General features: G+C 32.7%; 2 protein-coding genes across 5 annotated transcripts in view; one reads left to right on the top strand and one right to left on the bottom strand.

Annotated features, from left to right (window-relative positions):
* Positions 1-7,676: 7,676 nt before the first annotated feature.
* On the bottom strand, positions 7,677-35,483 carry LOC134722127 (monocarboxylate transporter 14-like). Of its 4 annotated transcripts, none has more exons than XM_063585679.1 (7): positions 35,461-35,483; positions 15,449-15,762; positions 14,760-14,903; positions 13,499-14,509; positions 12,460-12,735; positions 11,943-12,068; positions 7,677-11,732 (listed from the first exon to the last, which is right to left on the bottom strand). In XM_063585679.1, the coding sequence occupies exons 2-7, from the start codon at positions 15,723-15,725 to the stop codon at positions 11,542-11,544; spliced, it is 2,025 nt and encodes a 674-aa protein (XP_063441749.1). In that variant the 5' UTR covers positions 15,726-15,762; positions 35,461-35,483; the 3' UTR covers positions 7,677-11,541. The 4 variants fall into 4 exon arrangements, with proteins under 4 accessions (XP_063441749.1, XP_063441748.1, XP_063441746.1 ...); XM_063585678.1 differs by lacking the exon at positions 35,461-35,483 and adding an exon at positions 34,838-34,896; XM_063585676.1 differs by lacking the exon at positions 35,461-35,483 and adding an exon at positions 24,665-24,825.
* Positions 35,484-67,706: 32,223 nt separating this feature from the next.
* Positions 67,707-72,089, top strand: part of LOC134722131 (archaemetzincin-2-like) — a 5,206-nt gene continuing 823 nt past the window's right edge. Inside the window, exons 1-4 of the mRNA XM_063585684.1 lie at positions 67,707-67,955; positions 70,147-70,249; positions 70,556-71,072; positions 72,077-72,089. The exon at positions 72,077-72,089 is cut by the window's right edge and continues 823 nt beyond it. Coding sequence (XP_063441754.1) covers positions 67,896-67,955; positions 70,147-70,249; positions 70,556-71,072; positions 72,077-72,089 — 693 coding nt within the window. The 5' untranslated portion in view covers positions 67,707-67,895. The remainder of the gene's footprint in view (positions 67,956-70,146; positions 70,250-70,555; positions 71,073-72,076) is intronic.

A 72,089-nucleotide genomic window follows, 5' to 3' on the forward strand; every position in this document is an offset into this window, starting at 1 on the left:
CTAGACTCATGGGAATCTGTCTTGGCTCCAAGAGTCTTAGACTCATGGGAATCTGTCTTGGCTCCAAGAGTCTTAGACTCATGGGAATCTGTCTTGGCTCACCATTTTCAAAACTGGTGAATCCAATGATGCATCGATCGAGATTGAAATAATTTGTATAAACTGAACACACATATCATCATTTTATAACAAATGTTTATTAGTAATCTGAATTTAATGTCATTGCAATGTTCTATCAGGAGACTAAAATAATAATCAAATTGAAATAAAAGTACCTTCTTCTTACTGTTAGACTCACCATGGAAAAAATGATGAGTCTCTGTACTCGCTTTCAAAAATCTTTAGTGAGAACCCGACTCGCCTTCAGAGAACCATACGAGGAGGTTAAAGTGGTTTTAGTGTTTTAAGACACAAAAGTAAAAAAAGTGTTGATTTCAAATTGTGTTTTGAAGGGACCAATAGATGTCTTGTCAAACTTGCCAGATAACGAAACCTTTTTAGAGACAACAAATTCGGCAGAAGTCCTTTTGTGCCAATAACTGTTTTTCATTGGTAACATTTGCGCCAAATTTTGTTTTCCAAATAAATCAATTGCGCCAATATTCGGAACTCATTTGTGCCAATTTTCCTGTACACATATCTGTCAGCAATGATTGATATATATATATTCTTATTTTTGGCTTAAAAGTATATATTATATACTAGTATTCGGAGATATTTCACCATGAAGATGAGCATCTGGAGAGAAATGACTTAAATGCATTTGAGAGTCCATGTATAGAGAAGAAAACTTATTGCAATGGTGAATATTTAATACAAGATATGCCATAAGAAAAGAAAACAGAAGATTTGGCTGATTATGCTTTAGCCACATATGTTGATGACACAGTGCTTTGTTTCCACAAATACACCTTGAAATCAATTAATTATGTGACATGTTATTGTTTTGGTTGCTAATGATTTGATGTGAAACAAATAGCTAAATATCCATGACCAGACTCTCCTTTATAATTAATAAAATCTATATGTGGTCAATATTACCATAGGTTTGACAATATTTACAAATAATGCCAATGATCAAGTACAGTTAGCCTCTAACTATACTTTTCGGACAAAACAAACCATCCCATTTCAAATCCGGTCATTTTAGACAAATGAAAAACAAATTGTGCCTATACTTGTTTGTCTAAAATGTATATACAATCGTTATTTGACATAGTATATAAAAGAATGAGACAATAATAAAACGTTTCATGTTCATTCACACATATTTCTGTTTTTACAAACTATATACAACAAAACACATTTTACTAAAAAAAATCCCTTATACTTATTTCGTTTGTTCGTGAACCTGTTCAGTTTCGTTGGTCCGTTCAATTGTTCGTTGTGGTTGATTTGTATGATTGGTGTACAAGCAATTGGTGTAATTGGCTCGTTATTGTCTGTCTGTTATTACTAACGGACCGAACAACTTTATGAAAATTGTGTATAGAACGAAAATATTGCATTTTTGTAGAAGACTATATATTATCTTTCATTTAAACAGATTTTTACAATACGAAAGGGTCCGTTTCTGTGCACCAATTGACAAATACGGTACTAATCGTCTCACATTATTTATTTTTTTTTCCGTTTGTCATTTCTGATAGTTATTTCATTCGAAATCATACCACATCTCATCATTTAGGGAATCCCATTTAGTATATTTCCAAAGAATATGTACCTGTCAAGTTAGGAGCCTATACTTCAGTGGTAGCGTCGTTTGTTGCTGTGTTACATATTTGATTTTCCTTCATTTTGTGTACATTGATAATGCCGCTAGAGTTGTTCTTGTTATACATTTGTGATATCGGGCCAATTATAGCTGAATGTGCGTGGTATGTGCTTTGCTCATTGTTGATGGTCGTATGGTGCCATATAACTGTTATTTTCTATGTCACTTGGTCTCTTGTGGAGAGTTATCTCATTGGCAATCAATCATACCACAATCCTGCTTTTTTTCTATATTAACAAGAAGTCATCCAGCGTATGGTTTTGAAAATATACTGCTTAAACATACCAAAGAAATAAACCAAATGTTTAGAAAAAAACGTATTAAGGTCTATATAATCAGGAAGATATAGGGTAAAATGTTATTTTTAATAACTGTTATCTGCTTTTTTTGGCTGATAATCACATGTTACATGATGTATCACTACAAAACAATTCATAGAAATGACACTTCGTAAAACATGATTGACTTTTTGACAATATTTTGGAGCCCGCTATTGCTACATATAGTTCGCATCTGTCATTTTAGCGGAATAACGGTGCCAATCATTTACGAAATGGTGACGCCCAATCATCAGTTTGTCTGTACTGGCGCGGAGACTGACATGTATACAAGTTTACGTGTATTTTTGTAACGTTCACACAGAAATCATGTAATTATCTTCGTACTTGCATGTAGTCTGATTTCCTAAACATGTATGCAGCCAGCTTTGAAGCGATTCTACGTTGTCTAGAATAAACATTGTTCGGGGTTTTTTTTCTGTCGATATTGTGGTTAATTTTTAAGCTTAACAAGTCAACTTATAATATTCGGACGCATCAAATTTATAAAATTGATTCTATTTTGTGTGCTGTCATTTACAGATATTGGTTTGCGACATGGAGAGTAAACTAGAGCTCTAAAGAGCCTGTGTCGCTCACCTTGGTCTATGTGAATATTAAACAAAGGACGCAGATGGATTCATGACAAAATTATGTTTTTGTGATGGTGAAGTGTTTGTACATCTTATTTTACTGAAGATTCTTGCTGCTAACAATTATTTCTATCTATATTAAACTTGACCCAGTAGTTTCAGTGGAAAAATGTTAGTAAAAATTTACAAATTTCAGGAAAATTGTTAAAAATTGAATTAAAAAAAGGACAATAACTCCTAAAGGGGTCAACTGACAATTTTGTTCATGTTGATTTATTTGTAGATCTTACTTTGCTGAACATCATTGCTGTTTACAGTTTATCTCTATCTATAATAATATTCAAGATAATAACCAAAAACAGCAAAATTTCCCTAAAATTACCAATTCAGGGGCAGCAACCCAACAACGGGTTGTAGGATTCATCTGAAAATTTCAGGGCAGTTAGATCTTGCCTAGATACACAATTTAACCCCATGTCAGATTTGCTCTAAAAGGTTTGGTTTTTGAGTTATAAGCAAAAAACTGCATTTTACCCCTATGTTCTATTTTTAGCCATGGCAGCCATCTTGGTTGGTTGGCCGGGTCACGCCACACATTTTTTTAACTAGGGGTGCTATAAACAGTTTCGTATAAAAAACTAGGGGTTATTCCCCAACTAAAAATAGACTTGGAGGGAAGTCCCTTTTTATCAACATAATTGGTAAAAAAGTATAATGTTTTTTATATTTGATTGTAAAAATAAGTTAATTAGCTTCAATTAAAACAGGTTGTATGATTAAAATAATTTTTAAAAATTAGATTAAATACACATGTTTTAAGGGGAGACAAACTGTAAACATCCTGTTTTTTGGCAGTGAAAGTGCAAAACTTATTTGCACCCAATGTAGCTCTTTTCGGAGCAGGCGAACGTAGCCTGAAGCATAAATTTTTAGAAAGACCAGGTAAAAACCTATGAAATTCATACAGTTTTGAATATGAAAAATGTGCATGTATCATGTCTGCATGGGTGTGCACATGGCCTGATTTCATGTTTTTTATGCATAGATTAGGCAATGTTTTTCCCATTTTCTCTGGATAAAACTTTTTGGTACTATTAAAAGTACAATTTATTTTTATTTCATCATAAACTAGAGAAAATTCTGATTTTAATGATATCTAGTTTTATACAAGTATCTTCATTAACATTAACACCACTAAGGGTCAATTATAGATGATCCCTCAAAATATGACGTCATAGGAAAAAACTGTTGATTGCACCCTAGGAACCCCAATGATGATTGCGGCCAAGTTTGGTTTTATTTGGCTCAGTAGTTTCAGAGGAGAAGATTTTTGTAAAAGATTTCTAAGATTAACGAAAAATGGTTAAAAATTGACTATAAAGGGCAATAACTCCTAAAGGGGTCAACTGACCATTTTGGTTATGTTGACTTATTTGTAGAACTTACTTTGCTGAACATTATTGCTGTTTACAGTTTATCTCTATCTATAATAATATTCAAGATAATAAGTGAAAATGTACAGAATTTCCCTAAAATTACCAATTCAGGTGAGCTAAAAAAAGGTATTGAGGTGAATTACCTGAAGAATTCAAAAGTCCATATCATTTTGAGGGTCTGGATGTTGTTTCCACAACACAAAAAACGAAATAAAGAATAAAGGAAAATTAACTCCCCCCTCCCCCCCCCCCCCCCCAACAAAAATAAAATAAAATAAAAATAAAACAATTTCTACAAGATCTACAACTCAACAACGATAGCTTAAAACTTGGGGAAATCGTATTTGAGTTTACAGGGAACAACATAAGTGTATTCGAAAAAAAATTCGTTACAGCTAATTTCCTAATGCATGTAGAGTAAGACTTTGGTTACCTTGCTTGGTATGTGTGTATATTTACAATTGTGGTATGGATAACTTTCAAACAAATTTAAATATATACTGGTTTAATAATGCCTGTGTATATTGCTTGCAGATGTCAATATTAATTACAATGCTTGATATAATATTTATACAAACAAAGCAAGCCAGTCGGCCAAAGTTTTACTCTACAAGCATTTAGGAATTTAGCTAAAAAGCGTTTTAACTTATTGCACGGAAAATACTTGGCGGCGACCAACATCAATAACAGATCACCTTTTGGGAATCGAGTTAAACACGGCCTAAAATCAAATAATGTAGAGATGAAAGCACCCAGCAGACCCTCTTTTAAGGTGCACAATTAGTATGGCATACCTGATTGTGACAGTTTATTTACTACATGTCATATTGATATCAGATACAAATATAATCATCATATCTATATGGCCTTGTGGTTATCTGCCCCTTACCATCCCTAATGAGTACAAACCATACGTCAGAATAGGCTACTTCCAACCTTATTCTTCTCATCGGACATATAGACTTATGTGAACCCTGAACAGTAGCAACATTGCCATTTCAAAAAGGATATGTGTTTATATCCAGTAACAGATCCTGAATTTTTAAAAGAGTGATTGACCCTGCAAAAAAGAAGGTGGCAATAATAAATTCGAAAAAAAATAATCATTAAAACATAAATGTTGATATAAAAAGGGACTACGGGGACGTCTATTTAAGTCACCTCTTAAACTCGCCTCTCCAAAAACATGTACAAAAGTCATAATGTATTTATAGATCTTGCCATGTTGATATTTTTTTTTGTATTTATAATTTCACAAATATATCTGTCTTAGTTTGAACCTCCACTTTTATTACATTATTATATTTTTGAAAATTTTACAACTCAACTTAAATATTGATTTTTTTTATAAAATTGAACATTATTCATTGTATGCTTTTAGACGCATTTGTGGGTACCCTGCCTACAAGTGCCCTCCCCCCCCCCCCCCCCCCCCCCCCGTTGTAAAGGGGTAGTTTTTTAATAGATATATATATAAAACACTTTTAATGGATTATTATATTACCATTAATATATAGATGTTTAACAAGGTCAACATCTGTCCTCATTTTAAAGGATTTAAAAAGGTTGGATACAACAGAAAATGATTTGGAAGAAAATTTATCAATAAATGTTTTAAATAATTCGTCATTCTTTCCGTCGATGGCACAATGTTATAATATGGGGTACAAAGTCAACAATTGTGCCAAAAATGTTACGGTTTAGTTTGAGTTGAAAAGATTTCCATTTTGAAATTAAAAAAAAAATTATAAAGCAAAGAACATTATTATTGCATTGGAATTATTATTTTAATTGTAGATATAAGCTTATAGTTTATCTTCCGTGATGAACAACTTTATGTTTAATCTATATGTAAATAATCGTTCTAAATTAAAGTGGATAATATTTAAATCAACCTTAGATAACTGTGGTATGTCCTTTATTTGGAACAAGGACGTATACTTCAAATATTAATAAGCTAGTTATATAGACGATCCTGGTTTGGAATGACCTAATTTTATAATTAAAGCCTGGCTGAAATCTATTTAGAGCAGCAACTACTAGATCATTTTTTTCCACATGCTTTTCTCATTTCTGTAAATTTTAAAATTGATTTGTATTCACTTTTTAAAATAAAATATACGAAAATGTGAGACTTCATATATTTAAGTCGAGTTTTAAAAATTGAAATCGAATGCTGTTAATAGGAATTATGATTTCTTTTTAACATATATGTATATTTTTATTTGACCTACATTTTCAAATTTACCAAAATAAATTGTTCAATTAGTTTCTGAAGATTTTTTTCCTTAAAAAACCCACTGTTACCAGGAACATGCAAATTAGAGTATATTGTTCCCTTGGGAAGCAACATGAAGTGCACTACCGTGACCAGATTTATCATGAGAAATAATGGGCTTATCAAGCTCAAAGGAGCCTCCAGAATATCATCAAACCTAAAAATATTGTGAATATATCAGAGTTTTTTCTGTATTTTTAGTTTTTAAATATATCACATAAACGCTTCAAGTATAGATTTCTCATTTTTAAAGTGGCCTCAACTCTTAAGTCTAATTTCTAAGTGCTAATCAATGATTTTCTATATCTTAAAATATGAAATTTTATCACGGATTTTTTATTCATAAACTTTCATAGTGCTTATTCCAAACTGTTAAGCAAATACACTTTAATTAAACTTTAAATTTGCGTGCACATGTTAAACTGTTGAAGACTTTCACATATAAACGCCAAATTTTCTGTAGGTAATGCACGTTGGTGTTTTATTTATATATTTTTGAATTCTGTCAAAAACTTTGTTAAGCTTGTGTTGTATAGTCTTGTAAATGATGAATCAAATGCCACTAGTCTAAATAAGTTAAGATAGTCAGTAAGATAAATCTGTTACACAATGTGCTAGTGACCTAATAGATATATATGGTGTCAGCTTATTCCATATGAGGATTCAAACTTCGCTCTCACCCTATATGGGATTTGCTGACTTCATACATATCATACTAGGTCACTAGCACACTATGTAACTAAAGATACATATATATAGAAAAATTAAAGTAGACATGTGTTTGGGTGCGATTATGTTCTTTGTAAATTTGAAAACAATCCTGTAATTTTGTAATTCAAATCAATGAATTTTCTTTCTCTATATTTTTACTTGCATTAACATTATTTTCAATAAAAGATTTTCTTCAACCACATTACAATATTTACCCTGCATCTGAATTTTCCTCTCAGAGAGCTTCACAGGTTTTCTCTATTACAGCTAAAATGGTAAAAGTGCAGTATGGTCGGATGATTTTTTTTTACAGTGACCTATTGTTGTTAATGTCTGTGTCATTTTGGTCTTATGTGGACAGTTGTCTCATACCACATCTTCTTTTTTATATTAAATGGTATGTCATATAGCTTGTTTAAAACCCTTTGTAACATGTTTCCACATTCAGTACGATTTTTTAGCTAGTCATATTTTCAGTACCGGTACTTTAATTGTACTTGATGCCTCCTTTGGACAATGGTTGGCTGCATTGACTGGTACAAAAGTAAATAAAAACAACAAACAGAATGGATTTTTCCAAGTTTTATTTTTCTTATGGCAATAACAATGTACAAGACTTAACTTGATCTGATCATTAACACATTTATTTAACACAACAACTGATTTTTTTTCAAATATGTGTGATAAGAGTTAAAATTTATTTTATCAGAAAATCCAATCATTGCTTCACACCAATCAAATTTTACATATTCGTGCAAACTCATCAATAGTGCAAAAAATAATTGTCTCAGTTTCATTTCTATGCCCTTTTTGGTAATATTTGTGTAGATTGTGCATATTTTAGAAATCCCAATTAAACAAAAAGATTTTTTAAATTCCTTGATCCCCCCCCCCAAACGAAATTCCTTTTTGAAGATTTCATACAATGAAAAGTGTTTATGATTTAATTTTGTCATTCATCAAAAAATCATCATTTCACATTTGATAATAAAATTTGAAATACATTCATGTTATACAAAAATAAGTTCAATTAAGCTTGTGAATTTCATCCTGTAGTTTTCAATTGTTAATTAAATAGAAGCAAGTGTTTATACCTAACGGTAGATATTATTAGACAAGTCAGCTGACACAGTCACATGACATAGTATTGCCACATTTTAAAATGATGAAAATGTATGAGATCATATTGAAATGGAACAACACATTATTTACATTATCACTGCTTGGCAAATATCACATCCAAAATATAAACCATCCATCTGCTAAACAGTGACAATGTCTTTTTACATATAAACATGAATTTCTTTTTGTTTAATAATGAAAAACATGAAATTTTTAAAAATGCCCTATATATTGTTTAAGAAATTAACTTCATTTGACAATTCAAAAAATATATATATATAACTCCTTTAATATCCCTGCATCTTTTTTTTTCTCTTTTTTTTTAACTTCACAACACACACAACTTTCTTCCCATACAATTCAATTCAGCAAAGTACACAGCAGTTTTTTTTTCAACTTTATAAGAGGTCATTTCAAAAATGATCATACATTTTGTTCATCTAAAAAAAATTGGAAAATCCTTCAAGTGTTTAGTACTTGAAAGTTTTTATATTATTTCATTCATTATATAAACTACACATTCCTCATTTACTTTCAATAAGCGACATTTATATGTATTGCATTACCCTGTTTGTCACACTGATATTAAGCACTGGCAATATATAAAACAAGGGCAGATAATTATCCTCCCAGACTGCCCCAAAATCCTTACATAAAAACTTTTGTAATGACCCCTTAAAATAGCAAATTCAAGTGAACAAAACATATGAAGTCACTTAGAATTTAAAAAAATTTGATAACTATATCATATATTACATATATTTCATAAAATAGAATCAAGCCCATCCAATCCTTAACTCGCAACTTTGCTGTACAGATATCTCGAAAAAAGAAGGTGAATTTCAAAGCATAAACAGATATACAGATTGAAAACAAACGTAGAGCAAAACTGCGAGTTCAATATTCCATACATATATATATATATACACAAGTTTCACTCGTAAATATATCTGTTTTACATTACCTACACACCACCTGACGAGACGTCAGTTTACTTTATTCATGGTGAAAATCTTGGATTTTCCTTTTGTTACTTCACTGAAAAACTTTTTCTATTGCACCAATTATGTCCTTTGTGATTTAATCACAAATATGACAATGTAAAACAGATCTATAATCAATAGACTTTAAGAGCAGATTGAAAGTAATGATAAAATTTGTCTCCCTTTATTGGGGTTAGGACAGTTATTTCCCCTTTGTTCAGTGTCTTTAATTTTGTATCTATCTATCTATCTATCTATCATAACAATCCTTCTGCCTATAAAGTCATTTCATTTTTATATTTCTCCTAATCTAAATAGAAAATGATAAATGTTGAATATGCTCAAACTGGCCTTCGTACCCAATAAAACTGGCCAGCAATATCCCAAACAAAAACACACAGTTGGTTATATGTTTTGATCAATTTTTGGCTGATTTATCAGGATTTGATTTTGTAACACTTAAACAAATCATTCTTATATTTTAATAGAAGAATTTATTAAATTCAGTACTAACTATCTTGTGTTATAAGTAAGTTGAGTTCATCACAAGTTTAAAGTTGCTTTTTAAGCAATTATTTTGCAACTAAGCACTATTAGAATAAAGCACACAATTATAAACTTATATATCCTATTTACATCAACACAACATGCCCTAATTTTCATAATACTGACACAATTTTTTTAAAGATAAATACTTTGATGTATGAAGGTGTTAGAGATGCCTAAAGAATTAAAGTGGTTAAGTATTAATTTCCAAGACGAATATTTGTAATATCAGGTTTTTAAGTTTAAATTAATTATTTCATATAATTTGAAGAATTCCTGTTACTCACTTCTTTCCTATGCAATATTATCTTTAAGTTGAAAAATACTACCTTTTCTTACTTATGCGACATAAACTTGAAAAACAAAACAAAAAATCCTTATCACAAATTACTCCAATTGCTTTCATACATATAGGCAGTTGTGAAAAATCATAACTAATGATGGAGTATTTCTACCTGTACTACACGCACAGGTTAAAACAGGTGTAAAACAATATACCTCATACACATAACTAAAAATTATCACTACACAGCACATGTATACACATTCAAAAATATACATAAAAAGTTAATATATAAACATATAGCACTTAAAAAGTCATTTTCAGTAAGAAAACTATATACTATGCTAAGAAATAAAAAAAGAGGCAAATAGGAAATAAATTATAAAAACCTTCAAGTCTCAGTAATAAATTATTTTTTTGTTGAAGTTTTTAAAATTTCTATAAAGATGATTCCTGATCATTATAAAAAATGTGCAACAAATTTATCAATAAAAATTATATCAATTAACAAATAGACTAAAACTTCAAATTAATTTAAAATTTTCTTCAAAATCTTAACAACAATATTTTTCACATGATTCCACAAGGTTTGCAAAATTTAGGAAACAAAATCATTCTTTAGCTTTATGCTGTCATTATAAAGATGAATGATATAGTAAATCATCTCTATACAACATGAAATCTTTGTTTATGTTAGAATAAGTAATGAAAATACCTAAGCTAAACAACATACAGACAACATATAAGCATTTTTCAGATTAAATGAAGAAATGTCACCAATAAATCACTTTATACATTCACAATCCGTCTCTCATTAACTTTGTACATTTCATATCGTACATTTTCCACAGTTGTTAAAACAATTTCTTCAGTACAAAATAAATGTCATTCATTTTTTAACGTTCAATCAAAACCATTGTACCAAAAAATCATACCAAATAAGCATTCGTCATTGTTTATTCTGTTATATTTCTGATATCCAAGTTTATTAAATTTTGAACACTAATCGAGGAAAATTGCTGATGTGTAAGTAAACCCGTGTTAAATATTCTATGACAATATTCTTACATCATTGTATTTAATAAAGTAAGTAGTCCTTGGATATCAGAAAATAAGATAAACATTTAACCTTAATCTCTGGTTCAAACCTTGTTCTTCCAATTGCAACAATATTCAATATTATCATAAACAAACAATTTTTCTACATAACAAAGCCTTACAACAAAAGCCTTAACACATAACACAAAGGCATTTAAATATGATGTAACAAATGTATTTATTTCCAAGTCTGAAATGTAGTCAATTAAATGTTTTTTGAGACTGAACGCAGAGAACCAGTTCATCAGTTTCATCCATTGTCAGACAGAGAACCAGTTCATAAGTTTCATTCATTGTCAGACAGAGAACCAGTTCATAAGTTTCATTCAATGTCATTCAATGTTAAACAAACTCCAGCAGCACCAAGTGAAACGTTTCCCTGCCGAAAATAAATGTCAAATTACATTTTTGTTTCAATCTTGACCGTTTCAATATCCAGATGTTGGCTAGTGTAACAACTGTTTTGGATCTCCACGTCATTGTTGTCGTTCTTCTTCCTCAGTGGACAACCCAGCACTCCAGCAGTGGCCAAACATGCTCCGGCCATATAATAAACAGCATTCACACTTCCTGTTGAATCAATGATCCAACCTGTAATAATAAATTATACTTTACAAGTATTTACAAATAAAATCAATGTAGAAATGAAATGGATTTTAAATGTACAAATTTATCATTCAGGTGTGAAAATTACTTCATAAAATATACATCAAGGTCTATTTATAGATTCCAATTTAGTATTTCCATATTAATGAGTTCTTTGCTCTGATAATTTCTACCTGATTAATGTATGTATTTTACCTGCTAAAGGAGAGCCGATGACTGAAGCTACACCTTGAAAGAGTATAAGTAAACCGAAAGTACTTGTTAGTCTGTGTAATCCAAACAGTTCTACCACAACTATAGATCTTAATGCCAAGAAAGCAGCTGAAAAACAAAGAATTCCAGTCAGTATCCCAATATATAATGAAACATAAAGAAAAACTTGCCTAATTTTTTTTTCAACTTATATTAATAATTTTTCTTTTAATATTTTATCAGTATAAATCAAAATTTTTCATCTAATATAAATATTTATTTTCTTTTAATATTTTATCAGTATAAACAGGGATGTATATATAAGTCCTTGGTATAAAAGACATAGAAATGAACAATTTGCAAAACAAAGTTCATCCCTAGAATACATACCTGAATATCATGTTATGTCAAAAGGTATCTTAAAACCTATTGTTTCTGAACAAACATTTCCTATTAGCTAAAAGTGCTAAAGTAATGTCATTTTTTGGCAAGGGTCTGCTGTTCCATCAATTGAACTTACCTGTACAAGAGCCAAATCCAACAGCAACTAAAGACAAATGGGTTACACTTGTACAAAATGGCCAAATAATTGTCATGACTCCAGCCAGCACCAAGGAAGCATTATTCAAAAACACCACATTCGCCCAAGGTCGATCTGCTATCCAACCAGCAAGTACCCTACCAATAGCATTTGAAAGTCCAATCACTGAGAACACAATCGGAACAGGATCTTTGTGGTCCATTAAATTTAAGGATTCTATCAAGTCTTGCAAGAAGAAGAAAGGTATAAAGAAACCTGAAAAAGATTAAAAAAAATTACATATACATTTGTTCTCATATATCTTCTAATAACAAAAGTTCTCCTGAGCTAAAAAAATAGTCAACTAGAACAAGGACACGTAATTATGTAACTGTTCTACAAACAATACAGAAATAAAACACAAAAATGTATCATACATCATGATTTCATCAAGAACATAAAGTACATGTAGTAATAATTAGTTTCTTCTAGATACAACTTGAAGATGATCCAAGAATTGTGGGTACATAGATTACACAAGCTTTTGTCCTCTGAAAAACAGTGAGTGTTGTACAAGTGTACTGATCTTACACTGAATAACTACATGTACATGTCCGCAGAAACATTGCTGTGTACTAATCTACGTTTCAATTAAGTACACATGTGGGCAGAAACATTATTGTTTACCAAACTTATACTTCAATTAAATACACATTATGGAAGAACATTTTGTACTTATCTTCTACTTCAAATACATACACATGACAGAAGAAACATTGTTGTGTACTAAATTACTAATCTTATACTTCAATTAAATACACATCGCAGGAAACATTGTTGTCTACTAATTTTACATTGATTAATATGTATTATATGATTATATAAATACACATGTCTGATGAAATATTGTTCATGTGTTTTAATCTTTATACACTGAATAATTACAAAATCTGGACACATATTGAAACATGTTTTCTATGTCACACTATAAGCTGTTACTCTGAATTATAATAAATTTCCATGTATAAAAAACACTTACCCAACATGTTCAAGAAGCTAGCACTTGCGTAAAGGATAAAGGTTTTATCTTTTAACAAACTCAAGTCCAACATATGAGAAATGCTCCTTATCCATTCGGGTACAGGATGTTCATACTCCATCATCAGTGTGCGGACACTAGCATCGTACTCAGATCCTGTCATTGCTGACATAAGGCTAGTACCAAGGATTGTTGTTGTTGGCGGAGTCAAATGATTAGAATCCAAGGGACGGAAACTATCCTGAGGTCCAAAACTTCCATTTCTTTTGACTGGAACTAGCAAACTTCCATTTTCCTTAATGTCTTTTTCATTAGGGAATTTGACAGAGTCGTCTCTACACAATTTTTCCCATGGGTCTTCCTGAGGTAGGTTATTTCCTGATTGGGGCGAGTCACATAAACTCCCACATCCACTGTCCCGTCTGCGTTCATAATCCCGTTTCCTTCGAGGGAATTCCTTTTTCTCCTGTACTGGAGTTGAAGGTTTAGAGTCAAATATAAATTTATCTCGCATAATACCAGGGATTATTTTGTTAAGTGATCGGGAACTGAATCCTAAATGTTCTTTCAGTCTGTTTATATACGAATTACTTTTGTTCATCTTGTCTATTTCAATTTTGTCAATTTTAATCAAACGATTATCCCTTGTAATTATGCAATTGTCCAGAGATCCATTTGAAATAGTTCTTTGTCGTTCTTTCTCTGCAATCAAAGCTTTCATAATGAGTCCTTGTTGGACTATTCCACGTTTCATTCTTGGAGTCCTTTTAGCCTTATATAAAGGTCTATAACAAGCACCACAGACTGCACACTGAAGAACAACACCAGCTAATATAACGGTGCCATTTTTTATGTCATACTCATCAAATATATACTTATTGAAACTACTGAACAATAATGTGCCAATACCAGAGCCACATAGTGCCATTCCTGTGGCAAAAGCTCTCTTCTTCTCAAACCAATAACCAATAATGACTATGGATGGTAAATAGATCAGTCCAAAACCAATACCTGAAATGATTCAATTATCAATTAGTACAAAATCAATATAAGATGATTGGTTAATAAACTGACAAATACTAGAAATATATTCTATGATATCTAATTCTGTAAACATTTAAAACTAATTGTAATGCAAAATGTCAGTCTCTACTCAAAAATTATTTATGTTGTTTGTTGATTGCTTTATGTCCAGTGGCTAATATTTCATACATGGGGTGTGTGGTGTAAAGGTATAAATAGTATTTATATATATGTTTACCTGTAATGATACCAAATGTAATGATAAGAACTTCAACATTTGGCGACACAGTACTGACCAAGAGACCAATCACTGAGATCAATGTCCCTCCCATCACTACCTTCCGACAACCAAATCTGTTGGCTAAAACACCAGCTACTGGACCTACAAATAACAAATTGATATGTATCATTTTTTCATCATTGTATTTCTTACTGTTTAGTTTTTATCATTAGCAGGTAATGGTCTAGTCTAAATTATAAGTTATGATGTAATGTAAAGCTATCTTTCATTTTCAGCTTCAAAACTACAAGACAATATAATCATTTGGACCAATAGTTTTCATCAATTTATAAAAACCTTAGTAAATTTCTGTTTTTCTAAAATCTTTAAGAAATATATATATGTCATGAGGTGTTTTGTATAAATGATATAATATTATTGTGAAAGAAATAAGCCGTTCAAGTGTTGTGAAAAAGCTACACTGGGTATTCAGATAACAACTGTATGTACAGTCAAACCTGCTCAAGAGACCACACAATTAAGGAAAAACCTGTGTTATATGACCATTAGTGTTAGATCCCTCAATACTGTAGTACATGTCATATAAATTGATTTAAAGACCACCTGTCTTAAGAGACCACTTTTTTTATTCTCCCTTAAGTGGTCTCTTAAGACAGGCTCCACTGTAATTCAAACTAGGTCCTTACCAGCCAGTAAGTAGCATCCAACCAATAGAGATGTTACCATGGACACCGACACATGATGAACATTGAAGAAACTCATCCATTCTTTGTGGTACATTCCTGCTGTAAAGCAGATGCCGTCCACGACCACATTGGCACAAAAGGCGGCCAGGACAATAACCCAGCCCCATCCTCCATCAGGACACCGTGAATTCCTTGGCTCTGGTTCTGGTTCAATCTCAACATCTTTTTCACTTATTTCATCAAATTTAGATCCACCCATATTGACAGAAAGGGTCATAGAGCCCTTTTACTTTTTCCAAATTACATGGTATACCCTGAAAATATAAAAAGAGAAGAAACTATACTACATTTATCTTATTCTACTAAAAAACTGCTGAAAAGGTAGCAATGATTACTTATATTATAAATGAAGTATTCTCAGTACATGTTGAGTAACATGCGGGATTTTAAATATATTAACCCTCGGCCTCAGGTACTAACCACACTATAGCAAGAAATAAAATGAAAGTTGAATATAATTTGGCTCTCAATGGTTTTTAAAACAAAAATACACTCATATATAATACTTTGTTAGGTCAGATTAAATATAAACTAAAGTTCAAAACTATGATTTATATTTTCACAAGTCAAGAAATGTTATTTCAACTTTATAAACTTCATGTGTGATCTTATGACCTTGAAAAATCTGAGATGTTCAGTACAAAGATTTCAGTATAGTTCAATTAACATTTTTTTAATAACAATTAAATAATACATCAACGATTTGACTTTGTAAATTGTTAAATCCCAAGAAAAATTATTCCACACCTACCTAGGACTACCATGTACTATAAATAACTTTTTTTTTTATCATGTCCCCATGACATACTCAATTTCTATAAAAAGGATATTTCTGGAAAAACTTCCTGAATGGGAATATGTAAGCATTTATTTTCATCTAACCATTTGACTGTGTCTTATTTATAGAACACTTTTTAACATTGGATCAGAGAGATCAGGCGATTGCACAATAACATGACAATAAACTACAAGTTATATAGCTCGGTCATTAAACGTTGTCGAATTATTAAAAGTAGCTTATTACAACAAAATCTGACGACTAGCCAATTGTTCCATGAATATTTAAAGCTAAAGTTAATGTGTCAATAGAATTTTCAATATATTCTTATTTCTGCTGATCACGCTCCTTCTGCATGATCATTTTTTATTGGTCGGTTATTCCCTTGTACCTGTAAATAAACACATGTAAATTGATCTATGAGACACAGGTAAAGTAGGTATAATACACGTCAAGGTTGACGTTTAATTGGCAGCGCTTTTTTATGAAGATCGACAGATAACGATTGACACTTAAGACAACAGACAAAAAAGTTCAGAATACAAGTTCATACACAATCGTCAAATCTTAGCCTTGTCCTACATGATTTATAACAATAGCACAATGCTTTCGTCCATAGACCTGGCAGTGAACTTCATTCAGTACACCAGGGCCATTTGTGAATATATGTACAATAATTTCTTTTATGAACCTGCCTTTTCCAGCAAACCGTAAAATTTAATGAAGCTTCAGTGGACTTCAGTGAATTTGGTATGTATCACGTCACTTTGACAACACGACACATACATCAAATTCAGGTATAATGTACTATGATATTTACGATAGCGAATTTGATTCAGATTGAGTATTTTTGATTTTGACTACTATAACAAATAACGTAATCATGTGTCCAAATTATTCTACAAATACGATTATCGGAAATAATCATTGAAGGTGCATAACATAATCGATATATAATCGATCATATTTCCTGCTAACTAATTTATAGTATATATTGTAAAATTGAAAACTTAAGGTTTGTACTCATTAATGGCGCGTAAACATCGAATATTTTAGCATCAACATTACCATGATTACCAGTTAAGTTACGTTATTTATTCACACATGTGCATGCTTATATATACATATATGTAACTGTAAATATATATTTTCTCTGTAACTATGACATGTAGTTTTGTGAGAATAAAGTTCATTCATTCCAAGATTGATATTCGAGCATCATCGATACTTTTGAAATCTATTTAAAATAGACAAAGCCGCAGTTTTTAAAACTGAAAAGCAAGCCCGATTTTCTTTGAATTAGATTTGAAAGCGTCATTGGCTTTTTTTTTTACCACTTTATTTGTTTTTGTTTTCGAAATAAGCGTATAATATTTTACATTTATAAAGATAAGTTAAACATGTAGAAATTTCAAATGATAACAAGGTTCACCGAAGTTATGTAAAGATACTAAAAACTCCCTCGTCAGCAACCACTGTGTATCAACTCTACAAGCAAGTTCAGTAACCCAAGATTACTTATTTTAAAATCCATATAGGATTAGTCTAACTAACAATTCTCGAGCTTGACAATTGTCTATAAAGACTGCCTATGGTATAAACAAAATAGCTTTGTCCTACGTATAATCCTATTGAGCAACCAAAGTTCAGTCAACTTTCAAACAAGAGAGCCGAATTGGAAAATATTTAGCCTCGAGTGTTATAAATTGGCTTTCTGGATAATTTCATGCCATTTACCGGTCGTTTTCACAAAATAATCTTTAAATTAAACAAAACATGGCGGTCATTTGATGTCGTCAACACCAAAAACTGATAAAGCAATTTAAGTACAAATCCGTGTCAACGGTCAAAGTTCTACACTGAACCTACTTGACTACTATGGATCCAACGATAAGAACAGGGGATTAAAAAAAAACTTTTTTCGGATTTTTTTAATCACATCAAAAAGCGGCGAAAATTATCATGAGCATACTGACATAGTTCTCCATTTCCCGGATGGCAGCCATAAAAACCTCCACCTTTTTAATTTCTGGACCAGCACGTAATTACTTGGAGATGGATGAGTCCAGTGATTAGTATTAGTATTTCTGGTCTGCCGATTTGCATGTTGTATAAAACACAACTGCTTCGACACCGATATCAATTCATAGCCCGGGTTTTGGCCTGTTCGGGCTACATTGGTGTAAAACAAGTACAATCAATCAATCTTTTTATCAAAACTATCATATCTGTATCCTTTTATTATGTGCAGGAATACATCTTGTGAGTTCATAAATCATTAAGGTTTTAATTGACCAATAGCTGACGTTTATTTTGCATGATCGTTTGTCAAATAAAATAATATCGGTCATAAGGTTCCCAATAAAATATGACCTGTATGATCAAAACAATTGATAAGTCTTGCTTTGATCTTTTCCCGTAACAATACCAATTATTAAGAAACAAAACACCAAATGTAGAAATAAAGAGAGGTGGTACGATTGCCAATGAGACTACTAATCACCAAAGGTCAAATAAAGTGGATACAAGTATGGGTAACCATACGACCTTCAACAATGACAGAAAACACTTAACCAGTAAAGTCAACTGTTAAAGACCCCGACATGAAAATTTGAAACAATGCAAACTAACGACATAGATTAATTTAAAACAATACACGAGAAACAATCATTGAGATGAACCAACTGAATACCATATATACTCGGACAAAGATTGTGGCGGGTTAAACATGTTACCCAACCTCCCCCCTTTTCTAGTATGGGACAGCAAAACTCAAAAGATTGCTCATACGAAGGACGAAAAAACGAGCATAAAACACAGATATATATCTAGAGCACTACAGTTACTGAAAGCTAGTTCAAAGACAATTATAACCAATATACAAATAACGGTTTTCACAAAGCCCAGAACAGTTGGACTTCAATATTCACTGGATAACAGTTTTGAGAACAGTTCTTGTTATGTATTGATATGTTTTTTTCAACGAGTTTCTTTTAAGGCTTTATTATCAGGCTGCAGCAAAGTGATCCATTCCTCACACAGAATAAAAAAACAGCAACAACAACAAAAAAGAAACAAAAAAAAATATAAAATCGTGATTAAAAATAGAAAATTAGAATCGCCGCTCTAATTACTGGACAAGATCATCAAACCCGAATCGATTACAAGTCCCCTGAAAGTACACTATACCCCTGTGGAATTTCTGTAATTCTTCCCAATTATCTACAAAGTCGATAGCCTAACTACAACAGTAAGAGACAATTAACCTAGATATGTACCGCCGTTTATATCATCTGCGTCTAAATCAATCTCGCAATAGGATAATGCATTGGAGGTTTGTAATGGTTTGATCCGCTTATAAATAATAACCCCTTTGTTACTTTTGAGTTTTAATAACAAGTACACGTGATTGTATTAACCGATTTTTAAGAATAAATTATCTGGTTGAATTTTATTTAAATTTTCCATATTCCATTTCTCTATTTTTGTGTATGGTCGTTTCTAATGGTTCGGCCAAAGGCTAGCGCAAAGTTCCTTATTTATTCATATAGTCTTTGTTCAAATCCGTTGTATGTTTATTATTTTTTTTTAAAGTAATATTATAATGATATTATATTATGCTCCTTGTGAGCCCATTTGATGGAAATAAAGCATCTTCTTTTCTGTATGAAAAAAATCGGTAGTGGTCGATGATCTTGTAATTTTTTCAATTGATTTCTAGGACGAATTTGGATTTGAGTATATGATTATATTCCTTGACATACGAATGTCCTTTTTAGTCTACTGAGCCAGTTGGCCCCAACAGAATCCTTTTCTCTGGTTAAAATATATTCAGACGATTATATAGGAGTATCTTAGTTGTAGCTTTAGTCCTGAACCGATTAGCTATTTGCTGTAACTGTAATATTGGCAGATGTTTCTTTAAGATCACCTCATCCAATAGGAAAATGAAAACAATAACACCGTTTACTTACTTAAAAATAGGATAGTTTGTGAATACAAGGAAAATATATTAAAACTTGGCGCATCCAGTTATATATCGTACCATAATATATAACAACTACAAACGAGTTTTTTCTCCTGATACTTATTTTCTCCGCAGATATGTTTTAAAACCATGTTGTTTTGATGAAATCATCGCTAACCCTTTGCTGACCCGTTTCACGGTCATTATCGACAATGAACACAACTAGGTCAAACAATATCTGGTAAACAACTCATGTGGTTATTGTAAAATGTTCACAATGAATTTGCAAGATTTGTCATGGATTCAGATCATTCCATCGTGCAATTAATAATACTTTTCTTAGATTCCGATCTTAAGGTAAACTAAACTGAATCTCAAAGATAGTTGAGAACCATCAGAGTCTTACCCATACGAATTCATTCTCAATCTATTAGGTTCCAGGAAGAGCATAACAGTGGTGTATATAATTTAGTGAACATACTTATTATTATTATTTAACACAAATAAACCTCCACAGCAAGAACTTGTAGTACGATCATATGTTGGTTAATTTTTCAATTAGCTTAATGACGATTGTTACCACCTTTTATATCACTGGGGTTAAAGCTTCAGTTTCAGTAGCAGAGAGTCGTACGATTTATTTAAACATCTTTTAAATGGTCAAATAAGACATAAATGTTTAGTAGAAAGAAAAAAATTAACGAAAAAGATAATTCTAGATTGTTAGTTTCACAACTTGATTTCACTGTAAAGCTTAAAAATGTCTAAATTAAATCCTGTTTTCGTCTTGATGATATTACACACATATTCAATCACTTACCAAGGTATGAAGACTATGAAAGCAACAGATTCCAGATTTATAAACCAACATTTTCTTCACAAAATGAATTCAATTTCAAATCTATTTTCATATTTATTCCTTCTATACAAATTCTTGATGAAAACCACGCGTACCTTTCTATCGGAAATTCACTTTACAACCAATATATTATTTGCGCATGCTCTCTACTGTATGTGACTCACAGCTGTAAAAGTAACCTTCACATTGACGTTATCACAAAGGGAATACACAACTGGGGTTTCAATTGGGGAAATTGTTCCAGAATGTGGAAATGCTAAACCATTTATTTTTAAAATGTCATTTTCACGTTAATCATTGATTTCATGAAATTCAAAATTTATTTCTAGGTTTTCAAGGCTTAAATTTTAATCCATATATGGACTGTATTATTCTAAAGTACATCTTTAAAATTTATTGTCAAATTTATTTTCGTAATTACAAAATATGGGAATAATTCATTTGAACAATTCATTATGAAAAAAGAGAAAACAAAATTAGTAAAATATTTTTTAAAACTAGTATGTACTTTCTATAATATTAAATCCTATTAGATACAGATACTTTTTATAAGATTAATGTTATTTGAAATATTTTAAATTCGAAAAAGTTTCATAAATGTTTTGTTCCGTTGTTTGCTAGTTTGATTTTGTTAGTTTTAATGGACATTCAATTTTTAGAGTTTGTCAAGGCTTGGAGTTAACGATTTTTTTTTCAACTTTATTTCTTCCTTTTAGTTAAAATACATTCTTTGTCGAGATTCACTGGTCATTGGAGCCGTTTTTAATACTTTTTATCTAGAGCCAAATTACAAGTCAACTGTATGTCTGACCCTGACCCGCAAGCTTATCTAACTTTTTGGATAAACAACTTCTAAAAGGCTGAGGCGCCGTGGAGGAACATTGTCAGGTACTTTACCAAAGCTATTAAATATGCAGATTCTTCAAGGTAATTGATTACTATAAAGTTGGAATGTATCGTAGAAAATTAGTACTGAAAAGGAGTTAAACGACAGTAAAGAGTAAACTGCCGCTTGACACAGATAATTTTTTTTTAATTATTAATAACATTTTTTTTGCGAAATGCTCGACGTGGTTCTATTGTTGCCGGCCTTCAAAGCGAAATTTGGAAAATCAGTATTCTAGTTTCATTCTAAATCTGATCCATTACGGAGAAGACATTTTGCCGAATCATCTTTTTTTCGATTTCTTACTACTAATCAAATGCACTTTAAAACTCAAACTTAATAAATCATGTGTTACATATTATGTATATACATACACATCTCCTTATTTTTATATAGGAAAATACTTGATATTGAAGTGTAGATCATATATATACCCAAACAAAGATAATTAAATCGAGAATGGAAATAGGGAGTGTGTCAAAGGGACAACTACCGCAAAGCGTTTCCACTGGAACTCAACTTTTGCTTTTGAAGTGATGAAAGATTGACGGTCCAGTTGACAATTCCAAAAGAATTACGGTCCTAAAGACATTTCTCCAACTGCCTTTATCGAAGCTTAAAAACACATTAATTAGCTCATCATATATACCAGGATAGAAATTTCATATTTACGCCAGACGCGAGTTTCGTATACAAAAGAGTCATCAGTGACGCTCGAATCCTTATCATAAAAAAAAATCCACAAGAAATCGTTACGTTTCGTAAGAAAAAAATTCCACAAACGCAGCGTCAATCTTCTTCTGTATACAATCGTATTCATTTGCATTGTTTCTCCAACTGCGTTTCTTTTGATGATTAATTGCTAAGATTGACAGCAATGGAAAGTTAATAAAAATCAATACAACAAATACTCTAATCATGTCCGATTTCAAATATTGTCAAGGAAACCCAATTTTCTGCTGACCAATATCTTCCTTCATTAATGCGTAGGAATACTGCACTGGTCTTGAGAGGTCGAAGAGGTGTGTTGTGTTTAACATAATTACAACATGGACAATTTTCTAGATTGCAGGTTAAAAATCCTCGGAAGGTGAGAATTGACCCTAAAATAATATTACATTATGTGAAGGGACAAACTACCCTTGTGCGAAGGACACACTGACGTATTCAAGTAAAAACTTGGGATCTAAATTTATTACTTTTCTGAGAAAAACGCTATTATTTAGGCCAATATACATTCCTTCAACTATTTCTTTCAAACCTATTTTTTAACATCTACGGCCCTAGCTGGGTGGCCTGGAGCTTGTGTCCCAAAATAATTTGAAAAAAAACGGCGATCGTAGCGGTGCAAAATTATTTTTGATGATTCTCTAATCTTAGAGAGAGGGACATAAGTTTACAAATCTAAACATTATCCACCACTGCTTCAAATGATTAAGTCTCTATATACGGTGAAATTTCAAATATCATAACTTGAAAAAATTATGTTCTTTGGAAAAGGATAAAGCAAGAGCTAGAGAAATGGGACTGAGAGGGAAATCTTTTAATTGCTTTCAAAACTTACGAAATTGTTTTTTTAACAATGTTAAATCTCTTCTTTTTTTATTTACAGAAAATAAAACATATAATGCAGAAAGTTAACGAGTTAATGCATCCCAAGATTTTGGTTCAAATGGAAGTAAACTTTTACTTCGATTAAATTTCTGCATTTGTCCAAATTCTTTTGAAAGCTATACTACAAATTCAAACGAATCAGTCAAAAATTTAAATATTTGGTCCGTATCATCACATTTCCAGTCTGTTCCTAAAACATTTACATCTTATTATATAGCCCAAAAGCCTAACTGCACAATATGTCTGACAGAATGGCAATCCGTATTTTCTTAAAATTTACACTTGCAAAAAACTTTATTTGCAAGCTCGGCATACTACTCTTCTGCAAAGCAATACATAAAAAACTTAAAAAGTAACGCTCGTCCAATATACCAAACATATACAAAAAAGCCGACTTCTTTCATGTGTCTTTGTTTTTATCTTCATAACAATAAGTATACTTTTGGACGACTTCTACACTTACTGTACACACACAATAGTTACACATAGATTAAACTAATACGATTATTTGAGAATTGTGAGATATTGAATAGGTGGAGTGCTCATGAATATATAAAATGAACATGTTGGAAAATTCCTAATTTATTCCAACAAATAGGAAATTCCGATTTGACAGATATTTTTTTCAGTTGGTGATTACTTAGGACAATGAAATCAGTTAACAATCATGAATTTCGTATGTTTATTAATCATCTTTGTAATATATCTAGTACACATTTGGAAATTACCCCTGTCACAGAGAGGGCCTCATCGGCATTAGCGCCTACGGTGTTGAAATAAAGTAGTTATTTTTGCCACAATTACAAAGTAACAATTAAATACAAATATCTATACACATAAGTACAACATTTATCAACACGATTGCATAAAAATATAACATAGACTATAGATATTTAAAGCAGATTTTAACAAAGAAAAAGACTCTCTATGCCGGTATCGATCTGCGGTTTACAAATCAGCTGATGTCGGTAGATCCACATGAAACAAAGAAATCACGAAACATATCAATGATACAATCTTTTAAGACACAAAAATAATTTAACAACACATACCTTGATGTTTAGGGTTCTCTAACAATTATATTTCCCTTAATATTTACATATTAGTCCATGAAAAACTAACATTTCGTTTATAAAATCTCCCGTCTCTTAACTACACACACCGCTAAACCGAACAGCTGATCGCGAGGTCACCTTGCATACAAAAAGAGGAGTTAGCTGAGACGAGCAATATGATTGGCTGGCAGAATGTGATGTCATAAAAATGAAATATATTAGCCTATTTATATCGCACAGCTCAATATCGAAGAAAAAAGAATAAAATTCTGCAAAAATCAGATATTTGTCAAATGCACAAAACTTTTAAATTCGACATTTGTTAATATTTAAAACAATGCACTGAAGTCTTTTTACTTTGCAAATTTTTCTTTGAATGCTTTTTATAAGCGGTATTTAGCAAGCATACACACAACCCATCCATTGGAAAAAAAACCCTGACCTTTAACTCAACCTAGATTTAAATCTAAAAATAAAACGTTCTGCTAGGGATTTTCTTTAAATTTTAAACAACGGTGAATCGGCAAGTAAATGACTTGCATCAGCACTAACTTTAAGACTGCTTTATGGCGAAATCAGCGGATCGACGACTTTCTATAAACAGAATGAGAGTAACATCTTTTGATTAGTCCTTAAGAATTGACCCGTGGAACGGACAAGACACATGGGAGAGGGAACAGTCCGTATTTCCCAAACAGAATTTTTAAAACAGATTGATTCAATGACACATTAATGGCATTATTTTCGGTTCCACAAATTGAAGACTTGGAATGTTTAACTCCCACGAATTATGTTCTTTACGGGGGGAGGGTGTGTGTGCGTGTGGGGGGGGGGGGGGGGGGGGGGTAGGGGGTACATTTTTTTCTCCAGGACACTCCGGCAATAATTATCAACTTAAATTAGAAAAAAAAAGAATGATTTCAATGTCATGCAGACAGATCTTTTATAAATACATTATTTTCAATAGGATACCGTGCCCCCTCCCCCCAATTAATTCCCGTTTGAAACGATTTCTTCTTAAGTTATTTTTTTAGTCACGCTTCTTGCACCTCAAAAAAACTTCAAATCTGTTTGATCTTTCACGAAGGGAACGATAATTCGTCTCTGTGTCTGCCGGTGTGTTTAAGGGGGGGGGGGGGGGGGGGGGGGTTCGGACGAACGCCCCTTGAAAATAAATAAGCACTGTTAAAGTCAATGTTCTGTTCAAATTGTGACTGTTAAAGTCGAGTTTGTGAGTCCAACGAACCCCCCCTAGGAAATTCCTGGCTACGGGCCTGGGTGGAAAGGGGGGGGGGGGGGGGGGGGGGGGGCTGGCTATTTTTTCGCAATCTGATTAAAATTCAACTTCCGTTTCACGTTTAGAACCAAATGAGCATAACGATATCAGAGATTTAAATCGGGACAACCAATTTGTCCAGCTTCAGTTTGTTTAAAAATACAAACATTATGGATAAAGATGTTTTCTGAAAGCAATTTTTTACTGTCATCAAACAATGGGCCATTCCAGTTAATATCTGCTAAAGGGGGATGTATGGTTCTTTCTAAGGGGTGCAAAATTTATACATCTTAGGGGTGATTTTTTTTGTTTTTTCATCTGACAGGTACACTTATATGCAAAAAACTTCTGAGGGCCTTGCAGCAGTAAATATTTAAAAATAATTACATCTTAGGGGTTACAAAAATGCCTAGAGTATGTCAGATCTTAGGGGTGCTTTGGAATGTAGACAGTTTCGTATCATGCATTATCTGGTATTTTATTTAAAATTCTGATGGGTAAAATCCTTGCAGCAAAAAATTCTGATAAGTCATTTTTCCCATGAAAGCCCATCCACCAACATGAACATAAACTCTACATCTGATAGGTCTTAATTTTTTATATATGATAGGTAGTTTTTCATGATTTTTATTTCTGATATATACGTATAAAAAAAAATCTCCCCATCCATTCCCACCTGTCAAAAATTAACTGGAATGGCCCAATTAGAATACAAACATATCCCCAAATTGGATCAATGGTCAGTGCCTGTATAAACTGGATTTTAGTGGCAGCGGATTAACATACATTTTGTGATTTATGAAATATATTATATACATTCTGTTGTGAACATGTTTATGCAATGTTCAGTGACTTGTCGAATTTTCGTTTGTCTTTTCGGCTAAGGCTATTGCCAAAGGCTTATTAATGCCAAAACAAATAACTATATGTTCATAAACTGACCACAAGACACTGACCGACCGAATTGATTTTGCCTAATAATAAACCAACACATTTGATAACATAGATTTGGATACGATTCAAGAAAGGGATAAATAATGTGTTAAAGTCCAAAGACTCTCTTGTAATATAGTATGGATAAGAGCAAGAACACATTTAATAAGTTCAAATAAGTTTCAGTAATAAAGGACATATTTCTTATGCTTATAAAACACAAGAGTGCACACGCTGAAATGTCTCGCCTTCTTTACTAATCATTGATATTATGTTGATAGACCGGAATATAGTGCTTTATTACAACTGTCACATAAATTCAACATTAACCAAGAAGACGAAACATTGATCAATGAACCATGAAAATGAGGTCAAGGTCAGATGAACCATGCCAGGCAGACATGTACAGCTGCACACGCTGAAATGTCTCGCCTTCTTTACTTATCATTGATATTATGTTGATAGACCTGAATATAGTGTTTTATTACAACTGTCACATAAATTCAACATTAACCAAGAAGACGAAACATTGATCAATGAACCATGAAAATGAGGTCAAGGTCAGATGACCCATGCCAGGCAGACATGTACAGCTGCACACGCTGAAATGTCTCGCCTTCTTTACTTATAATTGATATAATGTTGATAGACCTGAATATAGTGCTTTATTACAACTGTCACATAAATTCAACATTAACCAAGAAGACGAAACATTGATCAATGAACCATGAAAATGAGGTCAAGGTCAGATGAACCATGCCAGGCAGACATGTACAGCTAACAATTCTTCAAAACAACAAAGATAGTTGACTTATTGCTTATAAATTAAAAAAAAACCAGACCAAAACACAAACACTTTTAAAACACTTAGCAATGGACCGTGAAAATGAGGTCAAGGTCAAATAAAACCTGTGTAACAGAAATGAAGATCATAAAATATTTCCATACACCAAAATAGTTGACCTAATTCATAAAGTATCAGAAAAATAGACCAAAACTCCAAAACTTAACTTTGACCACTAAACCATAAAAATAAGGTCAAGGTCAGATGACACATGTTACTTGTACTCGGAGAAAAATTTGAGGTGAAAATATGGCATTTTAGCCATAGGGTCCACATGAACCTTAATAAAGTGTCAATTAAAACTCGCCCTTACACAAGCATGCGGCAGGTGTGTTTGATTTGTCAATTTCATTTTGGTCAACATGGTTAGAGGAATATCTTAAAGTCATAAGAAACGAGTGACCGGTGAAAAATAATGTTCTTCCAATTCTTGAACCAATGAATACAAACATCATAAACTTAGTCTTCTGTGCTCGAATTTATCATTTTTTTCTTGTAAATTTCGTATAATTGTCTTTTTTTTTTTCAATCGGTCAGTGTTGTTGTGAAAATATGGCAGGTAATTAAAGTTCGTGTTTTGAAGCCGAAGTTTAACGATTGTCACCTGTTTGTCAACAATTGACGAAAAATAAACAAAAAAGCATGGAAATAGAGCACGTGTTTAACATGTAAATTCAGATAATAGTTTATTTTAAGGACATCCATGCGTATTGTGGTCACCGGATTTTTACGAGATGGGTCACACTGAGGTCACCTTGCATACGGAAAATATGTCGGGGGAATTGCTTGCTGGAAGGAAGCTATTCAAATAAAGTAAACTTCTTCTAAATATGAATAAATTAAAGAATTTTCTTCAGAAAAAAGTATATGTACATAATTTTTATAATGAAAACTATCCATTGAGTTATAAAAATCATATGCATTATTTTTTTTTATTTGAGGTTTCTTATGACTTTAATATTATATGACCCAACTTAGTACATTTTTACACTTTCAACACTCGCCCGAAAAACACTCATCAAAATTAAAGATTTTTTTTTAAAATTAAATAAAGCATAATGTTATGTAAATTACACACGTAAAACAATATAGTTATAGATGAACAGAGGTGATTGATTGAAATGAAATTATAAAAATCAAACACACCTACAGCTTGAAAACATATTGTGAACTAACTTGTAAAACTGGTTTTACAACATTAAAATAATGTTCCTACTATTGATAGGTTCCCTGCTTTACTATTGACTCCACCCAAAGTAGACGGTAGTAAGTTTCTAGGTTCATCAGCATGCAAGCAAGCAAGCTAACCAAGTCAACCATGCAGTGGGGTCTATCTTTATGCCTACATATTCAAGTCAATGCAGGTAAGTGATTGTAGATGTACAAACAGATAAATGAACACGTTATTACCTTTGTATTCCCCATTACGGGGAATTTGATTTTAAATTATTACGTATGTTCACGCAGGATTCAGATACAACCGAGTTTTGAGAGAATATTCGTGCCATTTTGATATTTTCAACAGAATATTATTTTTTGAATAATTTGTACGATCTAGAATTTTTATTTCAAATAATCGCCATCTCTTTGCTAGGTAATTATATCCCCGCTTTAAAAAAAGGGGGGTATACTGTTTTACCTCTGTCTGTCCATCAGTCCGTCCGTCAGTCCGTCCCATGAAACTTTCGTCACATTTTTCTCAGGAACTACAATAAAAGGATTTCTGAAATTTGGTTTCAGGGTTTATCTAAGTCAGCTATACCGTGTGATGCGTTTTCAGATTGATCACTTGACAACTTCCTGTTTACCGAACACTTGTTTGATTTTACACATGATAGCAAAGTTGAAAATTTTCGTCACATTTTTCTCAGGAACTTCAATACAAGGATTTCTGAAATTTGGTTTCAGGGTTTATCTAAGTCAGCTATACCGTGTGATGCGTTTTCAGATTGATCACTTGACAACTTCCTGTTTACCGAACACTTGTATGATTTTACACATGATAGCCAAGTTGAAAATTTTCGTCACATTTTTCTCAGGAACTACAATACAAGGATTTCTGAAATTTGGTTTCAGGATTTATATAAGTCAGCTATACCGTGTGATGCGTTTTCAGATTGATCACTTGAAAACTTCCTGTTTACCGAACACTTGTATGATTTTACACATGATAGCCAAATTGAAAATTTTCGTCACATTTTTCTCAGGAACTACAATACAAGGATTTCTGAAATTTGGTTTCGGGATTTATATAAGTCAGCTATACCGTGTGATTCGTTTTCAGATTCATCACTCGACAACTTCCTGTTTACCGAACACTTGCATATTTTTACACTATTAATATTATCCACTTGCGGCGGGGGTATCATCAGTGAGCAGTAGCTCACAGTTTTACTTGTGGTTTATAAATACGATCCAGAGGAGCAGACCGGATCGTCACCCTTGGCTAGCGAAGATGGCGTTGTCAGTTTATTTTCAATTTACGAGTTTGTCTGTCCCTCTGGTATCTTTCGTCCCTCTTTTATTAAACGCAAGTGGCTCAATTGCTGACTTGTCAACTATCTTTCTTCATGCATTGATTTTGTTTTGCTGTTTACAGATTCAAAATATCTATCTATTTCAGTTTAGAAATAATAGGCTAACACTTAAACAAGAGGCTGTCACAACGACAGCAAACCGAATTTATTAACATTTATTTGTGTCCTGGCAATATCACAAGAACCATTACTGATGAATGGTGAAAGTGAAAATCGTCAATATCAAATTTGACCTCCATTTTGTAGTCAGTATCAACATATTAAAATTTGAAAAGCTTAGATTGAATGGTTCATGAGTAAATGCAACAACGTGAATGGAAACGCTATTTTAAGATTTTTCAAGAACCATAGCTCCTGAACGGTAAAAGTCAAAATCGTCATTATTGAACTTGACCTTCATTTTGTTGTCAGTAACAACATATTAATTTTTTTAAAGGTTAAGTTGAACGGTTCATGAGTATATGCACGGACACGACATTTTAAAAACTTTTAAGAACCGTAACTACTGAACGGTAAAAGTCAAAGTCGTCATTATTGAACTTGACCTTCATTTTGTTGTCAGTAACAACATATTAAATTTTTAAAAGGTTAAGTTGAACGGTTCATGAGTAAATGCACGGACACGACATTTTAAATTTTTTTAAGAACCGTAACTCCTGAACGGTAAAAGTCAAAATCGTCATTATTGAACTTGACCTTCATTTTGTTGTCAGTAACAACATATTAAAATTTTAAAAGGTTAAGTTGAACGGTTCATGAGTAAATGCACGGACAAGACATTTTTTAAACTTTCAAGAACCGTAACTCCTGAACGGTAAAAGTCAAAATCGTCATTATTGAACTTGACCTTCATTTTGTTGTCAGTAACAACATATTACAATTTTAAAAGGTTTGGTTGAACGGTTCATGGGTAAATGCACGGACAACATTTGGTGGACGCCCGCCCGGCCGCCCGACCGCCGTACATCCCCAAATCAATAACCGACATTTTTGTCACAAAAATCCGATTTAATAACAATATAACATGTCATTTGAGGGCTGTAACTCTGTTAAGAATAATAGTAAATCTGTTTTTAGAAAATAACACACATAAAGGTCAAGCAATACAGACAAAAAATGATGCAATTAAATGCAATACAATGCAATGCAATACAAAACAATAAAACATATTTTAAGAAAGAGTTTAATTTACAAATTTATGTAAAAAACACAATGATCATAAACTTGTCTGACATAGGTCTAGCCCCTCAGTTCTAAAGACTGCTTAATGAAGACTCCAATATGAGAAACAAGTTCAGGGGGAGGAGAGTGTGGTCTATAATGTATTTAAGTTTATTAAATGCATCAAGATGTTGAAATAATGGTACACAATCAATTAGATAAGCAAAGTGAAACAAATTTGAAATTGCGATGCTATGTTTATGTCACAATACAAAAAGAAATGAAACTCGTCATCAGCTAGGAATCCACATTTTTTACTTTATCATTTATGCAATGGTTTCGATTAATCTTTGTACCTATAAATTTTGATATGTAAAATGTACATGATATATCTATTCATTTTGATACGTGTATATAATTAGCAAAAGAACTCGAAATAAATCGGCAGGGCGGGGGGGGGGGGGGGGGGGGGGGGGGTGGGGATTGGGGGCTTGGAGTCTTAGTTTATATCTATAGAATTTTTTGATACTTTGTCAAAATGTAGTTTATATATGCTTCTTTTACCAAAATATAATAAAAAGTATGGGTCACCGTGCTTTTTTTCACGCTACCGATTGAAAAAAATTGTCAGATTTTGTATAGATTATACATTATACATGGAAAACCAAAATTTGGGTGACAAAAAGAAAACTTCACCGCAACCGAAGTAGTTCGTGCCATATAGTTTTACCCTTGTCCGAAATTCCGAAATTCCGTCTTTCTGTACTTCCGTCATGACGCAACAAATCATTATACGGAGTTTTTTTTCTAAACGCCTTCAAATATTGGGCTGATTTTTGGTATGTGAGTTAACCATGATAGGTTAAGCTTAGTTTCGTTCCGCCCCGCTTATTTTCGCTGAAATTACGGGCTTTGGACTTTGATAAATTATTGAAAATCACAGTTAAACGGATTTTTTCTCTATTCCCCTCCAGATTTTGAGCTGATTTTTGAGATGTGTGACTTCCATCATGTTTGTGTCCACATGTGTTTATATTGAAATTGCAGATTTTTCAACTTTTTGGGACGGGGCCATTCGTGTCGCTTTGACACATCTAGTTTATAATCCAAAATGGAGGAAGACACCCGAGCTATCTTAAGGTCGAGCAACTCTTTCAATCATTTTGATAATATTGGTATTTTTGTAGATCGTATATATATCGTGATAATTTTCAGCTGTTCACAATTTGATATCTATTTTGACTCAGACTCTCATTTTTGATTTATTGCATACACAGACATATATCCAAATTAGAAAAAAGTCTTAGGATAAACAATCAACAATGCATGGACTCGATAATGTGTACCATCATTTCGTATGTACTTTTTTTTTGTCTCAACGTCATTTAATAAACTACATAGACAAAGACGACCTCCGAAGACTTCTGATGGTCAAATAACCAGAAATAAACAAAATCTAAATATTGTTGATGTTGTTATTGGTAGGCTGTAGTAATTGCGCCTAAAATTCATATAACATAGATATTATATAGATATAGGAAGATGTGGTGTGAGTGCCAATGAGACAACTCTCCATCCAAATAACAATTTAAAAATTAAACTATTATAGGTTAAAGTACGGCCTTCAACACGGAGCCTTGGCTCACACCGAACAACAAGCTATAAAGGGCCCCAAAATTACTAGTGTAAAACCATTCAAACGGGAAAACCAACGGTCTAATCTATATAAACAAAACGAGAAACGAGAAACACGTATATATTACATAAACAAACGACAACTACTGTACATCAGATTCCTGACTTAGGACAGGTGCAAACATTTGCAGCGGGATTAAACGTTTTAATGGATCCAAACCTTCTCCCTTTTTCTGACACAATAGCATAACATCACAACAGAGAAAAAGTATCAATTGGCAGACTTAACTCAATCAAAAAACGTATGTATGTATGCTCAGTCCATAATTTATTTTTAGTATTACATTTTGGCGAGTAATTATATGAAACTGTGACGAACAGGGTTGACTGTGTTTAAATAAAGTATGTATAGGGGGGGGGGGGGGGGAGTTCACAGAAAAAAGTTAATTGGAAAATGAAAATAGCAACAACAAAAATTAAAAGTTACTTTTTACTGCTAGTTTTATAAATTTTTTTATAAATTTCATCTGGCTTTTTAAGTTTGTGTATCTGTGATATATATATATATATATATTTATAAAAAAAAATAAAGTTTATAAAGAAACAAGACATGTGCAAGTTAAACGCTACCAATGTAAGGACGTCTCCTAAATCTAAATAGATAGTAACCACGTGCAATGGAATTTTTCTAGGTCTGTTTGATTTCATATTGTAGGATCAAAAGTATGTCTCCCATCGTGTTCATCTGTTTAAAGCGAATTATTATTTTAATTTCATTAATAATTGAACGAAAAACATATCTCGTAGTTAATGCCCATTAAAGGGCAACAAATTCTTACTTATGAAGTCCACGATAACGTATTGTAACAAGCTGGATACCGGTATTAGATTTTACTCGATCATATTCGTCAGTCACAACTTGGACGTATTATATTGTCAATCTAATATTTCCATGATTACAATAAAGAAAGTACTACCTAGTAACAAGTACTGAGACTTCATGGCCGACCTGCATTATATAATTACTAATTTGTTTTATTATTCAATTATATGTTACATAAATATTTAATAACTTAACTTTACATAATGACACTAATTATTATCTATTATCTAATTTTGCCAAACATCACGTGACATAATCAAAAGTAATCTTAATGTAATAAATACTTTTTATCTTAAACTATCCAAATCATATACTTATTAAACCCTAAATAAATAACATAACATTTCAAAATCTGTGACGATTTTTTTTATCACGTTCATTATTTCTTAATCTCATTTTAACTATTTTATCCGACACTGAAAAATATCAATTTATAGAACTTCAAAAACGATTGCTAATATGACTCTTGTCTACAAACTGCGGTATAGGCCAAGGACGCGAGTGGAAGCAGTCGTATTTTGGACTTACCATCAGGGTGGGAATTTAATGATTTAATTCAGTGATTTTTAAGGTGGATTTGGATACAAAAATATAGAGTACTTTTAAGGAAAAAGAACGTTAAAACATATAAAATGAAGACTTAATATATATGTAAGAAGATATAGAATGAGTGCCAATGAGACAACTCTCCATCCACAAGTCACAATTTGTAAAAAGTAAACCACGAGAGGTCGAAGTACGTCTTCAATACGTAGTCTTGGCTCACGCTCTCGTCTATATAAAAATTAAATTAATATTTCAAAACAACATTTGGTCCTGCAAAAGTTTTCAATGAAACCTATTAATACATAAATAAAAAGTAATACCATAGTTATAAAATGAAAAAAACAAAAAAACTTACCGAACCTTGCATGTCTAGTGTCAGGAAAGAGGGGATTTCCTGATTAACAAGGTGTTATAAATAGAAACTGCACTAAGAATATGATGCAAGAACGGGAAGCATAAACCACATCTAACAAAGCATGTACGTTTGAGATTTAAATGCTTGTATAAGCTTGAATATAATACCGTTGGACAAAAAATCCTTTTTTTTTTATAAACTTAACAGAAAGTATATTGACCGTTTGGAAACCGAGCAATATTTTTTTTCTCAACCGGGATGGCTTTTGTTTTTTTAAAGGGGTTTCGTTTGGTTGAATAGGTTGTTATAGTTGGAAGCTTCATGCGATCAGGATATCGATGTTTCTCAAGCAACCACCACCAAAAAATGAAAAAAATATACAAATAATTTCAAAAGAGAACAAGGAATAAACACACATAAAAAAGCATCTTATCATTTTTTTTTACTTTAAAATGTTGAGGATATTTTCTTCATAAAATTTCATTGACCTTTCATCAAGAACAAGAATCCGTTGTAAAATTAATATACGGCATTGTCAAATAAAGAAATTGAATAACAAATAAATTATTGTATTCATTATTTAAATCTTATTCACAATCAAATGAAACAAAAGGAAAACTTACCAAAAACTCTGCACTTCTTGACATGTAGGGTGTCAGGAAAGAACGCAGTTTCCGATAAGCAATGCGAAAATAAATAGAAATTGCACTAGGAATATGATGCAAGAACGGAAGGCATATGCAACACACCTAAGGTGCAGACCATTTATTTCTTGCGGGGATTGGTTGTTATTGTTTGACTTCTTGAAAAAAGTGTTCGAGGAGGGAAGTAAAAAGGTAGTTTTAGTTAAAAAAAAAAACAATAAAAGATGAGACATCGAGTTGAAAAAGTTCTTATTCTTGCATGATGTTGAAAAAATGGTTTGTTATTGTAAGTCGGAGGAAAATGTTTGTTCCGAAAATAGTCCGCATTACCCCACAATTATAAATGGTCCATCATCAACTATATCTATTACAAAGCATTTATATTTTTAATGTTCACAATGTTCAGTAGGAAAAAAACATGTTACCCCTTTTAAACATTTTATTATAAACTCTGCAGAAAAAATAAGGACTGTCTGAAACCGAGCCACATCTTGCACATGCAGGGTGGCTCATACTATAAACCGAGCCATCATTTTTATGGCTGACTGGCTCTCAATTTACATCTTTTTCAGCGGAATTAGATAAACTAATTCACATATAACCTCTCTAGTTTAAGGGTAGAGTGCGTGTACATCGAAAACCGTTCGAAGACACGAAAGACTAAATGCGGAATACAGATTGACCAGCTGTTACAACTTTCCTAAATTATATTTCTATAAGTATTTCATATAAGATTTAAATAACATTGTCATATATGGAAGATCAATTATAATATTATGATTGAAGCATATTGTATCGATTTCTTCATGGTAAATTAGACTGAACAAATTGCCATTTGTGGTTTATTTTTTCTGTCTTAGTCATAGATAAATACAGTTGAAGGTCATGCACTTCAATCTGGTTTATGCATTCTAATAAACGTAATATGATAACGATATTAGACACACGTAAAAAAGTTCATGGTCAGATTAACATTGCCTTATGTTAGATGAAATGAAAAATTCAATTGATTTCACGTTTGTGTTCATGAGTGAAAGATGGAGACTTAAAGACCATAGGGTTATTATGATAATGTAGTCTTAGATGCATGATTTTTTAATTTGTTGTTAGTGACTTTGAACTAGCCGTCAGTTAACTGCGAGTACTCTCAGATCTGTTTCTAGGATCTTTTTGTTGGGATATTGTTGGCCATGTTCACCTGTATTTTTGTCCATCTGATGAGTTGAGCCTTTTCCAACTGATTTTTATAGTTCTTTCTTATGTTGTACTGTTACACCACTGTCCCAGGTTAGGAGGGGGAGATCCAGTTAACATGTTCAACCCCGCCATATTATGTAGGTATGTGCCTGTCCCAAGTCAGGAGCCTGTAATTCAGTGGTTGTCGTTTGTTTTTGTGTTACATATATTTGTTTTTCGTTCATTTTTTAAAATGAAGAAGGCCGTTAGTTTTATCGTGTGAATTGTTTTACAATGTTATTTCGGGGCCTTTAATAGCTGACTATGCGGTATTTGCTTTACTCATTGTTGAAGGCCGTACTGTGACCTATAGTTGTTAATTTCTGTGTTATTTTTCCCTTGTGGAGAGTTATCTCATTGGAAATCATACCTCATCTTCTTTTTTATATTATAATATTTGTCTATCAGGTTGATAACGAATATTTCAGTTTTGATAGACAACCCAAGAAGTCAACAGGTCTTTCTTTTGTCATTGGAAAACAACTGATATTTTTTGGTCTTTATATGGCCTTGACCTTCTACAAGTTTACCTCTACATTTATAGGGGTCTTCTTATGAATCCCATACCAAGTATTATAACTTGTTTTCAAGGTATTATCTAGAAACCAAAATTGACAGGAACGACAGGTTAAAAGGTTTATGTCCCTGTTACTACGTAGGGTGGCGTATGATAACAGGAACAGCAATAAAACCGCATTATCAGAGAGAGGACACGTGAACAGTATCATTACATTAATGATCGTACTGCAGTGCATGTGAACTGATATGAATATGTATGAATACAAATTACTGTCAAATACCAAAGTCCATATTATTCATATTAGTTAAGTTTACCACAAGCACGACTACAAAATAGCAAAATGTTGCATCAATACTAGCTTTGAAGTTTTTACCACATCCATTGTATTAAGCGTGTTGTACACACTCACGTCTAACAGGTGGCGGTGCTTTCTAAGTACTACACCAGGTCGTACAGTACATGCAATTTAACTTAGTACTTACGATAAATAGACAACGATATATGCATAATTTACTGTAAACAAAATGGCCTTGTATGAAACATATTTTATAATATTATGATCAATTCTGATAAGTGATTTGTTATTTTTGAGGCCTTCTTATGGGACTTATAATATATCGTCCAACTCTTATAATATACTAAAAATTATACATATCAAAAGGAGTTGGTTCAGTAAGACCCCATTTTGGCCCCAAAATATAGCAGTTTTACAAAATTGTGAAATTGTAATCTTTAAGCTATTTATTGGGAAAAAAAGAGGGACGAAAGATACCAAAGGGACAGTCAAACTCATAAATCTAAAACAAACTGACAACGCCATGGCTAAAAATGAAAAAGACAAACAGAAAAACAATAGAACACATGACACAACATAGAAAACTAAAGAATAAACAACACGAGCCCGAAAGTAGAATGCATCTGCTACAACAATATAGGCTTTTTTTGACAATACAATGTACAGATATCGGGTACTAGCATCATTAAGTCATGCTAAATAACTGAAATCTTTAATCTAAAATGAAAGTGGCCGCATTCGTGTCAGTCATTCATAATATTGAAATGTAAGTTGTAGTTGATGATAATACATATCATATATAAAGGTTGAGGATGAAAACGGATGTGGCCACTTTGATTTTTGACAAAAACCATCTGAAAAGTGACGTTTTTTGGCATATTTGATAGATTTTTCATATTTCAGCTTGAATTGGAGGCTTTTTAGGGACTAAATCAGTTAAAACTTTCACGAAAAGTAATCAGATTAATTGAAATAGACACTTTAGTGTTGAAAAGTGTCCAATATCTTTCGTTAGATGAACTTGAAATTTGAGGCCAAAATCGGCCCATTACCGGACCTACTCCTTTACTGAAAATTCATTGTCATCAAATCAGTGAATATTTCCCTTTTTACAAGTGGAAAAGAAAACGTTTTGATAAAAAGTATTCAAGAAAAAACTAGAATTAAAACAGAAATACCCGGCTATGAAACTATCATTTATTTAAGTATTTTTAGCTGTATACGTCACTCGAACACGTGACTCGAAGTGTTGTTCATGCACAAACCACTACTAGCTGTATACGTCACTTGAACACGTGACTCGAAGTGTTGCTTATGCACAAACCACTTCTAGCTGTATACGTCACTCGAACACGTGACTCGAAGTGTTGTTCATGCACAAACCACTACTAGCTGTATACGTCACTTGAACACGTGTCTCGAATTGTTGCTCATGCACAAACCACTTCTAGCTGTATACGTCACTCGAACACGTGAATCGAAGTTTTGCTAATGCATGTACAAACCCCTTCTAGCTGTGTTCGTCACTCGAACAAGTGACTCGAAGTGTTGTTTATGCACAAACCACTACTAGCTGTATACGTCACTTGAACACGTGACTCAAAGTGTTGTTCATGCACAAACCACTACTAGCTGTACATACGACACTCGAACACGTGACTCGAATTGTTGCTAATGCACAAACCACTACTAGCTGTATACGTCACTCGAACACGTGACTCGATGTGTTGCTCATGCACAAACCACTACTAGCTGTATACGTCACTCGAACACGCAAATTCTCTCAATATATTATATCTGCTGGAAGTCAGGAGAATTAAAATATCAACAAAGTAAAATCGAATTTATATATGCAGCAAATATTAACTCTTTTCAAATTTAAGAAACTAAGCAAAGTCAAATGATCCTCTGAACGTGGGAGAATCCTTGTAATAACTCTCCGAGCGGTCTATTAGTTGCCCGTAACAAATTATTTTTCCCTATAAAAAACCCTTAATTTTCAGTGAAATTAATGTTACACCCTCCATCCCGATTGACACCCCCCATCCCGATTGACATCTTAAGAAGTAACCTATTGTATAAACTCGTAGTTTATTCTCGTCCTGAAAAAATGAATAACACGCGTAAAGCAGACAACAACGGGACAACAACTAACGAGGGCATATTTATATTTGTTTTAACCAATAACTACATTTATAAACTTGTTTTAAGGAAATCAATGCTAGCACTGCATGCAATAATCCTATATCTACCAGTCATCAAATTGCCAAATATGAGAGTACAAGGATTACGGCTGTGTATTTTCTATAAAAATCTTGATTTATTTGCCACAAAATCCTCTCTTTCTATTAAATGCAATGGAACAGTAAAAAATAATGCTTTGCATCAAGTTACCCCTTGAAATATGTACAAAATTGCCTATCTCTATTATTCATTATATCTGTAGTTTTGATACAATTGAAGTTTGAAAAGTTCGTACAAAAATTGCTACAGAAGAGTACATAAACATATAATACAGCTCAATTCCCTAAAAGCAAAACAAAAAGGTTTAATACGAACTTTTCTAAATCCACGATATGTATATACGTAACTTAATATGCAACTGATTATGATCGGAATCTGAAATAAAAAGCGACAGACTTATAACTGGTAACACATGTAAACAACATTTAACGACAGTAAACATGTTTTCTTCCAAATATCTGTATATAGGACCTAACTAAGTACAAATTTGAAACAAATGATGATCAATTCTAGCATGTGGCAGGTGCATGTATCAACAACATGTAAAACTGATCTTTTAAAATAATTTACCAGTTACAATGTTGTAAACAGTCGCTCCTATTGATCTGTCTAGTAAATTTCTATGACATGTGAATAGTGGAAAACAAAGTAAAAATATGCTGCTTTCAATTAGAATCACTGCATTGACGACAACACTAGCTGTGCATTACTTTGGCATAAAGTATAGATTCTATTATGTAGTCTTTACGTACGTAAAAGTTCACATTGTAAGTCAAGGTCAGATGTCATATATACATCACCTTTGTTTAAGAAAAAAACCAATAGTAAACACTGAGAATAGTTTAAATCACATTGAATCTGTTATGTGTAGCGATACCTCTTTCTATATCGGTATAAGATAATGTATCTAACTAACATAGGGGAAGTGGTAGTCCAATTACATAGGCGGATCCAGGGGGACCTGGGAGCCTGGGGGTGAAAGGAAACTGGGTCAATTATACAGGGAATAACTCAGGCCAGATTATGAGAAGTTTTGGAACCGCCACTGAATCATAATCTGTCTTCTGAGGTTACTCTGTTTAATTAAGTTTTAATTTAAAAATAAGAGGTAATACTATTATTTCCAATGATTTAATTAACTATCGACAGAAGACCAAACTGACATAAATATAGGCAACAGTAGTATACCGCTGTTCGAAATGATACCAACAGTATGTTACAGTATCTAGCCGTCGTGTAATATTAACGCCACCCCACACCGATTTTTCGTCCATTTGTCGAACACATACCGCTTTCGAAGTACTTGAAGTTGGTTTTTTATTCTAGAAATGGTCTTGATAAGTACCATTTTATTTATTTTTTAATTATTTCTAAAATGTGACATTTGAATATTCATAATATCTAAACGTTTTTTTCTAAATAAGAATATACCTTACGAGATTTCGACATTCGTATTCGATTTTCCCCGTTTACACATTTTACGTGAAGGATAAACAAACGTCTTTAATAACCTGACGATACCATTTTATAATCTACTCTAGATGGAGGAAGATATGATGTTTTTTTTATGAGTTGTAAACCTTTCGTTTTTGAGCGATGCTGAGGTCCCTCGTAATGATATGGCCATAAGGATCATATATAGAATTCGATAATTCTTTCCTAGTATGTATGTTGATAAAGGACTTTCCTTTTTGAATTTTCCTCGGAGTTCACTATTTTTGGGATTTCACATTTTCCTCGGAGTTCAGTATTGTTGTGATTTTACAGTTTCCTCCTTAAACAACAACTAAACCGAAAATAAGGTAGATACGAATAAACAAACAACAAACAGACGACGGAAGAAGAAACAAACAGGATCAAGGTAGAACAGAATATACTTACTACAGACAGAGAAGAGGCAACGAAAAAAAGAGAACTAAAAAGAAATGACTACACAAACAACTAACAAACGAGAGGCGACAACTAAGCCGGGAACTAGATAGAAATGAATATGCAAACAGTAAACAGTCGAGAGGCGACGTCAAAACCGGGAACAAGATAGAAACCAATTTATACACAACAAACAGTCGCGAGGCGGCGACAAAACCGGGAACAAGATAGAAACCAATTTACACACAACAAACAGTCGCGAGGCGGCGACAAAACCGGGAACAAGATAGAAACGAATCTACAAACAACAAACACCCCAGAGGCGAGGACAAAACCGGGAACAAGATAGACACGAATCTACAAACAACAAAAATTCGAGAGGCGACGACAAAACATGGAACAAGATAGAAACCAATTTACAAACATCAAACACCCCAGAGGCGAGGACAAAACCGAGAACAAGATAGAAACCAATTTACACACAACAAACAGTCGCGAGGCGGCGACAAAACGGGGAACAAGATAGAAACGAATCTACAAACAACAAACATCCCAGAGGCGAGGACAAAACCGGGAACAAGATAGACACGAATCTACAAACAACAAACATTCGAGAGGCGACGACAAAACCGGGAACAAGATAGAAACGAATGTACAAACCGCAAACAACCCCGAGGCGAGGACAAAACCGAGAACAAGATAGAAACGAATGTGCAAACAAAAAACAGACGAGAGAAGACTACAAATCCAGGAACAAGATACAAACGAATCTACACACAACAAACAGTCAAGAGGCGACGACAAAACCGTGAACAAGATAGAAACGAATCTACAAACAACAAACAGTCGAGAGAATTCTAAAAAGACAAAAACCAGGAACAAGATAGGTAACAACAGACAGACAAGAGGCGAAAACGAAACCGGGAACGACATAGAAATTAATATACAAACAACAGACGAAATACGACGACAAAAACGAGAACAACATAGAAACGAATAAACACACAAAAAAACAGACGGGAGACAACAACAAAACCGGGAACAAAATAATAAGTAATCTACAATGAAAGACAGCTGAACTGCAACGACACATCCGGGAACAAGATAGAAACGAATTTACAAACAACAAACATACGAGAGCAGACTAAAAAACCAGGAACAAGATACAAACGAATCTACACACAACAAACAGTCAAGAGGCGACGACAAAACCGTGAACAAGATAGAAACGAATCTACAAACAAGAAATAGTCGAGAGGATAGACAAAAACCAGGAACAAGATAGGTAACAACAGACAGGCAAGAGGCGACAACGGAACCGGGAACGAGATAGAATTAATATGCAAACAACTAACAGACGAAATACGACGACAAAAACGAGAACAACATAGAAACGAATAAATACACAACAAACAGATGTGAGACAACAACAAAACCGAGAACAAAATAATAATTAATCTAAAATGAAAGACAGCTGAGAGGCAACGACACAACCGGGAACAAGATAGAATCGAATTTACAAACAGCAAACAGACGACAGGATAGACAAAAACCGGGAACATGATAGGGACAAAACTACCGTGAAATAACAAACATACGAGAGGCGACGACAAAACTGAGAACCAGACAGAAATGAATATACACAAAAAAAACAGATAATTGACGAAGCAACACACATTTAAAGTCATAAGAAACCTCAAATTCAAAAAAAAATATCCATATGTTTTTTATAACTAAATGGATAGTTTTCATTATACAACTTATGTACATATACTTTTTTCTGAGGAATATTCTTTAATTTGTCCACATTTAGAAGAAGTTTACTTATTTTTAATTGCTTGCTTCCAGGAAGCAATTCGTCAACATATTTTCCGTATGCATAATGACCCGACCGTAAACCTCCTCGTACAAATCCGGTGACCACAATACGCATTGATCTGTCACTGAAATAAACAAATATCTGATTATACATGTTAAACACGTGCTCAATTCCCAGGCTTTTTGTGATTTTTTTACTATAAGGTGACAATTGGTAAAACTCGGCTTCAAAACACGGCATTTAATGAGCAGCCATATTTGTTAAATCATAACAAGCAGAGAGAAAATAAATTGACGATTATATGATATATTTGCGAAAATAATGATACAATCGTGCACAGAGGACTAAGTTTATGATGTTTACATGCAATGGTTCAAGAATTGGACAAACATAATTTTTCACCACTCACTCGTTTCATATGACTTTAAATTACAAAGCATACATATGCCATTAATGTTTTGTGAAATGGCCGAAAGCCATACTTTTGGGAAAATTAAAGTCCTATAATTTTAGAACAATAAATCCAAATCTATAACTCATTTCGTCTGACAAGCTGTACACCGAAAATAAATGATATCTTTCTCGGAAAAGCCGTTGTAAACATATTTTGCATTTTTTGGACGCAACAGTTCGTTTGCATAATTTTATTTTTAGGTAGTAGTCCCCTAAATGTTGTTCACATGTTTGACATATGTAATATACTAAATGTCATAAAATTTAACGCAACAGCTTAAGCCAAATATCAAATCCATATATGCAGTTAAATCAGTAAATGGGAATTTTAAGGAGAATATTTGTCGATTGTAAATAACTAAGATTCTAAATGTCACCAGGTGTGTACTGCTGTTTGACCTGTAGTCGTCTTTCATTATATAACCACATTGATGTCTGTCCTTTCAACGATGATGTTTATCCTCCATGGCTATTCTACTATGGTATATTCCCCCTTGATATAGTCTATTACCCTCTCCCTTGATATCTTTTACTGCCCGTCCCTTAGTATCATCTTTTTACCAATTTATCCGATATATCACCTACCAATCCCATAGATTGAATTCCTTTTCCCCTCGAATGTGACGTCACCAAATGTGTATTTACCATGACGTACAAGACGGATGCCCTGCGTGGATCTTCTTAGCTTTTCTCAGCACCTGCCAAGATCATCATCTGTCACCTATCAACTCAATAGATTGCATTCATTTCCCCCTCCAATGTGACGTCACCAAAAGTGTTTTTACCATGATTAACAAGACGGGTGTCATGCGTGGATCTTCTTAGCCTTTCTCAGCACCTGCCAAGATCATCATCTGTCATCTATTAATCCGATAGATTGCATTGCTTTTCCCCTCGAATGTGACATTCCTCAATCTGTATTTACCATAATCAACAATACAGGTGATCTGAGTGGATCTTCTCACCTTTTTGCAACACCCGCCGAGATCATCTTCTTTCACCTATCAATCCCAAATATTGCATTCCTCTTTTCCTCGAATGTGACGTCACTAAATGTGTATTTACCATAATCAATACAGGTGCCCTGAGTGGGTCTTTTTAGCCTTTCGCAACACCCGCCGAGATCATCTTCTTTCACCTACTAATCCCAAAGATTGCATTCCTCTTTTTTTCGAATGTGACATCACCAAATGCGTATTTACCATAATCAACAAAACAGGTGCCCTGAGTGGATCTTCTTAACTTTTCGCAACACACGCCGAGATCATCTTCTTTCACTTATCAATCCCAAAGATTGCATTCCTCTTTTCTTCGAATGTGACATCACCTAATGTGTATTTACCATAATCAACATGATGGTTGCTCTTGGAGAATCTTCTAATCTTTTCGCAGCACCACTGAGATGATCATCTTCTATCATCTCTCAATCATATAGATTGCATTCCTCTTTCCTTCGAATGTAACATCAAGACCAACATAACGGGTTCTCTAAGTTAATTTTTCTATGCTTTTCGCAGCACCCGCCGAGATCATCATATGTCATATCAACCCAGTATATTCCATTCTTGTTTTCCCTCGAATGTGACCAAATGTGTATTTACCATAATCAACAAAACAGGTGCCCTGAGTGGATCTTCTTAACTTTTCGCAACACACGCCGAGATCATCTTTTTTCACTTATCAATCCCAAAGATTGCATTCCTCTTTTCTTCGAATGTGACATCACCTAATGTGTATTTACCATAATCAACATGATGGTTGCTCTTGGAGAATCTTCTAATCTTTTCGCAGCACCACTGAGATGATCATCTTCTATCATCTCTCAATCATATAGATTGCATTCCTCTATCCCTCGAATGTAACATCAAGACCAACATAACGGGTTCTCTAAGTTAATTTTTCTATGCTTTTCGCAGCACCCGCCGAGATCATCATATGTCATATCAACCCTATATATTCCATTCTTTTTTTCCCTCGAATGTGACCAAATGTGTATTTACCATAATCAACAAAACAGGTGCCCTGAGTGGATCTTCTTAGCTTTTCGCAACACGCGCCGAGATCATCTTCTTTCACTTATCAATCCCAAAGATTGCATTCCTCTTTTTCTTCGAATGTGACATCACCTAATGTGTATTTACCATAATCAACATGATGGTTGCTCTTGGAGAATCTTCTAATCTTTTCGCAGCACCACTGAGATGATCATCTTCTATCATCTCTCAATCATATAGATTGCATTCCTCTATCCCTCGAATGTAACATCAAGACCAACATAACGGGTGCTCTAAGTTAATTTTTCTATGCTTTTCGCAGCACCCGCCGAGATCATCATATGTCATATCAACCCTATATACTGTGGATTCATTATTATTCGTTGGATACCAATTTTCGTGGATTTCGTGGGAACAGACGAACCACGAAATTAAATGTTCAACGAAAACCAAATTTTCTATAAGCTTGTATGCAGATTTCTCCAAAACCACGAAATTAAATATCCACGGACATATAAGTTTTCCTCAATCCACGAAAATTGGTATCAATAAATGAATCCACAGTATTCCATTCTTTTTCCCCTCGAATGTGACCAAATGTGTAGTTACTCTGTTCAACAAGACGCCCTGAGTGAATCTGCTAAGCATCTCGCAACACCTGAGATTATCTTACGTTTTGGTAGGGTATTAGTTGCTCAGTCTGTATCTTTTATACTTCGGTTTGTTACATGGTGCGTTGTCAGTTTCTCTTCGACGTGTGGGGTTTGAATGTCTTTTTGTGGTATCTTCCTTATTTCTTTATTAAATACAAATGACAATATAAGACAATATAAGCCGTTTGGTAACTTTGTGTCGAATAGGCTACCTTAGGTTTATCAGGTTGATCAATGCCTCTTGAATCCTGAATTTAAGCATTCGATTTGTCGCAATTTAGACTGAAGGGATGGATCAACAAGGAAATGCAATATAGTTAGGGATATTATTATCTAATACGTAATATTATAGAGAAAACCCAATATGAAAAAAGTATCTTGTGTACATATAACTTGGACAAATGCTTTTGTTTTGAGTGTAATTACATCGGTAAGTCTGAACTTAAAAAAAGAGTTTTGCTTAAAAAGGAGAAAAGTAGAGTAACATATTCGCAAAACATCACATTTTCTTATGACTGTATATGAATATGGACACGTACACTACACGTAATGTGTTTATGTATAGGTTTTTAATAAGGTTAAAAACCTTTAATGGCTAGATTAGCAGTTTAATCGCGTTTTCAATCGCAGTAAAAAATATACTTCAATCTAGCCGATTTGTATAAATGCTCATAAATTTGCTCATTAAAAGGATTTTACTCCCTCAGATCACGAGCGTGTTGTTCCATGTTGTGTCATATATTGTCTCTTGTAATGATTATTTTGTAAAGAAGAAGACCTTGGTAAGTTAAAAGAAACTTGTGTCTACTCCATTGTCATTTTTCTTGTTTTGACTGGCAATGAGATAGGTTTGAAGTAAAGCATTTTTAAACACACATTTAGGCAAATCATAAGTTCATCTGTACTGTAACTTCTGTTTTATATATTTGGTCCAAGAGACACATACTTTCCGACAATTTAACAAAAAAATTGTTCCACGATACCGCAAGTTGATGAAAAGAAACAAAACAGAGAAAAAGACCCTTTTTTATATCATCGAAATATAAAGACAATATTTATTTAAACACAAAAAAACTCGTAAACAATACAGATTATTTTTGTTGTAGTTTACACCACCATTTCCTACCTTTAGTATTATGTCACTACACGACAACTTAAAATATTCTATTTCAGTTTAAATGGTTTAGATAAAAAAAAATGTTGCGCTAGTTTTTTTATTATGTCGACCGACCTTGATATAAAGTTCGTTGACACTGTTACGTTACATACGTTCATATCTTTATTAATGTTCATTATATAAATAGCTCACGAGGCACATAATTGGGGTAATCAAATACTTGGTTACTGTTGTATCTATCTAGTCACGTTAAGTAGAATAGTTTTGATCAACAGATTATGAGTACAATATTATACTGCGTATGCATTATATCTACTTATTTTTAAGTTCTTCTTAATTATTGGTTACAATCTTTAGAGGCCTAAGCGAGTGTAACATTTTAGTTCTAATGGTTTCTCTGGAAACGGGATTAGAAAAAACCTCGGCATAAGTGAATTTGTATTTTTTTATGAAGGAAAGCTTCGTAGACTAGGGGTAAATACAAAAAGATGCATGTGGTGTGATCTACACAGTAGACAAAATGACACAGATATATCAACAATAGGTCACCGTACGGCCTTCAACTATGAACAAAGCCCATATTGCAGTCAGCTGACATAAAGCTTATATATCCCACGCCAATCGGAAAAGATAAAAAGCTCAATCCAAGCATGTTCTGATAAAATCATTGATAAATCCGTGTTCGAGATTTGACGAAAAACGAAGGTGCTAACCAAGTGACAAGCAAGTGGTGACACTGAAGGTGCTAACCAAGTGACAAGCAAGTGGTGATACATGAATGGGTCAAAAACTGTATACATTAAGGTTCATTACCATTGATGGCATACCCAAAGATGGTATACTATAGATAGATACAACAGTTACAAAGTATTTGATTGTAAAAGTTTCGCGGAGTGGCACGAGAGATAACCTTTTAATTCAAATAAAGTTATATCCGTCATCTCCTGAAAAAAGAAACCTAGTACGAGCAAAACTGAAATGAACACGGAGATGAGACTATTCTGCAAGACCTACGTCTTTCCCTGTACAAAATTTATTAAACCTATTTATGACATTAGTACAAATGATTTTAAAAACTGGGACAAAACTTGAAAGCAGTGGAGATGAGACCAATCTGCAAGACCTACTTTTATCCTTGTACAAAAGTTATAAAACTATAATATATGACATGACTGGTCGTACTAAGTACAAATGATCTTAAAAACTAGGACAATACTGGAAAACAGTGGAGGTGAGATCACCCGGTAAAACTAAGACATTCATCCTTGGTACAATGAAACAAATTCAGGACATAACTGGTACAAACGATCAAATCTAAACATAGAATTAAAAAGAAATACAATACGGGATACGGAATAGGTTTTATATAAATCATTATGATACGTAGATTTGATATTACATGAATGGAGGTCTACATTGAGGAGAAATTTTAAAAGAGGTTTGCATTGAAGAAAAAAGTTAAAAGAAGATACATATGTTAAGGAGAAAAGTTGAAAGAAGATCTACATTGAAGAGAACGATTAAAACGATATCTACATTAAAGAGAAAAGTTTACAGAAAATCTGCATTGAAGAGAACAGTTTACAGAAAATCTGCATTGAAGAGAAAAACTCAAAGGAGATCAACAATGAAGAGAACAAGTTTAACTCTATAGATTTTGGTTAGGGGCAAGTTCTGCAGGCGAGAGATCGAGAAAATAAAAATGCAGTCAACAGAATGGTCAATAGAATCTCGAGAAGAACTTGCATCATCGTATTTGTTTTAAAATTTTGACAAATTCCTAAATAATTTTACAGCATAATAAACTAATAAAAAAAATTTAATGTTCAAACTTTTTGTTTTTTTCTTATAAGTAATTATTTACTGAATGTCAAACATGTATTACATAAGCGTATTCAAGAGTAATCAACGCGCTTCCTTTTTTAAAACTCTGTTAAAGTCTGCAAATTAAACTCAACGATATAGAGTATATAATTTAACGAAACAATTGAGTACAATATTCGAGCACCTATTCTTATCCCATGCATAGATTACCTTAGCCGTATTTGGCACAACGTTTTGGAATTTTGGATCATAATGCTCTTCAACTTTGTACTTGTTTGGCTTTATAAATATTTTGATATGAGCGTCACTGATGAGTCTTATGAAGACGAAACGCGCGTCTGGCATACTAAATTATAATCCTTGTACCTTTGATAACTATTAACCTTTCCTTTTTTTTTTGGAACGTAACCCATCTTTTTGAACGGATGTATGGCGTGTGGCCTCAACAACAGCCTAATGATCCGGTATGGAAGGGATTGTTGTTTGACAATTGAAACATATCCGTAGCTATCTGTGACCCAAATCATGTATAATGGTCACCAGAATGTTGATAGTGTCCTTAACATTTTCAAAGAGATTACTTCAACTGCCGTTATATGAAGCCCTGGTTCAGTAGCTATCCTTTCATATAAACATCGCCCCTATAGCTATCAAAGAAATTATGATATGAAACACAATTATAAGTAACCATACTTTACGTTCGTTGATGTTGTTTTTTCATCTTTTTCATGTTGTTCTTTCCTCTTTAAGAAAGTAGAAAGACTAAATAATACTAAGCAACCAACCATAAAAGGATGAACTGCTTATCACTTCTAAAGCAGAAACTTAAAAATATGAAAAAAATATTGGTGTAATTGTTATTTGGATGGAGAGTTGTCTCATTGGCACTCACACCACATTTTCCTATATCCATTAAGTTAAAAGAACAGGTTTGTCTTGTCGCTGCGATATGCTACATAATTAACAAATAAGTACTCGATCGAACTATAAACATTGGAAAAACATAAATATGCGTGTCAATATTAGGTAAAATTATTTAAGCATTAAAGCGTTGCTAATTGATATATTATCCGATGAGTATTAATGTCACTACGACCTTCAGTAAACTAAGGTTATTGACATCTATAATCATGCTGATAACGAGAGTCCCCATAAGAGCCCACTTTTGTTTCCGTTTTGTGTTATTAAAGATCCAGGATCTTGACAATTTGACTATTCACTCGTCCTTCGTGTATAATAATAGGCATCAATTAAATGGGGTGATTTATGTAATGTAAACATGTGCTTAACCTGTAGAGCAAATCATTTTGGTGAAAACAATCAAATTTATACATGTACTTGACAAGGAACTGGTGAACGTTAAAGGTCTTACAACTTAAAAAGTGATTTGATGTATAGTTTGATGGTTTGGAACCTGGTACTCCGAAAAAGTAACATATATATTCATGACCCATATCATGAGCTCCTTTTTAAAACTTCTAAATACGCCACTTATGTAATATGTAGAAAAGTTCAAATTTGATTTCTCTTATGGGGATACTTCGCTGTTTTATCAGTTTGGATTATTTTAAAACATAAAAGGCATTTTAATATTATTTATTTAGGACATGCTATGTTTTAAAAGTTTTCCAAATACACATCTTTGTCTGTATTCATAGTTAATTTTGAGGGGAGAACGCAGCCAATCCATCTTAAACAAAGGGTTCATCATATGAACCATAATCTTTGCTGTACATACATATCAATTGATACCTTTGAAAATTTCTCCCTGGCCTTATTTGGTATAGCAGTGGCGGATCTAGAAATTTTCATAAGTGGGGGCCCACTGACTGCCCTAAGAGGGGGCCCGATTCAGTCATGCTTCAGTGATTCCCTATATAAGCAACCAATTCCCCCCCCCCCCCCAAAAAAAAAAAATAAATCCGCCTCTGTCTAGCTCAAACATACTCGGATATTTGGCGTGTTCCAGAGTGTATAAACAATCAGTAGATTTTTTTTTTCTCATAGAAGCATTTTTATACAAGTTTGCACAATGACCATATATCATGCAGCACTAGTTCTTTGTTATTTTAGGTGGGATGAAATTATATAAGCATTTTAGTTTTATTTCAATCATTTTTTGTTGTTACAATTTAATTAAGTTAAAAATAATTAAATAGTTAAAAGCTTGGCTAAAATTGAACATAAAACTGAAACGATCAAGTTTCACTGCTAGTGCTAGGCTGTATGATATGTACGTTTTTTTTTATACTAATTTAATTTTGCATCTAGATATGGTTGGTTCATGATAAATTTATGCCCGTTAAACATTTCAATCCAGTTCTATAAATTCAATCCAGTTTCTATAAATAATCATAAAGCCTGTTGCTATTATCGCTTGCGATATTGAATAAAAATTATTATAATACATTGCGATTCTATTTTTGATTTAATTTCTTGCACGTTGTAATCATCTAGAAACCTCCTTGCGGAGAACCTTCTGATTCCAATGCTCAGTATTTGCACATGATTGTTTTGTGTCACTACTTTCTCCAACGGTTGTTACGATTTATACTTTACAAACAAACGAAAATCATAATTTAATATAATATAGTTATGTGTATGGCAAAAAACTAGCAAATATAGTTGCTACCAAGCCAGGCAGGAATATGACACTATGGATCCATTCGTTTGATATGTTTGAGTTGTTGAATTTGCCCTTTAATTGCGGTTTTGTCGTTTTGAATATTCATCAGTATTTTCGGTACTTTTGTTATTTTACTGTTTAGCATCGAAAAGCTATTTTCGGTTAGCCAAAACTAGACATTTGTTTTGCTTTATTTTATTGCCTGGCCGGAAGAATAAACACTGCCTAATTATAAAGAGTATTAGTATTTGGCAATACTTTTAGGAATTTTGGTCCTCAATGCTCTTCAAATTCGGACTTTATTTGGCCTTTTTAACTTTTTTGGATTCGAGCGTCACTGATGAGTCTTTTGAAGACGAAACGCGCGCGTCTGGCGTATATACTAAATTTAGTCCTGGTATCTATGATGAGTTTATTAAGTATACCGCTGTTCAAATCCGGGCAACAAACTAAAACCGATTTTTCTAATTTTCTCGCCAAGATATAGATATAAAAGATAAAAATAATACAAAATAGCAAAGGGTCACCTTGCATTTTAAAGAAATATTTCATAATTTGCTTGAAAGTTTTCGTATGTTCTGGAAGGGGAGATAACTCTATTTAGATTTACATGGAAAAGATAGTTATAAATACTCCTGATTAATAGAAATAGATTTGGTAAAATCTCAGTCCTTTTGTGTAACATATTTCTCCTAAAAAAATCCATAGAAACCAAAGATATCTCCATATCGATCAAATAAATCAATCCATGCACTTGGAAATTAAAATGCTCATTATATAAGAGAAATTTGTACATGTTACAGATTTGAGTACAAGTCATAAACGAGGGACGAAAGATACCAGAGGGACAGTCAAACTTATAAATCGAAAATAAACTGACAACGCAATGGCTTAAAATGAAAAAGACAAACAATAGTACAAATGATACAACATAGAAAACTAAAGAATCAGCAAAACGAACCCCACCAAAAACTAGGGGTGATCGCAGGTGCTCCGGAAGTGTAAGCAGATCCTGCTCCACATGTGTCACCCGTCGTGTAGCTCATGTTATAACAAATCCGGTAGATCCTATAAATGCCATTTACTTTGATTAAATGTTATGATTATAAGGGTTCTTCAATACATAATTAAAAAAAAAATCAATAGTGTAAAAAATGTTCAATACCCATATACTGTGACATGCCTTCATGTCAATTAACCCCATTTAGGCATAATCGAAAATGTTAACAGAGAAAAAAAGGACTTACTCATGATAAAGGCCTAAGGCTATGGTGACATATGGTTGCTAAGATATAGTCATAGATACTTGATTGTATATAAAGTGACAACAGCTTTCATTTTTTGAGTAAAAAAGAAATTTAAAGGTTAAAATTGTAGTTTTTAACTTATTTTGTTAGAATGCATGTCACTCACGCGCGTCTTTCGTACAACCTTCCAATCCTGGTACCTAAGATGAGTTTATTTATTATTTTGATTATTGATAAATTAAATTACCATATAGTAGAAAGTTTAACATAATGTTTTGCTATTCAAGGAAAAAAGGGGCTCTTATCATACATCCTCTTTTTGAAAAATAAAATTGCTCTGAGCGGTAACCATATATCTATTTAACAATCCCTTATTGCTGGCAAACATACAAACTTGATAAAAGATTTTTCTGTGGACCAGGATGTATAGTATTTCTGTTCCAACTTTATTTATTAACAAGATACTTCCTTAACCATAATCTAGTATTGTCAGCAGCCTAATCTAACATAACACTACTAATTACATGCGCAAACTAATTTCATCTTTTACATAACTTTATCTGTTACAAACACAGGCACTTGTCTCAGATTTGTTCCCCCTATATATCTGGTATATGGGAATTGTTTTTTCTGAGACAAGTGCTGCGGTTACAAATGAAACTGGACTTAAATCTTTACTTTGTGTATATTACCAAATTTATCTAAACCAAAGAGGATTGGATGTTTATATGTAATATGTACAAATCAAAGAGTATTGGATGTAATGTTAATATGTACAAACCAAAGAGGATAAAAGGAACTTTGGTAATGTATTTACAACTCTATTGAAGATATACCCCAATCAAATTATATACCTCTTTGACGGAACTTACAATTGATCGATATATCCATCATGAAAAATACTAATGATTATTTTATTAATGAAGATCAATAAATACTATACTCTATCAAAAATGAGATGATTTATTGACTACAAAAAAGTAGGGCCAATGTTCCTGTATATATATTTCTTACAGGTCCACAATCTAAAAGTAGACCAATCTTACTTGCAATTCAATGTATAATTGGTTCCTATAAAATACTTTATCATATCTTTTAGTAGCCATTTATCTATCGTTTATAGAATTGGTAAATGGTAAATTAGACTACTGGACGACAGATGGTGAATGATCTAATAATAAGACTGTCCGACGACAGAGGTGATTCTAGTGACGTATTACGCATAGTTTCCTATCATTGAAGTTATGACGTACCTAGTACTTAATACACTTAATTTTTATTCATCATTCGATTTATATCAGTTTTGACATCCGTTAGTCTATCTTCATTTGCGATATGCAGATACGAAGTTGTCAATAATGACCCATAGATGCACTTGATCAAACAATGTTGTCTGTCCAAAAATAACTCAACGCAAGATGCATTTCCTAAATTGAATTATAACTCGTTTTTCCCACCTTGGGTTTTACCTAATATGATGGATAAGATAAACAGTACAAAATAAGACCTTCGACAATTGATTATAAAATGACAGTGTTTCGTCCATTTTTAAATATTGCAAAAGCATGTAATAAGTAAAATCCGAAAACTACTGAACTCCGCGTAAAATTCTAAACGAAAAGTCCCTTATCAAATGGCAAAATCTAAAGCTCAAACACATCAACAAATGGATAACAGTGTTTAATAGTCTTTTTCTTAATTTTATATGAAAAATGAATATACTATTGAAAATTACATAAACATAAACAAATCCTATCTCAAAGACTAAGAAATAATAAAGAGTAACAGAATAAAGAAAAGAAATCCGCAATGAACAAATAAATTTGTGTGTTGTCCAATGTCTGTTCTTATGAATTTTAAGTTACACGTACTTTCTGAAAATTATAAAATGCTGCCCAAATATTATAATTTCGTTACAGGAACCCCATTTGTTCTGTAAATATGTTATTATTGAGAAGATAACAGCTATATTGAAACACCAATTGACTGTAAAAAAAAAACATTTTAACTAAAGACTACACAGAGCCTGTGTCGCTCACCTAGGTCTTTTCTCATCTTCAGGGAAGGAAATTCTCCAAAAAAGGAATAGATTACCTTAGCTCTGTTTGACAAAACCTTTCAAAACTTTGGGACCATACGCTTTTCAGCTTCATACTTTTTAACACTTTTGACTTTAACGTCACTGATTAGTTTTGAAGACAAAATGCGCATCTAGCGTACTAAGTTTTAAATCTGGAATAAATGATGAGTGTATTGTATACCATATTTCTGTCTATCTCGTTAAGTCTCTAGATAGTAGGAAAAAAAGTAAAAAATACTTCATTAAAGAGCAATAACTTCAATTAAAATCGACTGACGATTTCGGTCATGTTATATGTAGATTTTCTCTTGCTTGTCTTGTTATTTCATTGTTTTCCTCTCATATTTGATGTGTTTCCTTCGGTTTTAGATAGAAACCCGGATTTGTTTTCTTTCATTCAATTAATTGAACAGCGGTATACTGCTGTTGCCTTTATTTATGCGCTTTTCAAAGCGGATTTATGACTAAAAAGTAGAACAACAAAAATAACAAACTCTGAGGAAAATTCAAAACGGGAAGTTCTAATCAAATGGAAAGAACTAAACAAACGGATAACATACATTTACTTAGTACAGGCATTTTCTTATAAGAATACAGGACATATTTTCGTATTAAACAAATGTGTCCAAACTTTGGAAATGAAAAGGGAATTGTCTTAGGTTAAGGACCAAATCAATGTGTCTTAAAAGAGGGACAAAAGATACCAGAGTGACAGTCAAACTCATAAATCGAAAATTAACTGACAACGCCTTGGCTAAAAATGAAAAAGACAAACAGACAAACAATAGTACACATGACACAACATAGAAAACTAAAGAATAAGCAACACGAACCTATAAAAAACTAGGGGTGATCTCAGGTGCTCTGGAAGGGTAAGCAGACCCTGCTCCACATGTGGCATCCGTCTTGTTGATTATGTGATAACAAATCCGGTAAATAGTCTTAATTCGGTAGGTCACATTCATGAAAGGAAAGGGGATTGTAGTTACGACGAAAGGAGCATACCTGATATCATTTGTGAAACGGTTATTTTCATAATTGTCAACCAACTCGTGATGGCGTCCGTAAAATTTACAAGGGGATGATTTCAACTATTTGGAACTCTTGGTTTAATAGCTTCCTTGTGAGCAGCAACCCTCTATCAAAAATCATGATAGGACATCCAAGCACGAGAATATCGTATCAATTGGGAGATGGTCTAAGAATGTTTCTTACTTTAGGATTCATTTTAAGATTGTTGATTTTTGAATATATACGGCAACTGACTTTTTATGTTTATATAAAGTGAAACGTGCATATGCAAATATTTTTAGGAAGAAATACACTGCTAAGTGGCTTTGATAATCAACTGGACTATTAGGATGCTATTGACATTATATGCAAGTATTTTTATCGCATTAATAAAGAGTTGAAGTACTCCGTATGCATATAAAAGTTGAATGAAAGTTGTTTTGGAACTCGGGTGTACAATATAGTTGTTTATTTCTTTCATAAAGGTCATACATATACAATCATTAAATAACAATAACTAATTAACTCTTTATTAAAAATTCGGATAGTAAGTCCCTAATCAAATGGCAAAATCAAAAGCTCAAACACATCAAATGAATGAATAACAATTGTCAAATTCCTGACTTGGTACAGGTTTTTTCTTATGTGGAAAATGGGGGGTTGAACCTGGTTTTATGGTGTTTTTTTTTAAACAACATCAAATATTTATTCATCAAATAAACTTGTTACAATGTTACACCAAGAAACCAAGCTTTTCTTGATGCGTTCTGTTATATTCCACTGACTACCCGGGTTATAGCTATCAGCTGCTGGTATATATGTATATATTATAATAATATGTATAAATTTCTTGAAATACCATTGTACAACATTTTAATACATTATGTTTTATTCTATCAATCGTCTAAACCTCTTTTTAGTGACTTAAGTAATGGATTAAGATTCATTATTCTGTTTTCGTTGTATCTTTTAATGTATTCTCGAACAAAAATTTGATAAACATTCCCCTTTGTCAATTTCTGATTAAATACATAATATGATTTGTGTATGGAAAAACCTAAGAATGTAAGGAAATAATTTAGACAAACATATGTTTGTCAAAAGTTTTATACCCAAAGACTAATTGCTTTAATGATACTCTAATTTAAATTTGATTTTATTATTTACTCATAAATACTTTTCCAAATTTTTTCTAAAAATCGACAAGAAATAAAAAGAAGTGGTTATAATCTTCTTCTTCGTTACATCAATTAAACAGATTGTCATTCTTCTGTTTCCATTTAAGCAATAACTGTTTTGTTGTTAATATGAATTGTATATATTTTTAACTTATTTTCTTCAAAATAATAAAACATGAAAACATATACTAGTAGTCGGTTAATATTAAGGTTCTCATTAATTTGTGAAATATGCATCGATTTGCTAACACCAATTGATTGTTCAGTTTTCAAATTGACTTATATAATATATTTGTTGAAAAGCTTGAAGCCTCAATGTTATCAAATTTCCAGATTTAATAGGTGTTATAATTATAATCTAAGATAATTCTTATCGGTTAATTTCGATGGATTGCTATATATTTTTTTTTTAATTTCTAATTTTCACTAAATATGTCGTAATCGACTATTTTCATCCTTATTTGTTCTTTACATGTGTATGATGACACATCCTCAGATGTACACCTTCGATAAACAGGCCCCTGATTATTTTTTTATATTAAAGTTTCTGTCGGTATATGATAATTTGCTTGATTAAAGGCAAAAGTAAAAAGATAGTAAAATTTTATATATAAGGGCAATAACTCCAATAAAAAGTCGTCTGGCAGTTTTTATTAAAAAAAATACAAAACAAACAAAAGGTAGATCTCATCCTTATGCACATTTTCGTCCTGTTTAGTATTATGTATCCAGACATTGATTAAACTTCTTTTCTGAGAAAAGAAAACTTCACTAGGTTACTGACTTGCAGTTCAATGTCTTTTTTACACTTTTTACAAATATATGCAACATCTTTCTGCGTTTTGTTAATTCACTAGTCATGTTATATATATGGCATTTCTGAAACATTTACATGAAAGACTTTTATATAAGCCAAGAAAGCGGCTTAATTGTGTCCTAGTTTCCTTTCATCCTCGATTACTTTAGCCTTTGATTGATGTGGATATTAATCGTAAATAGAGAAGATCAGTGGGGTTTCTATGTTATTACATCACAATATAGTTACAGTCGCCAAAAATAGTCAATGATCGATCGAGAATCATTTATTTATTCAATTATAAATATTAACCCACTTTACCCTGTCAGCACGACAGGATTAACAGTAAAAACGTCGTCGTGCCTTGTATATTATTACAAAGAGGATGGACTAACATATTAATATTGATTCCTCAGATGTTGGATACCTATTAAATGTACTTTACAACGCCAAACAACTGTTTTCGTGCACTAGTCAACATGAAATTACTATCTTTTATATGTCTGAAATGTACTTTTCACTGGTGCACTGGTGAGTCTTGTGTGGACGAGGCGCGTTTTTGGCGTATTGAATTTTAAAACTGATGCTTTTTGTTATCTATTAATCATGTGTTTCTTTGTGTAATATGTTCTCCTATTTTTTTTGTATTATAGTCCTGTAATATTATGTTGTCATTTCAATGTTAAATTTAACATTACCATTAAAGTGCGAGGTTTGGCATGCCACAAAACCCGGTTCAACCCACCATTCCCCCCCTTAAAAATGTCCTGTACCAAGTCAGGAAGATGGCCATTGTTATATTATTGTTCGTTTCTGTGTGTGTTACATTTTAAGGTTGCGTCGTTTGTTTTCTCTTATTTTTGAGATATTAAGATAAGACGTGGCACGGTACTTGTCTATCCCAAATTCATGTATTTGGTTTTGATGTTATATTTGTTATTCTCGTTGGATTTTGTCTGATGTTTGGTCCGTTTATGTGTGTGTTACATTTCAGTGTTGTGTCGTTGTTCTCCTCTTATATTTAATGCGTTTCCCACGGTTTTAGTTTGTTACCCCAATTTTGTTTTTTTGTCCATGGATTTATGAGTTTTAAACAGCGGTATACTACTGTTGCCTTTATTTATTATTCAGGTTTAAAGATCTAGTGCCTGTTTATCGAAGCTGTACTACGATCTTCTATAAGACGCATCTTAGTGGTGATTTTGGATGGAAAGACATGTTTGAGCATGCACAGCGATGCCCTTATTATCTAGGTTGGATGTACACACTGCTATACAACGTGTTGACGTAGAAGCAAATAGCCAAAAAATAATGAGAGTGTATCTTAAGATAAAAATGTACTACGATGAACATATAGGTATAAGATATTGAAATAATATTCAAATGATGAAAATTATTAGAAGTAGGATTGAAAATTAGTAATTAATATATATGCATATATCATTTTTTCAATTTAAATATACACACAATATTAAGTTGAAACTAGAAAGTTAACAATTTTAATATGTTTTTTTGATTGCGTCATTCTGAAACTAACATTCATTTCAAAATAAAATGTAAGATTCGTAATGTCTCGAACTTCCACAATAAAGTGCACAGGTAAAAAAAATCGTGTTTTCATGATCCTTGCAATAATATGTAATAATAAGTATTGAATGCTTCTTTTAGTAATTTAATAGGGTTGAAAAAGCGTTGACCGTACGCACATTTTCAGGATCAAGCTTTTTAATGCTCCATACAAAATGTACTTCGGTCAATGTTTTAATTACACAATAAATTTACAAAAAGAAGCATTCAATTCTTAAATATATTATATAGATAACTCTGAAAATTGGTTTACGTTTTTTCGTCTGTCTGTCCGTTATACAGTAAGGTGCTCTATTTATTGAAAAGACATGGTCAATAAACAAAGTGGGATCAACGACTGTATGTTATGCACTTATGAATATTATGTCTTGTACTTTTATTATTCTTGTGATATTTTGTGTACTGTGTTATTTTTCTAATTTCATCATACAACTGTGCATTTAATTTGAATAAAAATAATGAACTGTTGTTATATTGAATTTACATTAAAACTTTCAAATTTATGTAAAACAAAACAGGCAAATAAACAACAAAACATAACTTTTTTTCTTTAAAACTAGTTCGTGTAAATTTGTTTCAGTAGTTTCAGAAGAGAAGATGTTGGTAAAGTTAACTGATGGTGACGACGACGGACAACAAATGATAAAAATATAAAAATATTAAATTGTTCGGATAACGGAAAGCCACACTTTTGTAGTATGTATTCAGTAAAATTGAGAATGGTAATGGGGAATGTGTCAAAGAGACAACAACCCGACCATAGAAAAAACAAAAGCAGATGGTCACCAACAGTCTTCAATGTAGCGAGAAATTCCCGCACCCTGAGGCGTCCTTCAGCTAGACCCTAAACAAATATATAGGATATTTTGTGTACTGTGTTATTTTTCTAATTTCATCATACAACTGTGCATTTAATTTGAATAAAAATAATGAACTGTTGTTATATTGAATTTACATTAAAACTTTCAAATTTATGTAAAACAAAACAGGCAAATAAACAACAAAACATAACTTATTTTCTTTAAAACTTTACAATTCAAAAGTGCAACTATTTATAACTGAGTATTGATCGGTGAAGATAATGATATAATTTTGAGTAAATCATAATTTTATACATAACAAATTAAAAGTTCAAAGGCAAAACATCGTGCGAACCGTTCCGTACTACAAGAGTAAATATGAACACAAGGAGGAATCTTACCTTTCCGGATACCGAACAACATACATTCCTTGATGAAGAGAAAAACATAAACCTGTACTTTTCAAGAAGGTTCCCAATGTTGCAAGAATAACGCTTAAAAGGGTTTATCTGCACTTTTGCTATCTGCTCTTGTGGAGCTATTGTCTCTTTGACACATACCCCATTTCCCAAATTTGAGAAAAAAATAGCTCAATTTCGATGTGTCATCGTTTGCAACGCTTTATTTGATTGGTTAATGTCACCAATGTTCATGGTATCACTTCAAAAATGATGCTATGATTTTTTGGCATCAATTCACAATTGATTCTATGCACATTTACGCTCAAGAACGTAAGCTCCGACGGCATCAATTCACAATTGATTCTATGCACATTCACGCTCAAGAACGTAAGCTCCGACGGCATCAATTCACAATTGGTTCTATGCACATTTACGCTCAAGCACGTAAGCTCCGACGGCATCAATTCACAATTGGTTCTATGCACATTTACGCTCAAGTACGTAAGCTCCGACGGCATCCATTCACAATTGGTTCTATGCACATTTACGCTCAAGCACGTAAGCTCCGACGGCATCAATTCACAATTGGTTCTATGCACATTTACGCTCAAGTACGTAAGCTCCGACGGCATCAATTCACAATTGGTTCTATGCACATTTACTCTCAAGCACGTAAGCTCCGACGGCATCAATTCACAATTGGTTCTATGCACATTTACGCTCAAGTACGTAAGCTCCGACGGCATCAATTCACAATTGGTTCTATGCACATTTACGCTCAAGCACGTAAGCTCCGACGGCATCAATTCACAATTGGTTCTATGCACATTTACGCTCAAGTACGTAAGCTCCGACGGCATCAATTCACAATTGGTTCTATGCACATTTACGCTCAAGCACGTAAGCTCCGACGGCATCAATTCACAATTGGTTCTATGCACATTTACGCTCAAGTACGTAAGCTCCGACGGCATCAATTCACAATTGGTTCTATGCACATTTACGCTCAAGCACGTAAGCTCCGACGGCATCAATTCGTGATTTGTACCATCGTAGATTAAATATAAACGGTTATCTACTAAATAACCATCATATCACCAGTACATGACATCTAATTAGGGTTCTAAACTTAAGACTATTTATATGATATATACTTAGTATGAAAGCCCACTTATAGGGTACACCTGAGACTACTATAACACATAGTAGTCTCAGGGTACACATATTTGCCATTAGATTATCTTATGATATTTCATACTCCTAAGACGATCAAATCGCCCAATGTTTAGACGAAATGCATCTGACATACCCAAAAATTGAAAAAAAAAACGAAAGTTAATTATTTTAATATTTGTTTTTTACTACTAGTATTGTAAATAGTTATCAAAGGTACCATGCAGGATTATAATTAAGTACACCAGACGCGCGTTTTGTCTAAATAATACTCATCAATTTTGCTCATATCAAAATATTTATAAAGCCAAACTAGTGCAAAGTTGAAGAACATTGAGGATTTAAAATTCTAAAAAGTTGTGCCAAATACGGCTAAAGTAATCTATGCCTGGGATAAGAAAATCCCTATTTTTTCGAAAATTTCAAAGGGGAGACTTAAATTGTATGTATACTCAAACAGATCTACATCTCATTCACATCGACCCTAGGATGGATAGTTTAACAGTACATCGGAGTACATTGTATTGTTTTTATTACCTTGACGGCACCATTCGTTCTCACTTCTCCACTGATCAGTTTACACACTGAGACAACTTTGACAATATTTTAGAATTATCCCCTTTCTAGCTTGTTATACCCATTTTCTATGAAGACTGCATATTTAATCATATCTTCAAGTTCACTACATTTGGATTTCAATTAAGCCTTTGTCAACGTATTTTGAGTTATAAATCTATCTCTTATTTATTACAAACACAGGTCAACGTATAGTTATCAAAGGTACCAGGATTATAATTTAGTACGCCAGACGCGCGTTTCGTCTACATAAGACTCATCAGTGACGCTCATATCGTTGTTTTTATTTGTTTTTAGTTTTGCAACGTAATCACGTACAAATTAAAAACAAGCTTAACATATAAATCGCGTCATTTATTTCCAGTTTCCCGCTTATATATAAACTCATCATAGATACCAGGATACTACCTCTCAGTAGAGTATACCCCTGACCAAGACTCAGAAAACGAGTTAAAACCGATATAAAAAGGATTTGTTTCTTTTCGTTTGTAATGTACTATAGCTGTATCATACTTAATTCTTTTAAGCTGATCTATAGATTCTATTGAATTTCTGTGTTACTTTTTACTGTTATCTATATGACCACGTGACTAAAAAATATAAATATTTGTCCTAACGTGACATATTCGAACTGATCCTGCCAAGTATGTTAATTTTTGTTTTCTTGCCATGATCAGTTCAACTATTTACACTGTAATGTACTGCTAACCTATTTATTATTGAAAAGCTGGTGATTTTTTTATTTATAAAAGAAAATATTATACTACAGATATAGTTTTATATTTCTTATTAAATGATTTTATTAATTCATTTCTTGTCACGCCATAAAAGATCACAAAACATCTGATACAGTTCGCTAGAATTCTAAAGGAGGATGTGTGTACTTGGATATCGATTTTAATTTATATAATCATAATTTTCCTAAGGTTACACAGTAAAAAAACGGTTACTTCGCCCGTGGCCTTTTTCATCTACATATTACCTGACACAATTAAAAGACAAAAAAATGAACAGCAGGCACTCAAATAATATCAAACATGGTACAAGTATTTTTTTAAATGTTTTTTTCGAATAGACGGAAAAAATATTTAAAAAATGGAATTTGGAATTAAATTAAAATTAATATTTTTTGTCCGTCTATTAATTGCAACTACTATATTATTAATGGTTTCAAATGTGAGTCATTCGAAATACTAACGGCTTTTATTTTACTTCATGCATAGATTTACCAGGCCTAGATTTAACAAAACTTTTAGAATTTTTGTTTCCACTTGTCATTGAATTTGTCTTATTTTTTTTGGTTTGAGCACTACTGTTGAATCTTATATACACAAGACACGCTTTGGATGTAGCAGTTGAATCATAAACCTTGTGATTTGACGTGTTTATAAATCCACGTTATCGATTTCATCGTTGATAGACATTTCAAGTGTATCACGAGACCAGTGAAGTCATTGATCTTATACTGTTTATATATTATTAAAGTCATTCGAATCACAATTTTCTATCTCAGACCGTGCTCACGTTAGCCCAGTTTGGCTCAACGTTTTGGATTTTTAGTTTTCAATTGTTTTCAACATTGTGTACTCAAACAATCCTGTATCTTTTAGGACGTCCTGCATTCTATGAACTCGCCTTATTGTTCTTTTGGTTCGTCTGTAGTTTCCAATTTCGCACATTAAATAATCTCTTCATATACTTTTAAAAAGGTTTGCTGTGAATTGTGCACTTATATTTCTCCTTTTCTTTCTGTTTCTTGTCCTCAACTGTTGCAGATGTGATCTTTCCTCCTCATCAGATACTCTATAACTACTTATCCTTTTATGTCTCCTCTCAAGTCCCCATCCCTTTTCATATCGTTTCTCTAACCTTGTGTTCTCTCTATATTTTTCGGAAGCTATTAGTCCAAGTCCGTCCATTTATATATTACACGGTAAACTACTTGAACGTTAGTTTTCCCGTTATATGAATGGTTTAACACTAGTATTTTTTGGGCCCTGTAATGCTTTTTGTTCGGTTTAGCCAAGGATCTGTGTTGAAGGCCGTACATTGACCTATAATGGTTTACTTCTATCAATTGTTATTTTAATTGAGAGTTGTCTCATTGACACTCACACAACATCTTCCTATATCTATGGGCGCAATTTCTCTCATCATTCTACCTTCATATACTTTGAATGTTGCATCTAAGATTCTTTAAAGGTCTTCATCGAAAGATTTCTAAGTTGTTCTGTCTGCAATCGTTAGCCAATGGATAGTCATATCCTTGGCACTTTAACTCTACTCTTCTAACTGTTTTTATCTTTTTTTGTCTGCTCTATATCTTTATCCTCACCCTGCTGCATTCATGGTCCAATGGAGGTTATTATCACTTTAGTTTGCATCCTAGCTTGTCTCCTCATTCTAACCAGATATCTATGAATGTTGTTTGTCGGAATGGGGTGGCACAGATTCTTCTTTTGCAGAATTTCAAATCTCTAGCATTCTTGCAGACTTTCCACATCCATTATCCTCTTCCGTTCTCAATTAGTTCATTCATATGTTTTGGTTGTTTAGCATGACGTCAATTTTCATTGAACTAGCACATTCTTATTTATGGACCATCTGAGGCCCGTATCCGGGTGCGGGATTTTCTTACTGTGTTGAAGAACCATTGGTGGCTTTTGGTGGTTTTCTGGTCTTTGGTCGGGTTGTTGTCTCTTTGTCCCAATTTGCATTCTCAATATCATCAAGTATTATGCTAAGTCTGTCCTATATACTGTTCATCATCCCTCGCTCGCACACAGCCTAAAAGGTGTCTTAATATGTATTGGCTCATTGTGTGTAACGCGGATCTGACAGGAGATGCCCTTTGTATTGGCTTATTCATAATGCCCTATGTGACAGTCTCTCAAGGCTGCGCCCTGTCTCTCCAGGTCGAAACTGTTCTCTTCATAGTCGTCAAACAGACTTTCCTGATAGCCAGAATATGATTAACTTATAAACATCATGAGAATGTTGATCCATGTGGAGTTCTTGTGTTGCTGTTCCACAACAGCATGCAGTGGTACGCCGAATCAGTTGATGAGTCTAAAACATTATTATCGACATGTCACATGTTCCACTGTCAATGTGATTTTATCAGAGCTGTTGCAAATATCTCGTATACCATATTAAGTCATCAGTGACATAACTGTCATTATCATATCTACATGAAGCTTTGATATATAAAACTTGAATAATGGAATCGTCTGAAGCGAGATACTTAAAAAGGTAAATAATTTTGTTTTATTCTATACGTTAATGATGAGGACAAAACAGTGGAAGCCGGAGAAGTTGCTAAACGTTGATACTTCTCTACGTAAAATATTCAGAATACCTTCAACATTTTCCAATGTTACTTGCATTGGTCCCCTTCTCTTCCTCTGTCATTTCCACGAACTGCTGGATGCAGTAAAATCTTTTTTTTTTTTTTAGACTTTTCGCTGGTGATTGTTTTCTATACCGAAATATAAAACGCTACGGGACCATACTCTTTTGCCAAAAAATCTTGTTATCCTAGAAAAATGGGTAAAAGACTGTGGTACGCGCTTTAATGCAAAGAAATGTTGCATCCTGAGAATTAAGAACATCAAATTATCTCCCCTTGGCCACTGATTCTTTCCTCATGCATTATACTGACAAGTTAGCCAGGACCCAAGGCTACTCATCTTTTGAATTATTATTTTATGTTTCTTTAATAATCACTCTGTAATGTTTATGTCATGTTGTAATTAATGTTATGCTCTTAATGGGCCCTTTGATTTGGAAATAAAAATATATTGTATTGTATTGTATTTTATTGTATTAAGAACAAAAGCAAGAAATTATTTACCACCAATGGACACATACTCCAACAAGTCCAACACAATCAATACCTGGTGCTACAGATATCGAAAGATCTGAAATGGACCACCTACATTACAAATGTAGCTAAGAACGCAAATTCTACACTAGACTTTCAAAGACGTAACTTACGATTCTGCCCAAAAAGACTAAGAAAACAGCATACATTTCAGTGATGAGATCTACGATGGAATATGGGGCAATTGTATTGAACCCTTATACATCAAACAACATTAAACAATTAGAAAGATTCAAAAGAAGAGCAGCATGATTTATCACGGAGGACTATAAATCAAAATTCTAACCGTAATTGGAACGTGAAAACCTACAGTGAAGAAGAATTAGCCAAAGACTGGTATTTCTGAGGTTGAGGGTTTGCTCCAAACTATCAAACCTCACGAATTTTTGGTAAAAAGTAAAACCAAAAGGATTATCAATGAACAATTTAAGAACTTATACTTCATAAAGACTGTAATTCACTGGAAACAATTGGAAGCAGACATAGTGTGCTCCAATATAATTAGGGGCTTTAAAAACAGCTCCCCAACGTCGTCAAAAGACACTCTCTCTTCCGCCGAGTTAAAGTCCGACTTAGTACTTTCGACTTAATGCTACAGATCTATACAGATGTTAATATTCTATAAAATAGTATAAGTGCGTGTGTTACTTTCAAATCACGCAAGCAAACAATAAAATTAGTTAAGAAAACATAAATAAAAATACACAATATAAAGTTAAATATCAAATATTGATATATATGATTTATTTTATTTACCTAGCCAATTTATTGCTCTCAATTCAGGTGACTTGTTATATCAATACCAAGTTGGTTAATTCCAGAATAAGTCAAAGTCTACAGGTTTGAAGACTGGAGTCGGCTGCCACAACTTGGACCTCGATAAAAATACAAATTTTATGTTTTACATTAATATATTCACATAGGCGTCAAGCACGGAAAGGGTAGTTGGGTTTTCATGCTTCCGGAAACCGTTACTTCTACTTTCGTTTTTACAAATGTCATAACAAAATAATTTGTAAACAGGAATAAAACATGGCAAAACGGTCTTTGGAGCAGGCTATTGGAATCATGACGGAAAGTGAGGAAACTCGGGTAATGTAATATGTAATGTTTGAAAATAATCGAATTCAACTATTTAATTTTTTAAGCTAGCTTAATATTTCAAAAATATGAAAATAATTGTGTATGCATATTTTTTTTTAATTTGAGGTTTCTTATGACTTTAAACACAATAAATCTACAGCCACAAATAACAAAAAAAACATTGAACGAAATGTTCAATGTTTTTTTTGTTATTTGTGGCTGTAGATTTATTGTGTTTAAAGTCATAAGAAACCTCAAATTAAAAAAAAATATGCATATTTTTTTTTATAACTAAATGGATAGTTTTCATTATACAACTTATGAACTTATACTTTTTCTCTAATGAAAATTCTTTAATTCGTCCACATTTAGAAGAAGTTTACTTATTTTTAATTGCTTCCTTGCAGGAAGCAATTAGCCGACATATTTTCCGTATGCATAGTGACCTGAGCGTAACCCTCTCCGTTAAAATCCGGTGATCGCAATACGCATGGATCTGTAATGAAAATAAACAATTATCTGATTGTACATATATTAAACACGTGCTCAATATCCGTGCTTTTTGTTATTTGTTTATTATAAGTTGACAATCTGTCAAACGCGGCATTTAATGAGCAACTATATTTCTTAAATCATTAGACAGAGAGAAAAAAATTGACGATTATACGATTTATATATATTCGCGTTAAACATGAGAAAATCGTGCACTGAGGACTAATTTTATGATATATTTTTCACCACTCACTCGTTTCATATGACTTTAATAATTATTTATAAATACTTTTAATTAGTGTTTGTTTACTTTGTTAATGTACACATGTTCTTTTTTTAATTCGGCTGAAAGCTTTAAGAGCTTTCGTGTATGTTTGTATGAAATACGGATTTTTTGTGTTATTAAAATTTGCTGTTACAAAATATTAGAAATTATTATAAATTAAGGAATGTATCTCCCTCATGCAAAGCTCTGATTCCTTTCACGGATTTGGCTATACTTTTTGGACCTTTTGGATTATAGCTCTTCATCTTTTATATAAGCTTTGGATTTCAAATATTTTGGCCACGAGCATCACTGAAGAGACATGTATTGTCGAAATGCGCATCTGGTGTAAGAAAATTGGTACCGTTAATGTTATTTGTATATATTTTTTTGTAATCGATATGTCAAAACAAAGTTCTGTTTAACTTACCTTCGTATTTTTATAGCTGAAGATTCGGGTGGGTTTTGATCATTGTTAAAGGCCGTGCGGTAATCTATGCACAACTCTTGTGGAGAGTTATATCATGAGTTTCGTTGAGTCTAGCGAAAAATGTATATCATTTTGATTACCTATCATTCATCATGATAAAATTCAAGGACCGTTTTTGCTAAGCCTCCGAAATTGAGACATTGATATTTATAATACATCTAGTAGTTACCCTATAGATTCCTGCGTCGGCGGCGTTCAGTCTGAGGTGGAATTGTTTTTTTTTTGTATCAACAACTTTTTCAAATATTGATGGAGTTTTATGAATTCGGACAGAAGTTTTTAATATCACCAAAAGACAGAACGAAATTTTGAAAAAAATATTATTTACATTTTTTTGAATTTTACTGATAATTGGTTTTAAGTTTGTTACACATCAATTAATTTTATAAAAGCGCAAAAACTGATAAAAAGGGTACAATAAAGGACTTTGATTTCTGCAAATGGTTAAATCCTGTCTTGCTGATTATTTTTGTGATTAATGCTCAAAGCCTTGTCAAAGTTCTCAAAATAAAAGGTCAAACAAAAAAGATGAATAAATCATGTATATAGAAGACGTCTGGGACTTTTGATGTTGTATAACAGTAGGGAGATCTTATTATCCTTATGCTATCAGATTTTCTCGATCTATATCGGTTTCCAAGATCGTAGACACAACTTACATTTATTCTTTGTTATTTTTTATCATCGGATCGTCGGAACAGACCCTAATAAATACTGTGGTCAAATTTTAATTCAATCTGACCTTGAAGTTTTAGGGGATAAGATTTTCTAACAGTTAACGGATGAAGTATGTTGAACACTAAGCGATGCGACTAAATCCATTACCGACACTGTTCTGGTCATGTGATCATTAAAAGACCAATATCGAAGACGATTTTCTTGACATTTCCCTGTAGAGACCATCACGACGAAGTCATACAGGAAAATGATGTCTGTATGTTATTTACTTGCAGAGTTCTATTCCTCGAGTTTTGCGATATGCTTTGATAAACACCGAATCATACCCCAATAAAGGAAAAGATTTACCAGATGATTTTGTAAAATACTTCATTCCAGGTAAGTTGATACAATTTATTTGTTTTTTATTATTTCAAAAGTCAATCGTACATTGCTATGAACCACACAACGGGTGTCAGTAATGGATCAGGAATTGCTTCACCTTACAGAGTACCTGAGTGCATAGGTTTTTTTTTTTATATATAAATTGTCGTACTTTGAATTCTAGTATTAAGTTGCCCTCTCAGTTTCTTATAATTTTTCAAAACCGTCAATCTTTCAAGTCAAATTTTCGAGATTTTTTTTTATAATATGTAGTATATTGCAGTTTATTGAACTTTAGATTTCTCACTACATTATTTTTAGAATCCGAATGGTTTGAAAAAAAGAAACGAGGTAAAAAGAATGACTGGATGCAATGTCAAAAAGAATCCGGACAAACGTTTATACAGTGGCAACGTTCTGGAAGCTCTTTACCATTCGGTAGGCGTTCAACAATATACCTCATTCCGTTAGCCTTCAATGAAGATTCTATACCAAAAGAAATTCTTGATCCTATCAAAGCATTTGCAGCAGTTTTCTTTCAAATCCCAGTGAAAGTGATGGGGACAAAAAAGTTCAATAAAGAAGTTCCGAACAGGATAAATGAAAATTCGAATACGTACCAAGTGGATGCTGGGAAAGTTTTAGAGATAATGAAACCATTGGTGCCTAGTGATGCATTCTGCGTTGCAGGCATCACAATGTGCGATTTATATCCCACAGAATCATGGAATTTTGTCTTCGGACTAGCCAACTTGGCTGGAAATTGTGGAATATATTCTTTGGCTCGTTATCTAAGTAACTTTGGTAAAACACAGACGACAGTTTATGAACCCACAAGGTAGGCATTTGACAGTCATATTGGTTATGCGAGACAGTTTCTCCATCGGAAGTAAATTTTAAGTTTTCTAAAAAAAAATCCTTTTTTTGACACTGGGAATCAATTTTAGATAATTCATTCAATACATGTATATCATTTCTGTTCGTTGAAATCCTAACACAAAAAAACGTTCATCAAAATTTGAGCTTTATCTAAAAAAGATTTTAAGGTGGTACCAAACACCTTTACTAAAATCCATTTGGTTCGTTTAATTTCCATTACATTTTGACAAAGTATTTACTTCGACCCTTTGACAAAAATATAAAATAATCTCAAATTGGAACCAACCATTTTATCAGAAAAATTACACTGGTTATATAGCAGTTTGACAAACACTACTTTTGATCATTAAGAAGCTTAACAACACAACGTAATAAAAACGTTTATCTGATTTTACAGAGTTATCTCACTGTAGTGTTAGGTACCACCTTAACCACAAATTTCCCAAAATTTCCCAATAATATAAAGTGGCCTTCCTGTTATAGGTAGATACACTTTGCATTACAATTGTGAAAATCGGTTGTGGCAATCTTGACTTATGGAAGTGTAAACAGACAGACCTTTGTATTGGGAATTATTATGATAGAATGTACCATCAATGTGTAAATTACAGTATTTGAAAAAAGAAAGAAATAAACAGAATTTATCAACCTAAAAAAATAGTAAAATCGAAAATTTCTGAAATTTGCGTTTGATGCGTGTTTTATATACTTCTAACTATATTGATCTTAGCGTCACTGATGATTTTTTTTAATAAGTGGAACCGCGTGTCTGACGTATTAAATTTTAAATTATAAGTCTGGCACCTTTGATCACTTTTCACAAGTAGACAAAACCTTGGAACGATTGGCATACTTTCAAAGTAGATTATCGGTTTTATTTTTTTATCGAAATGGAAAATAAATGTAGGGACAGAGTGTCTATTGGTCCACAATATTTACTCTCTTTTTGTATTTCGATTTCAGTGAAGAAGGTGGA

The sequence above is a fragment of the Mytilus trossulus genome, chromosome 6 (assembly GCF_036588685.1).
Source record: "Mytilus trossulus isolate FHL-02 chromosome 6, PNRI_Mtr1.1.1.hap1, whole genome shotgun sequence".
NCBI lineage: Eukaryota > Metazoa > Mollusca > Bivalvia > Mytilida > Mytilidae > Mytilus > Mytilus trossulus.

Coding starts and splice junctions, on each gene's coding strand:
- LOC134722127 (XM_063585679.1), bottom strand. CDS start 15,725: ATGACCCTTTCTGTCAATATGGGTGGATCTAAATTTGATGAAATAAGT. Junction 14,510..14,759: donor TACATTTGGTATCATTACAG/GTAAACATATAT, acceptor GAATCATTTCAG/GTATTGGTTTTGGACTGATC. Junction 12,736..13,498: donor TAGCTTCTTGAACATGTTGG/GTAAGTGTTTTT, acceptor AATCTTTTTCAG/GTTTCTTTATACCTTTCTTC.